The sequence below is a fragment of the Tachysurus vachellii genome, chromosome 6 (genome assembly GCF_030014155.1).
Source record: "Tachysurus vachellii isolate PV-2020 chromosome 6, HZAU_Pvac_v1, whole genome shotgun sequence".
NCBI classification, from domain to species: Eukaryota; Metazoa; Chordata; class Actinopteri; order Siluriformes; family Bagridae; genus Tachysurus; species Tachysurus vachellii.
Window position 1 is genome coordinate 18,507,271 of NC_083465.1, and position 70,055 is coordinate 18,577,325.

At 37.4% G+C, this 70,055-nt stretch overlaps 8 protein-coding genes across 17 annotated transcripts in view; 4 read left to right on the forward strand and 4 right to left on the reverse strand.

Annotated features, from left to right (window-relative positions):
- Positions 1–23,055, reverse strand: part of sertad2b (SERTA domain containing 2b) — a 26,614-nt gene extending 3,559 nt beyond the window's left edge. Inside the window, exons 1-4 of one of the 6 annotated variants that reach the window (XM_060872687.1) lie at positions 22,809–23,055; positions 13,280–13,328; positions 815–904; positions 1–262 (exon numbers count right to left, since the gene is read on the reverse strand). The exon at positions 1–262 is cut by the window's left edge and continues 3,559 nt beyond it. In XM_060872687.1, coding sequence (XP_060728670.1) covers positions 1–258 — 258 coding nt within the window. In that variant the 5' untranslated portion in view covers positions 259–262; positions 815–904; positions 13,280–13,328; positions 22,809–23,055. Of the gene's footprint in view, positions 263–814; positions 905–2,678; positions 5,367–9,008; positions 9,354–13,279; positions 13,329–22,808 lie in introns of those variants that run through there. The other 5 variants (XM_060872688.1, XM_060872686.1, XM_060872689.1 and 2 more) reach the window with 5 other exon arrangements.
- A 2,950-nt stretch (positions 23,056–26,005) lies between these two features.
- On the forward strand, positions 26,006–36,669 carry slc1a4 (solute carrier family 1 member 4). 2 transcript variants are annotated; one of them, XM_060872694.1, is made up of 8 exons: positions 26,006–26,715; positions 28,480–28,522; positions 29,677–29,742; positions 31,788–31,954; positions 32,460–32,693; positions 34,190–34,384; positions 34,831–34,965; positions 35,277–36,669. In XM_060872694.1, the coding sequence occupies exons 1-8, from the start codon at positions 26,201–26,203 to the stop codon at positions 35,539–35,541; spliced, it is 1,620 nt and encodes a 539-aa protein (XP_060728677.1). In that variant the 5' UTR covers positions 26,006–26,200; the 3' UTR covers positions 35,542–36,669. The 2 variants fall into 2 exon arrangements, with proteins under 2 accessions (XP_060728677.1, XP_060728678.1); XM_060872695.1 differs by lacking the exons at positions 26,006–26,715; positions 28,480–28,522; positions 29,677–29,742 and adding an exon at positions 30,314–30,461.
- Positions 36,670–37,566: 897 nt separating this feature from the next.
- On the forward strand, positions 37,567–44,735 carry cep68 (centrosomal protein 68). Of its 3 annotated transcripts, XM_060872692.1 has the most exons (9): positions 37,567–37,776; positions 38,217–38,285; positions 38,370–38,434; positions 39,860–40,236; positions 40,425–41,783; positions 41,863–41,985; positions 42,077–42,173; positions 43,669–43,797; positions 44,032–44,735. In XM_060872692.1, exons 4-9 carry the CDS (start codon positions 39,946–39,948, stop codon positions 44,061–44,063), a joined length of 2,031 nt encoding a protein of 676 aa, XP_060728675.1. In that variant the 5' UTR covers positions 37,567–37,776; positions 38,217–38,285; positions 38,370–38,434; positions 39,860–39,945; the 3' UTR covers positions 44,064–44,735. The 3 variants fall into 3 exon arrangements, with proteins under 3 accessions (XP_060728675.1, XP_060728676.1, XP_060728674.1); XM_060872693.1 differs by lacking the exon at positions 38,370–38,434; XM_060872691.1 differs by lacking the exons at positions 38,217–38,285; positions 38,370–38,434 and having other exon boundaries at positions 37,568–37,776.
- Positions 44,736–45,145: 410 nt separating this feature from the next.
- rab1ab (RAB1A, member RAS oncogene family b) lies at positions 45,146–52,708 on the reverse strand. The gene is made up of 6 exons (XM_060872696.1): positions 52,528–52,708; positions 48,223–48,295; positions 47,328–47,423; positions 46,966–47,061; positions 46,710–46,841; positions 45,146–46,346 (listed from the first exon to the last, which is right to left on the reverse strand). Exons 1-6 carry the CDS (start codon positions 52,539–52,541, stop codon positions 46,149–46,151), a joined length of 609 nt encoding a protein of 202 aa, XP_060728679.1. The 5' UTR covers positions 52,542–52,708; the 3' UTR covers positions 45,146–46,148.
- Positions 52,709–53,416: 708 nt separating this feature from the next.
- zgc:153169 (uncharacterized protein LOC767799 homolog) lies at positions 53,417–57,660 on the reverse strand. The gene is made up of 11 exons (XM_060871422.1): positions 57,601–57,660; positions 57,175–57,361; positions 56,844–56,982; positions 56,441–56,597; positions 56,260–56,305; positions 55,719–55,757; positions 55,115–55,203; positions 54,889–54,904; positions 54,611–54,678; positions 53,887–53,991; positions 53,417–53,596 (listed from the first exon to the last, which is right to left on the reverse strand). The coding sequence occupies exons 1-11, from the start codon at positions 57,631–57,633 to the stop codon at positions 53,504–53,506; spliced, it is 972 nt and encodes a 323-aa protein (XP_060727405.1). The 5' UTR covers positions 57,634–57,660; the 3' UTR covers positions 53,417–53,503.
- Positions 57,661–57,712: 52 nt separating this feature from the next.
- On the forward strand, positions 57,713–63,635 carry tbp (TATA box binding protein). Of its 2 annotated transcripts, XM_060872699.1 has the most exons (8): positions 57,713–57,783; positions 58,954–59,106; positions 59,320–59,654; positions 59,774–59,861; positions 60,458–60,549; positions 62,252–62,419; positions 62,532–62,626; positions 62,721–63,633. In XM_060872699.1, the coding sequence occupies exons 2-8, from the start codon at positions 59,053–59,055 to the stop codon at positions 62,798–62,800; spliced, it is 912 nt and encodes a 303-aa protein (XP_060728682.1). In that variant the 5' UTR covers positions 57,713–57,783; positions 58,954–59,052; the 3' UTR covers positions 62,801–63,633. The 2 variants fall into 2 exon arrangements, with proteins under 2 accessions (XP_060728682.1, XP_060728680.1); XM_060872697.1 differs by lacking the exon at positions 57,713–57,783 and having other exon boundaries at positions 62,721–63,635.
- A 79-nt stretch (positions 63,636–63,714) lies between these two features.
- On the reverse strand, positions 63,715–66,243 carry pdcd2 (programmed cell death 2). The gene is made up of 6 exons (XM_060872700.1): positions 65,863–66,243; positions 64,797–65,033; positions 64,561–64,698; positions 64,381–64,481; positions 64,061–64,174; positions 63,715–63,949 (listed from the first exon to the last, which is right to left on the reverse strand). The coding sequence occupies exons 1-6, from the start codon at positions 66,173–66,175 to the stop codon at positions 63,785–63,787; spliced, it is 1,068 nt and encodes a 355-aa protein (XP_060728683.1). The 5' UTR covers positions 66,176–66,243; the 3' UTR covers positions 63,715–63,784.
- A 644-nt stretch (positions 66,244–66,887) lies between these two features.
- Positions 66,888–70,055, forward strand: part of rhoua (ras homolog family member Ua) — a 5,208-nt gene continuing 2,040 nt past the window's right edge. The window contains exons 1-3 of the mRNA XM_060872701.1: positions 66,888–67,029; positions 67,245–67,490; positions 68,720–68,778. Coding sequence (XP_060728684.1) covers positions 67,247–67,490; positions 68,720–68,778 — 303 coding nt within the window. The 5' untranslated portion in view covers positions 66,888–67,029; positions 67,245–67,246. The remainder of the gene's footprint in view (positions 67,030–67,244; positions 67,491–68,719; positions 68,779–70,055) is intronic.

Consider the following 70,055-nt stretch of genomic DNA (forward strand, 5'->3'; position numbering starts at 1 on the left):
AAAGAGCGGTCGCAGGCTGCCCTCCTGCTTCAGCTCATCCTGAATGCGCCGCAACATGTTGTTGATCAGTACACGCTTTTCAAGGCTCGGCTCGGTCAGCGCTCGCTGACTGTACAGCTTCATCAGTGAGATATTAAAGATGGTCTGCCTCTGCAGAGTGTATGAGACCTTGGAGAGGCCGTCTGCCATCGCCAGCGCTTTGCCTTCCACTCCCTCTTCATCCTCGTCTAGCTTCCGCTTTGCTCCTTTACCCAACATATATCTGAACCAGAGAGAAAACGAGAGAGAGAGAGAGAGGTGATTAGATCAAAAGTCAAAAGCTCTTTCTTTATCGCTTATTTTTTATTTATTTTTTTGCTGATGACCAAAATATGAACATTTAAGCGCATAAACCACGTTCATACACATATTTCATTAAGGATTAAGCAAAGGAAAATCTAACACAATGTACAAAATGTGTTAGATGTTTTCTCTTCCAGAGTAAGGATGCTAAATGAAAACAATGACATGATTTATCAAACCGAACAAGATAAATCCAGAAAAAGGCAACTAATAAAGGCAAAATACAACAGTAAAGTACAAAAACACTCCTTTGGAAGGAAACACATGGTGTTTAGTTAATGAGATGGTCTGTTAAAACTTGTTAGGCACATACACTAAAGTAATCATAAATAAAGGCAATAAACATCATGAAAAGCTACATGGTATGTTAGACAAATGTACGACCAATGAAACAGAAACCCAACCCAAACAGTAGTTGGCTTGAGCATCAACAGGTAGACTTGGGTTAAAAATAAAAGACCATTTCTGTTACCAGATTGTAGCTTTGTTGCCATGACATTGGCCCGCAAGCTGTCATCATATTAGCATTCTGAGCCTCCACTGGGGTGAGAGTCTACAATATCTGTACGGTGGCCGCAGAGAAGAAAGAGCACACAGCGACTCATGTTACAACTGTGCCAAACAGATAAGGTAACACAACATGGGGAAAGGACTTTATGCAAAACCAAACTCTTCAAACTGCTATGATTCACTCAAATTATTAATCACCACACAGAACTATTCACACTTGAAGAAAGTGCCCTGAAACAGCGGCAATTACAAGAATCCTGTTCTGACTACTGCTTCCTGAGACTTGCTGCTAAGAGAGGGAGGCAAGTATGTGTCAGACTTTCAGTAAGTGCTTGCTGTGTCAGTGTGTAATATGAAAAACGCAGTGTTGTGTGTTACTCCAGTATGCACAAAAGAGGAGGAAGTTGAAAAGGCAGAACAGCATGCTGGGCAAAAGAAAGGGGCAGCGACGAAGCTGCTCTCATTCTCCATGTTAGGAAACAGAGCTCTCAGCTACTGTGCCTTCACAATATGCATCAAATTTACAACCCATCTTGGGGGCTGCCATATTGTAACAGTACAGTGCTGTGGAGAGAGCAGCAAGCTCACAACAGTGTGAGAATGGGGAAGGCGTGGGAGGAGTTTAGACAAAGGTAAACATTATAATATCTGGTTAAAACTTTAATTACTAACTTGCAACATGAAACTTGAAACATACATTATGACAGTTTTGTATATTTTATGAGTAATTAAACATCTGTGCTTTTCAGTTATTTCTCAAGGTCGTAATACATTCCACATTCCCTTTCAGCTTCACCGTATTTACTACGAATGCTTACAAATATTTTGTTTATACAGTCAAAATGTTCAATGAATGCCTGTGGAATCTAGCTTGATGCTTTGCCACTTAGCTGCTAGTGGCTAGTAAGATCACTAACTTGCATGCTAATGACTCAATGAATAGAGAATGAATGGCTGAGAATAACCAACATTGGGAAATTGCTAATAAGGCACTGCCAATAAGTTTCAAGACAGAAACTTTTAAATTGAATGACTTCGACAGAGATGCTTTGACATGCAGTGGTGTTTTGTGAGGAAAGATAGACATCTGGGCATTTTCCCATACGGCATAATATTTTCCTTTACTTTTGATCAATAATTGAATAATAAGTTCCATTTCAGTAAATCTGGAAAACATGAGCCTTATTTCTCAAGTAGCCCAGACACACAGAAATAAAAGCTCTCATGCAAATAAAAGCTCTCTGCATGTAATCCTGAACATGTTTGCAAAAAAGCAGAGATTTGTTATAAATTTGTCATGAGTAAAATGTATAGTACAAACATTTTATATAGAAATAAAGGCCCAGGTGATTGTGTCGTAAGAGTTTACGTAACATACTCGACCGTACAATGTCCATATTGGACTAATGGCATGCATGTTTTAGCTTGAGGGTTCAAGCTCAATTCTCATTGTGCATTTTTACATGCTGCTCTGAAACTATTCCTTACAGACAAGAAAGACTTCTAACCTGGAACATTCAATTCCATTGTATAATGCTACAGAGAAACACAATGAGGTAGTCTTCATATTTAAAATTATATACGTGTTCTTCAATTCAGTATAAACACATGTATTAAAGGGCACAAGCAGGAAAACAACCATGAGCACTGTTATCTAGGCAAAAGCACAAAGATAAGGAGAGAGCGAGAAGGAGAGCAAGAAGCAGAATTTAATCCAGTGGAGGAAAGAGAGAAACATAGAAGAAAAAACAGCGACAGAGAGTGTGAGGGAAAAATGAGTGAGAGAGAGGAGAAAGAAGCCTGTTCCTGAGGCCTCTCCTCATTACCATAAAGTGAAGCCCAGTAGCAGTAGGCAGCATTGCAGTGTGCTTGAACCTAATCCAGGCTGACAGCTTCGTGCTCCCTGGCCCTGTCTGTGTGCTCTCTCTCGCTCTCTCTCACACACACAAGCAAGCAAACAGCGCGCAGGCGCACCTCTGTCAGGCATTTCCACTCAGTCAGGAAGTGCAAGTGGCTGGGCCTGTTGCCTCGTTGCCTGTTACCATGACAAACATGGTCAGCTGGGAATCCGCCCAGAGAGATGACAAAGAGGGAGAAAGAAGGGTGGGAGAAAGAGAAGGGAGAGAGAACAAGGTGGGGATGAGGGAACTTAAAGAAAAAATAGAAATGTTTTCTTCTGGTGCACTGCTTCTGAAGCAATGCATTTGAAACAGAAAAATGTGTGTTGTGTTGGAAAGCAAAACAAGTTCTGTCTCCTGTCCCAGTGTGAATTCAGTGCTCACAAACGCAACGCATGCTACTCAGAAATGAATAGATAAACAGACCTATTAAAAGTAAGAAATGAAATACAGTGTGCCCGTAGGTCATTCAGAAACTCTGTCTTCCGGTTCTTTCACTTCTGTTAATTAGAAAAAAGTTTTGTTACATTGATGCAGGAGAACAGCTGAAAGGTGAAATATAAAATGAATAAGTCAAATGACCTTTTTGCGTTCAAAGTGGGTGATATTTAAATGAAAAAAATTTAAACATACGTTAAAAAAAGTGCAAGAGTAAAAACAGACTGAGACTAAAAACTATGTAGCCTGTTAGCCATCTCATCAGCCTGGGCAGCTGTTGGCATGTCAGTGGAAACAGGGAAGGAACATGATTCAAGTTAGTGGTTTTCTTCAGATTTACTGCCCTGTTCCTTTATGTTTGGTGTTTTGTGGAAACAGAGAAACAAACTTTGTTGTGGAATTCATGGTGGCTGGATACATTAATGCCAAGAGAAAAGCAAAGAATAAATAAAATCATGACAAACATTGTGAACAAGGAAGAAAACAAATCAAATTCCCTTTCCAAGAACTAGTGAGAAAAAAATGTCAGGGCAGCTGAACAGGTCCCTGTGACTCACTGTGAGGAGTGGAGACAGATATGTACAGCACTGAAGCACCATTACTACTCCACCCTGCACATTCCTCTTCTCCTTTTTCTCTTCCTTCATCCTCCTCTCTCAATCTCTAAGGTAAAAGGTCACTGAGACAGTACAAGAGAAGAGCCAGGACTCGGACACTATGGTAGCAGTATATGTTTAGTAGGTTGTTTTGTAGTGGTTAAGGTTGGGATTTAGGGAGGGAACGTTTTTTTTTTCTGGCTTGGTGTTAAAAAACTACATATTGCCTCTGACCTGTAACTGAGCAGTGAGAGAGTGATAACAGGAGGAGAGAGGGTATAAAAAGAGAGAGAGTGAGTGAGGAGCGCTGTGTTCCTGCCTCACTCAGCACACTCTGTTCCCCTCAGACACAGAAACACTGAGGAACACACAGCAAACAGCCCCTCCATCACTGTTGCACCGGCGCTCGGAAATGACCCTGTTTCCATGTGTCCTCTACATAACATCTTGAACAGAAAAGACGTTATGTTAAAAGAGCGTTTGTTCTTTCTTCTTTAATCGTGTTGTAAACTAGTTGAAGATGGCTTGATTTTACAGCGCAGCTTTAAAAGCATGGCTCAGCTGCAGCTCACTTCCTGGATACCACTCCTGGCAGTAGCTAAGCGTGTGAAACAGAGCACCGGATAAGTCCAGAATTAGTGTAAAAGCAAGGCTGGGGCCTTTGGACAGGAGAACACAGGCCTGTCAGAGCAAAGGCTGGAAACACTTTAGTGCTTCTAGGCTGCCTGCAAAATGTATACTTAGCAGCACACCAGAGAAATTTCAAGTGAAGGACCAGACTACATGGATAAAATGTGTGAAGAGCATGCTCATCTCAATGCTTCATTGTGCTGAGTTTCTCCTTCCACTCCATCTGCAAAGGTTAAAAACTCTTCTGAAAGTATCTAGGATAAGATTTTGCATTTGTATTTATTGTGAATCTCAAAATGTTTGTGCAGTTCCTTCACAATAGCACAAATGACTACATATAAATGTGTTCATAAAGGAAGAACTTTCTGTAAACAAAATGAACAAGTGAATGAGTGAATGATTGCATGCATGAGCGGATGAAAGATCTACAGGACAAATGAATGAGCAAGCATGTGAGTGTGCAAAAAAAGTGGTGCACGAGCAAGTGAATGAGCGAACGAGCAAGCGAGTGTGCGCTGAATCATCAGTGATATTATGATCCTGTAACAGGATCTGCACGTTTCCATGCCTGTGCTTCTGACTTCCCCTCCCCCCTCACCTCAGTGCTTTGCTATTTAAGGTCCTGAGGGGACGGATTCACACACGCACACACACACTAACATGCATGTGTACATACATACATAGCTTGTGTTCTGCTGCAAAGCTCTGTTACAGAACCATGAGGATGGAAGGTCAGGCAACAAAACACACAGGCTACAAACAGCCTGGACAGTTGAACACCACTTGCTTGGTCTGCATGTAATAACACACACGTTACTGTCAAATGATAGCAAGAGAGAGGGAGAGAGAGCTGGGAGAATGACAGCGATAAAAAAAAACGAGGGAGAAGGCGCACACTCTCTGGTGTCATCTTACAGTATCATTACAGGCGCATAATACATGTTCATCCTCCTCTCCGCCTGGCCTCGGTACTTACTCTGCACGCTTTGTCACGGCACTTGACGGCACAAAGACGGGGTGTCATTTGTGTGGGCTCTCCTGATGAAGGCTCAGTATTGAGCACGAGCAGGAGAGAGAGAGAGAGAGAGAGAGAGAGAGAGGGAGCGAGAGAGAGGGGGAGAGTGAGAGAGAGAGAGAGAGAGAGAGAGAGAGAGAGAGAGAGAGAGAGAGAGAACACAGCAATATCGAAAGAGACAGACTAAACGATATGAAGGTATTGCATACATTTCATAGGAGCTTGGTATTATGCATTAAATACACTAATGTACCTTGTAACCATAACCGGCTGTATAAATAAAGAAAATAGTGCTACTACAATTACAGATTTTATGAAAATAATACAATAAATGAAAACAATTGGGTGCTAGACAGACAGTTTGCTTTGTGTGTCTGAGAGAATTTCAACCTTATAAGTTTATAGTTTACTATATCAGTCTCCTCTCAGACAACATATGGATAAAACACCTGAGTGCTGTCACATCCTTTGTTTCTATATATATATATATACATAGAATTATATAATAACAGAATAACAGAATTATATATATATATATATATATATATATATATATATATATATACACGTATATATATATATATATATATATATATATATATATATATATATATATATATATATATACGTATATATATATGCTTCAGATTCTGTGGTTAGAAATGAGGTAAAAGGAGAAAAAAGCACTGACAAGACAAAATGAACTCTGTACAGAGAATAACTATATGAACTTTAAGGCCAAGAAAATATGAGAAAGGTGATTTGGAGTGACTCATTTTCTAACTGACATTCTGCAGTCATTAAAAGTTTTTTTCACAGCAATGTGTTTTATTCAGTATATCCTATATGTTCCAGTGGTGCTGCATTATTGTTCTGCATATAAGAAGGAATGGACAGGACACAGTGGCCATAAGGAGCAGGCATGCACATGTTCAATGAGACAGCAGCGTGCAGACTGCAGCGCAGCTTTACGTCACCAGCAACTAGAGACGTAGACTCACTCAACAGCCCCCACCGTGCAGACTAGAGGAAAAAAAAATCATGTACCATACATCATTCTGTAAGACTACACTTTGCAGGTCTGTGCTGCTTGATTTGCACATGCTTTTAAGAATACTTTCTGAGATTTAAAAATCTTGTAATTAACATTTCATATGTTTTCTGAGTTATATTTTCTCTTTCAAAAACAATGCTGAATACTGCGCTAAGACTGTTCATCAAAACTGAAAGTAATCCAAAAGTGAACTGAGTTTAAATTCCCTGAACTCTAGTCGTCAGCTGGGAGAGTTAAATGCTAGCAGAGTGAAGAACGCTTTTCAAACCGGTTTGACGAGAGGGGCCAAAGGCTTGATGTGTGTGGGGGTGTAAGATACACGCTTACACGCTAGTTCCGAAAAATACAACCAAACTAGCAGCAATAAAGTTTACTGCTAAGAAAGTCCAGAAAGCACACTGGCTTCATTTCCAATGGATCTTACTGTACTTCACCAGATTTTACTGATAAGTAGCTAATGTAAAAAAGTAAATACAGATTAGAAATTTCTAAATATTTCTAAATATTTTAGAGTTTTAGGGATAAGTGGAGATCTTGCATGGACATGTGGGTCCTTTCTTTTTCTTTGCAAAGAAATGCCAAAGTGTTTAATGAGAGCCTGCAGTATGATTTGATTTTGAGGGCCTCCAAACAGCACAAAAGAAGCACTTGTACCCACACAATGGACTAACGGTACATGGATATGTTGATTTCAGGAATGCTGCATATTGCACTGCACTAACTGAATCCAGCGAGTCAAGATGTAAAAGCTGCCCACGTCTTCTGCATTAACTTAAACGTCCTTGTTGCATGCCAATTAGCCTTCACAAATCATGCCTGGCCTATCCTACATTAGCATGCTTTGGTATTAATACAGTCTTACACACATGTACACACTGACACAATAAACATTGTTAAACATACTCAAGCTGCAAAAAATTTATTCTTGTGCTATAAGAAAGGTAGGAGGAGATTCACATACAACTTTATACAGTTCAGTTTTATATTCTTATATACTACAGCATTATTATACAGTACTGCATCATAAGAGAAGAAAAAAAAATCTAAAAAATAGTTGGGCATGAAAGGTAGTCAAAATAATCTATTTCGAAGTGAACATTCACAAGCAGATCTAACTGGACCTTGATCTCTACTGGATTTACTGTGTGTGTGTGTGTGTGTGTGTGTGTGTGTGTGTGTGTATGTGTGTGTGTGTGTATGTGTGTGTGCACGTGTGTGTAAGAGGGGGAGAGAGAGAGAGAGAGAGAGAGAGAGAGAGAGAGTGTGCATGTGCGCATGTGAGTGTCCTTTGGACACTGCCTGTGTCTTACAAGGGGACTCAATAGAGTGCCATAGAGTGCAGTTGTAAATTTGGTTGATTTTTCTTCAAAGATCTTAAGATATCCTACTCTTTGTGATTCCAAAAGACCAAAACCTAATAATTGACTGCCACAGAACACTTCTTTGCATATATAGCAGAAAATAAATCAATCTTGCTGTAAATAGACAATACAGAAAAAAGAGAATAGAAGATCCACTCTTCTTCAAACAGTGTATTTCAGCCCTGGGGTTTTTCTTGCATGCATTCTAAATTTAAGCTCTAGCTAACAGTTGAAGCAGGTCACCGGCTATTTTCTTTTCCAGTCACCTGCCAAATGGCACTCTCAGTCACATACCACAGCTATATTCACTTGGCTTTAGCCTAGCATGCTACCCTTATACCGATAGACATCTTTAAGGATAGAATTTGTCAGAAAAGCAACGACACATTTAAGCACTTATGGGTAAGTGAATGATAAAAAATGCGAGTCCAAAGCAGCACTTCTGAAAAAAGAGCAACCTAAGTATGAACACTCCACTACACTACAATGTGCTACAATATGAAAAAGTACTATTAACTTTCCATAAGTTATATTATTATCCTACTACCAACTATATAATTACATACGTCCTTTAGGATCGTTCGAATGGTTGATACCGTGAGAAGTTACACAACAATACAAGCCCACATATTATCAGTACTTTTAAATACCTCCATACCACCTCACAATCTATATTTCTGTAAACCGTTAAAATATTATATGTCAAACAAAGGTACCAATAAACTCATAGTTTTCTGTTTCTGTTAACAAAACCGAATGTGACGATATATCGTGTACCGTGAAAATGCTTAGCCATATCGTGATAGACTTTTTTCTGCCATATCGCACACTCCTAGTCAGAGAGATCAGATATATCGATATGTGAACTTCAAAAACTAACAGAACTCACAATAAAATAAATACATTCGTGTAGAGATTGTTTAAACACGTACCTGGTGAGTATTATGAACAGAAAAGTCGAGCTGTTGAACTTTACAGAGAGAGACGACACAGACCAGACAACAATACCCGAATACATTATTATTGGCTTTCTCTCAGTGGCACCCAGGCTGTGTAAGTGAACACTGGAATATATCAGTATGTAAAGCGCTAAGTCAGTGTTCCAGACCGGTTACAGTATTACAGTTGCGGTTCGTGTCAGATCACTGAGCTAACGTTACTCACCACGGCCAGGTCGAGTAGCGCTTTAAAATGAAGCATGGGGGAAAAAGATCGCTTCAATGTCGACAGCGCGACTTCCAAGTGGAGCGACGGACAGAGACGAGGCTCGGGTCTGAGAGGAGATGTCACACACTGTCACACGCCGGAGAAACGGACCGACTGGCCAAAAAACAGCGAGGGGGAAAAAACGTCGGCAGCCAGTTGAACGAACGGCAGAAGCGCAGCACAGAACAGCACAGCACTCACCACAGTAGCTGTTGGAGAGGTGTGACGTAGAGTGAGACTGCTGCGCTCACTGCTGGTCGGACACACACACACACACACACGCACACACACACACGCACTCATACACACACACGCATGGCGCCTCTGAACACTCCGCCCCTATCCGATACAGCACCGCTCTGCGTGGGCAATGGGCTTCCACCCAGTTCTCCCGAAACACACTCTCATACTTTCTTTTCTTTCTTTCTTTCTTTCTTTCTTTCTTTCTTTCTTTCTAACACAATTATAAATTGTTCTCTCCTTTCATTTCTTTTTCACTCCAACATATATTCACCTCTGATTATTGATCAATCCACATCCGGGTCCAAATAGCTTCCTTTTTCAACATAATCATGAACAGCTATTTTCCCCCAAATACAAATGCACTTAATTCAAGAATAATTTATTGTAGAAAAAATACAGACTTGCATCTCTCTCTCTCTCTCTCTCTCTCTCTCTCTCTCTCTCTCTCTCTCTCTCTCTCTCTCTCTCTCTCTCTCCAGTAACCAAGAATAAAAGTGCATCAGTATTACCAGCCTTCTTCACTGATATAGACAACCCAAACTGCCACCACATGGCACGTATAAGCACTGCATGGGGCATGCTACAGATCCTGATTGTCTAGATTACCATATGAACAACTGCATTGCCTTGTGTGGTATGTATCAAAAATACAATTAGACTACTAAGAAGAAACATTGGAAAAGCATATAGCCATAAAGATAGTAATATCAAGGTTGTTTTCTATGACTCAGAACTACACAGTATATTTGACTGACAGATTACATTTCTTCACGTCAAACACATTTTATCCAAAATGACCAAGACTGCTGAGCAGCATGTGTTATTTTCCTGCCTGGGGAAAACCTTTAATGTGCCCAGCTAACAAAATCTGAAATAAAGTGTTCAGGCACAAGGAGTGCTGCAACTCCCATCTACAAAAATCATGCAAAGCTCCATCGCCAGCAACAAGTCATAGCTTGCAAATTGGAGACAATGATTTGCTTCTTTACCCCTTTAAACTAGCCTCAAACTCTTTGACTGTCCTCTCTTCAGATTTCAGGGGCTTGGAAAATTTGAGCAATCAAATCTATACAGCTCATTTAAATGGATTCATCTGTTTGATATGTATATATAATTTTCTTCACCCAACCATACATTTTTAATCAGTTGCATGTTAGTTTAGTTAATTCAGAAGAGTTATATGCTGTGTACACAGTGTGACTCCAGATTCAATCTTACATCTGATTGCTGCAATGGTAAAAGCCACCTTTATCCAGTTTGGTCAGATTTATGGCAGCATGCTTAGGAGCTAACTGGTTACAGTTATTCAGCAAGCTCAGGTGAGAAAACACTGCCTGATGATAGCAACAATACAGTTTTGTCACTGTAGTAAAATATGTAAGTATATCTTGAAATTTTGCCTTGTGCAAACACTAGAAGTGCCAACAAGAAGTCCCTGCCAAAAACTTGTTTAGGAAGGGATATGAGCTGGTGTGAAGCTGAGTTTTTCTACCCATCTCTCTGTGTCATAAGTGAGGAGGAGAGTGGTGAACAGAGGGGTGGTTCTAAATAAAGATTTCAGGTCAAAACAGGAAATGGCTCAGTGAGCAGTCAGGGCAGGAATGAGAAATACTGGCTTTTGGGCGGCATCCACAACATCCCCTTTGTTCCCTTACACAACTAGAAACTATAGCCCTCTCTATCTAAACTATATCTCATTCTCTATCTCATTACACATTATCATACAAACTACAATGCTATTTGATCACTTATGCTACATTAATACACTTGCCCTACAAAACTGCCTTCACACGGAACACTGCAGGAATAGTGTGGGCAGCATGACTCACCATTAAATCATGAGCAACAGTTGGAATCCCAAAATAACCTAATTCAGAGTTGATAATGTCAAATACTATATTTAGAAAAAATGCTTATTTAGAAAAAAAAAATCCTTCTTGTGATTGGATTTATTACATCACTGGATGTGAATGAACAATTAATTTATTTAAAGCTGAAGTCACTGTCAAAATAGGGGGTGGAAGAAGAGAGATAAACTCTGACAATCTAAAGCAGATACTGAGCATCTGTATTACTGAGAGCGCTGCAAAATGACACTACCTAGAGCTTGCTATTTCACACATACATGTATGTACAGACAAAGAGACTGCTTAATTGCAGTGCTCTTAATTACAGGGCTCTTCAGGGTCTTGGTGAAAAAGCCACAGAGAGCAATGGTGCCAGCTAAACTGTCCCTCCCACCATGTCTCCCCACTGCTTCACACTTCCCCTCTCTGCTACCTCTTTCTCTGCTCCACTTCACTCCCCCTTATCATCCTGTGGAGGGTACGGCACGCCTCGGCCCCCCTCATTATCTAATTTGGCTCATTAGCCATGCAGCCAAACATCAGCAGGGGTGCCTGAGTGTGCGCTCTCATTTTAACATCATAATTAATAACGGCCTATCAATAAACAGCTGGTTGTTCCAGGCAGCAGCTCAGAGAGGTGGTGCAGAGTAGGTGAGGAGTTAAAGCAGGTCTGAAATGTGATTCCAATTCAGTCGTTATTTATTTATTACCAGCCACAGTGTGCATCTGAGATATTCTACATTCCAGACTGCCAGGAAAGCATGATGTGGGGCAAAACACAAACAGAACCATCGCCTGGATCAAGAAATCTACATGCCAACTCTGTTTGTGCCCAATTCTACAGAATGGGGAGGATGATGGGGGTTTGAGGCAGGTGCTGTTTGGTTTGGGGCACAGACCAACGGCGAACTGGCAACAGAGGAAGAGGGGGTTAGCGACTGTCCTCCTCAAACAATCAGTGGTGTGTCCAAGTAAAACTGAGGAATAAAGCCCACTAAAAGTTGACACCCCCACTGTCTATATACTCCAGGGTTCTCTGGATAGTTTTAGGCTTTTATTGCAATATTTTATGCAAGAGTTGTATGGATCGTTAAAAGAGGGAGGGACAAACAGTATCTTTTTTTGTTGTTTGTTTATTTATTTATTTTTTACACAAGTAACATAAGATCTTATTTGTTCCTTTGTGTTAAATGAATGTCCACAAAATGACATTAATTCACTGGCTTATAGTTTAAATGTCAAGGGATTTATTTAAATTACCGTATATGATACAAGAATGAGTTTGTACTCCAGGGTATCCCATTCAGGAATCTAGGGATCTTTAAGTTCCAAATGCATCCCTGTATGTAAAAGCTATACAAAAAACATTTATAAAATATAATCTGCAAAAAGAAGAAGACTATTTCCAATCGTGAAATTATAAAAAGTATATAGAAATATGTTAAATCATCTTACATGTGGCTTCTTGTAATCTTTAAAAATACTATATATATTCAAGATATTTTCATTTACTAAGATTTCGTTTTTTAAAGATGAAGGTGGCAAGGTTTATTTTAGGACGGCAGCTGCCACCCTGTGCCCTTAATGTGGCCACACCTCAGTATACAATAAATGGAAAAAATGGCAGGTAGCACAATATTAAGAAAAATTATAGTGTTGTAGATGTGAGAATGTGCTGATAATTTGGATAACCAGTTGAACTTACTAGTACAGCAAAGATGCAGTGTGTTTAAGCTCAAAAACCATATTATCATAATTTGGGGAAGCCCAACATTGTGTCTCAAACGACAGTTTATTCTGTTGTCATGGAGAATATACAGAACAATATTGATATGTCACCAGATTTTAATACTTTTCTCCAAGCACACACACATACACACTAAAACACATGAACATGTGCACAGACACAAATACATACACTCCCGCCACTGCTGGAAGGAAACCAAAATAGTAATGACTGCGGTTTTAGAAGTGGGCTCCATATGTGACAGCCCTCCATTCATCACTCTGTTTTTCCTTTTCATTTCACCTCTTCTGGATGGAGCAGGACAGCCATTTTAAAAAGCTTCAGCTGCATTTATTGAAAACAAACGTTTCAAGAAGGCAAACAACAATGCAACAAAAGTGGTAAGACCTAACCTTAAAGATGTAGATAAAGGGTTTTGGCTTGGCCTAGCTCAGCGAAGTCCTGTAAAAAAAAAAAAGGAGGAGCCTGTTAAGAGTCGATTCAGCAACTATGAATGTTATTCATGCCGAAAGAGAAACGTTTAAAGGGACACTGTACAGTAGAACAGAAACTGTATGTGTAAGCTGATGTTGCTAAAATTTAGACTGTAATAACATATACAGTAGGAGTCTAGAAAAAAACATGATACTTTTTAATATGTGAAAAGGTTTACAATTCTTTTACCTTTGTATAACAAATTATTAAACATGGAAAAGAAAAGAAAGCAAATATTTCAACTCAAGTATATTGTCTTCATATCTGTTACTTGCTACAGTGAATAATATTGGCATCATGCATCATGCAGTATTTAAAAAGTACTGACAATTCCAGCAATATCTCACAATATTAATATACTGTGTGTGTGTGTGTGTGTGTGTGTGTGTGTGTGTGTGTGTGTGTGTGTGTGTGTGTGTGTGTGTGTGTGTGTGCATGTGTGTGTGTATGCAGACAACCACAATAAACAGTGGTATCATAGTTATGTAGATTAAATTTATATGTTTATATTATATATTTCACAGTAGAAAAACTACTGTAAAACTACTAAACAATATCTCTACATGTGAACAAACACAACCCACTATGAGCAAAACCTTTTTTGCAACCCTTGTTAGAAAAAACCTGCCTGGTGAGTATGATACATTCCAAAAGGCCTATTCATAGAAAAATCACACAGTACTAAGCCTACACTTGGAAAGCACAGCAACTAGTTATGCACTTTTTGCTGATGGCAAACGTTCCTCTATCAAGACATGCTTTTCTCTTGAGCTGACTAATTCAATAAACATTCCATAGCCTGGACATTGCCCTGTCTTCAGTGCTGGAGTTTTTTCCCTGAGCTCCACGCTCCACTAGGACATAACTCATTTATCCTGAGCCACATTAACTACAGATTTGACAAGAAACAGTTGACAAGAGACAGTCACACAGATAAAAGAGTTAGGAATATTAGTCATTTCTTCATGTGCACAGTTGTGCCTAACTCAGGCAGGAGTTAAACTTAGGCTCGTTAAAGGTAGTAAGATTGTTTGCTAGCCTGCTCTTAGCCACCAAAATGCAGACTATCAGATATGACAGATAGTAAAAGGAAAAACAGCATGATATGAGTGAAGCAAGATCAAATAACAGTGAAAATACTTTGAGTAAAAAGCAATCATTTTGGTATGTAGAGCTTCTGCAAACCATCAACCCCTTGTTAAAATGTCAATGATGATTCTAAACTTTGGCCTTCATGAGAATGTCTTTAAAATGTCTCTTTTTTTAAATATAGTACTTTTTTATATTGGTATGTTGTGCCTCTCAGCATTATTTTAACTGTTGGTCACTTAATGGATGCTTTTTTCTCTGAGTGGTCTGTAAAGCAAAATAAAGCACTGAGGCCATTCTGAAAATCAATAACTGAGTAGGCAATATCCATATTATGATACAGGCATAAGAAAATTAAAAGTACTTTTAATTAAAAAGGTCAAATCTTATAGGGACATCAAGTTTAAAATTAAAAGGAATTTTAATTGATTTGTGATCAGCATGCAGTTCAAAAATCACTGTACTAACATGTGTAAATTGGTTGTATGTAGGGTCGAAGAAACAATACTCAAATTTAAAATAAATTATATCATGTCTTGTTTGAGGGTACACTTGCCTTTACATATATTATAATTATATATGTTTCTCAAGATTCCAGAAAAAGCATGTCATATTGCCATTTTTTGTCTGTTCCTGTATCCTGAATCATATGTTGTATCCTGTTAATAGCTTTATTTAAAAAGCATTGCAGTTTTTACCCTCAGCCAGTCAAATTTACAGTCAATATTACAGTGTACTGGTGGTTATATAAAATAGTTTGTGATTTGTAAAAAAAATAATAATACTAATGAATGTCAGCAAGTATTGAATTGAAATTGACATAACTAGCTAATTAGCTGGTGCTAAGTTAATGGCAGAAAGACATGGGGCGGGGGGTGTTATATGTATATGTATAGATTTGCTGTAAGATTTTAAGGCATGCTTATTTCACACTAAAATTAGAAATAATTACCATTTCTTTCACAACAGCACAGCTTCAAGACGCCCCAAAAAATGGAATCCTTTATACTTTTATCCAATTATCTGTAGAAGCAATTGATGCTTTAAACATACAAAATAAAACATACAATTGATGTAGAATCTGACTTTTGTATCCTGTTTCTGTATGTAGCTTTATTTAAAAAGCCTAAATCAAATGAATAAACTGGATTACGTGATAAACTGTTTGAGAAGGCATAAAGACATTTGGGGCTTAGATCATAGGGGTTTTGGAGCTGGTTTCAAGCTGTTGAGATGTTTCAAAAGCATTTTAATAGCATCTTGAGGATTTAAACACATTATTTGTTTTGGATAAAATGTTCCAGTATACTGTGTAAAAACGCTTATGCACAGATTGATGCTGTAGATAGGTTACACTAGAAAAGTTTAATACTGACTGTGCTGCACATTCCTGAACCCAAGCCAGTGTATAAGCGTGCACGTTTTCTTCCTTTATGAAAAATAAAACAGACATGCCATGACACATATAATTACCATCTAAATCTGACATTATAGCATGATATCAATCGAAGGATATACTGTCCATCCTTAATTGCACCTGTTGTCTTCTTTTCAGGCACTGAGCCAACTACTTGACTCAGCTCCTTTTATTCCTCTGTTATATGAACTCTGTATCATATTCAGTACTACAGTTTACAAAGACAGTATTCATATATATATTTTTTTCATTCTAAGACAATGTTCTTTCTACTGGCTTAAGCCTGCTGCACAACAGACAGAGAAAATGTACTCTCCTATGATCTTTGTCCACTGCCTGGCCACTGTTTCCCTCTCTTTCTGCTTCACTTTGCTCCTTCCCAGTATGCCATAAGAAAGCCACCCACCCCCTCCACCTCTCCACCTCTCTATCTATCTATCTATCTATCTATCTATCTATCTATCTATCTATCTATCTATCTATCTATCTCTCTCTCTCTCTCTCTCTCTCTCTCTCTATCCCTCACATTTTCGAAGTGCTCGATCTACATGTTGCCTTCAGGGCTTCTCTGGCAAAGGGAAAGAAAAGGCTTCAGCCCTCACAGCTGTTCCCAATGCTTTAGTCCCTATTGCTCAGCAACCGAGAACAAAACAAAAGCACATCCCCTCCTCTGTCCCCTCCCTCCTGCACTCTATGAACCATTCCCCCTGCCCCAGCACCCACATACACACAAGTACACACCCCAACCCTGTCCCCTAACCCTTTAAACCCCCTGCCACCCCCACCACCCTCGTACTCAAACGTCCAAGTCCTTTGTCCTTTGTCACTTTGGTAAAATATATATATTGTGCAGTAACAGTGATTTGAATTCTTGACTGCTGCTTGCCACTATAAATAATTTGCAACAACAATACAGATAATCAAGTACCACACTCTCTGTCTGAATTGACTATTTTATAAGTGGTTTCATTCCCTGTGACCCTGACGATAGCATTCAGAATGGTCAGCTTGCTTAAGAATGAATAAATGGAGACATGTGTATTTGAGAGAAAGAGAACTGTTGCCTGGTCATGCTGAAACTACTGGCACAGCAATATTATTTGGCAAATTATACACAAAGTGTTTGTACAAATCAGTTTATTATCATAGATTTTTATATGCACAACTGAGTTGAAATAAACAAATAATGTTTGGTGTGTTCAGTCAGGCAAAAGAGACAGCTAATGATAGACAGAGACAGGCAGACACACAGCCTGTAAGACAGCCTGACGGAGGGAGGGAGAAAGAGATAGAGTTGTTCAGTGTGTATCAGAGAGATAGAAGAGGTAGAAGAGGATGAATTAGACAGAGAGAGAGGCAAAATAAAAAAAAAAGAATGGAGACTCAGACAGAGAGAGAGAGAGAGAGAGAGAGAGAGAGAGAGAGAGAGAGAGAGAGAGAGAATCAGTCAATATGTGTATTAGAGATAGATGGGGTTAAGCCAGACAGGAAGAGTGGAGAGAAACAAAATAAGAGAGAGAGGGAGAGAGAGAGAGAGAGAGAGAGAGAGAGAGAGAGAGAGAGAGAGAGAGAGAGAGAGAGAGAAAATCAGAGTGAATGTATGAGGGCAAGTGAAGAGCAGCTGGCCATCAGTAAGCTCTGTTCACATAGCATCTGTGGCTGTGACACTCAGCAGCTCTCTTTTCTGTCTCATGCACTTTGATTTCCTAGCTGTTTAGCAGAATTAGATAAAAAGACAATATCTCCATCACATAACTGCTCTGCGTTCATGTTCATTACAGCCGGCAGACAATAGGGAAGCACAAAGCCTTTCACCTGATCCGAAACGTCTCGCCTCTGTGAGCCACTATCTTGGCAGTTTCCTTACTAGCACTGGTAACAAGCTGGAGGCGTGGAGCTCATCTGTCACATGGTGCCTCCTGCTCACTCTTATTTTCATCCAGCCATTCTGTCGCTCACTCATTATTGTGTTGGGCAGGTTGGATTAGAAATCAAGCATCTGTTTGGCAAATCAGAGGTGTGTGAAAGCCACACCTCTCACTGAGACAGCTGGAGTGCTTTATGCTACGTTATGTCACATTGGGCCTCACGTGCACTAAAAATAGCACACACTTCCATAGAGGGAGCCACTGCTGAGCCAAACTGATGTTCCTATTCATGCGCTAGTGTTAACATGACATATTGGATTTCTATAAAATCAACAAATTACACCAATTGCAAATTACACCAAGCATTTTGGTGGTGTTTGAAAGATCAGGTCAAGAATAATAAACGTACATGGCAACATAACCATACTGTGCAATTGCTGAGACAAAGAGACTTCTTTTGGCTTTTTTTGGAAAAACACAGTGATTAGCCATGCTCACACAGACAGGAGTCTTAAAGTCGGCACAGTGCGGTGTGATAATGGGGAGTTTTATAATAAGGGTGGAGCGGACTCGACTCCACTCCATCCACATAATGAGGGGCTTGGAGAAGTCCAGCCATGAGAGAATGTGCCCTTTATTCCTGCTCCTTGTCGCCTGACTGCAGCCTCTGTTCGCCAGGCCTGGCACACATTTATGATACAAGGCACCAAACCAGCACTAGCTATGTGTCTCTCACTACAATGTTGGGCTCAGCTGCTAAAAACAGGGAATGCTGGGAAACAGATATGCAGCTGCCAATCAGATGCTAATTACAGTGATACACCAGAGTGATCTTCTGTTTTGTGAGGTAACTGATTATTAACAGGAACTATAATTGTTTATTCAGCTAGAGTCACTTAAGTTGTGAATTATTGTTTTACTGTTATACTTTTACTCTAATAATGCTCATATATATTTAAAAAAGATATATTTTACTGTATTTTAGTTTCCCTGTATATATTACATACATTTTTTTACATTTAAAAAAAATTTTACTTCCCTTTTGGATCTTCACAGCAACTGATTAAATATTTAATCCTTACAGCTGATTTTACTAGTAGTAATAATAAGCATGACATATTAAACAGATGTCAAAGAACTAATGCCAACCCAGGCCAACTTTTCATTTCCTACAATGACTTGTTAAGTTAAACAGCCAATCAGAAAGAGTGAGAGAGAAAGAGAGAGAGAGAGAGAGAGAGAGAGAGAGAGAGAGAGAGAAAAGAGAGAGAGAGAGAGAGAGAGAGAGAGAGACCTGTAACCTAGGCTGAAGTCTGGTGTGTGAAGTCAGGCTGCTGATTCCTGCTTACCTGAGACACACACCCACCACTTCTGCTTATCCATTATTTAGTATGAACAATTCACCGCACAATAACACAGGAGAAGAATCATCTCAAGTCTCTACTCTCCACGCAAAGGAAAAAACAGCCAATAAAAAATCACAACCATAGAAACAATAGTTACACAGTACTGTTTTTCAGTCTGTTTATTGTTTACTATCTCCAGTGTTAACCTAAATTAATCATATAAAAATCAAACTGGAAAACTGCTTCCTGCACTAGTCATGTAATATCAAGTGCACATTAACAGCAGAAAGTGACTGGGTGCTTAGTCATCAAAATTCCCCCAATGTCTAGTTTTACATATTGGAACACAATAAAGCAAGACTGAGGCAGGAAACTTAGAGCCACCCAGGCATAAAGAGTGCAATCTTACTAAACAATACACTATATATTAAGTGTTCAACACAGAATACACAAGATTGGGCTGTGATTTAGATGGATTATATTATTAAATATTGATAAATGATATAGTTATTATACCAGCATACATAGATGACATTTTATCTTCAGTTTAATTTAAAAATTAAATATTATATTATACTGATATGATACCTAAAAAACTGAATACTTTAATTAGGTTATGTTGGTGTTAAGTCAATATCATATCAATACTATGATTAATTATGTGATAATACACTTGGAGTACGAAAATATTGGTATTATTTTAGAGCCCTGACCAACTGTATTGTTATTCACAGTAACAAATAGTAAGGCTGAATTTGTCTGCTTTTTTTTTTTCATTTAAATCACTTAAACTCTGTTTGGAGGGTCCAGAGGTACATTCCTCACTCCGATAACTACATACCTTTACTATCAGTTTCATAGTTACTGAAAAATCTGTATACTGTAATGTGCTTCCACATTAATAACTATGAAGTTGTTAAGCCATCCCCTCAGTGAGCATTGTAACTATTTAACACCAAACAGCAAACAAGAAGCACAGCATACTTGATCATTTTCACTGAATCGCAACCACATGAAAACACATATAAACACACACCAAAAGACCCTTTCATACACACGCCCCAGGTCTTGGGCTCCTGCCCGTCTGAAAACCTGATGTGGAGTCTCTGTCCAAAAATAAATGTCTAAACTTAACCGTATCAACAGATATATGTTTTTAATTGGTTAAATAACAACATAAGTATATCAATTATTATACTGAGATTATGTGAGCATCTACCATAAAAATACCTTTTTAAGTTGTTACTATAGAAATTAAAGTGCATCAGAATGAGCACATTAATATAAATCTGAGCACATTAATATAAATCTATATTATTTAAATATTAATATAAATATTGTAATATAAATATAATGTATTCTGGCCTTATAGCCAGAATATTATCAGAACAGCAGAAACTACAGAAAATGATCCAACATTTTGAATTTAGAATTTGGCCAGTTTCAACATACTGTAGACTTACACTGCACTGCTGTCATTACAATATCTAAAATAACCAGTCCAGCATATATAATGATTTTCCAATACAAGCATGGCACATACATAATTTTTTATAAAGACGTTTTTACAAGACGTAACCAACAGACAATTCAGCCAGTGATGATAAGATCTTAAATATCTACATGTTTGTTAACACATGGAGTAATGAATGACATAAAGAAGAATGTTCAATTACAACATGCACCTACTGTAGTCGAACACTGAGCTGAAGTGCATGTTATGTTAAATGTTATGTAAAGAGTGTGAGAAATTAGGTGTAATTTTTGTCCAAGCTTAGCTTTGTTCTGCCTTTGAGCATTGCTTGTCTTATTGTGGCTCACCCCATCATCCTCCTCTGTTAAAGGTAGGCTGATAAAATATTAATGCTGCAGAATGAATGCCTCTTGCCGGTGTGTGTGCGTGTTTGTTTGTGGAGCTACTGCTTCAGAGACATTTGATATATGCACCTCTGGAGTTTCCACCACTGCTGCTTCTAGAGTGGCACTTTTCTTAAACACTGATCAGTAAACTGCACTCCTGAAACATTATTGTACACTCGAGTAACAAACTGTACATTTTCCTCTCACGGATGTTGTACACTCAAGGGTACATACTCTGTATCTTACAAATGTATATTTTACCATCAACTATGTGCAAAAATGTACACTTTCACTATTATTATTTAAGGTAAATAAATAAACCATAATTAGGATAAATATTTAAAGTTATCCAACATGCAGACTATATTTTCTCACTTTTTAATACATTTACATTACATGAATACAACCTTTTCTCTCTAACACACACATACACTCACCCTGCACTTTATTAGGTAAACCATTACACCTCCCCATTTATCTAATCAGCCATCATGTGGAAGCAGCACAATGCAAAAAAATATCATGCAGATACCAGTCAAGACCTTCAGTCACTTCAAAAGTTTGAATTAAGAAAAAGTGTGAATTCCTGGGATTTTCCTGGGATGAATGGAATGAAAAATAAAAAACACTAACTGACTGACAGTCGTGTGGGTCAAGGGGCCTTGTTGCACAGCCTGTGAGTACCACTAAGCTAATGAGGTGACTACAATCAGTCTGAGCTCTAAACTCAGTCATCCTGAGCAGCACTGTAATCTGGATTATCAGCAAACTTAGATGTGCTCCTCTAATCCAGAACAGACAAAACCAGATGTCAACTATTTGCAACAAAAAAGCATGTACAGGTGCAGAGTATATAAGGTCCATAAGGTCTCAAAGACATAATCTGACATCATTTGTGACCTTTTTCTAGGTGGAAAAGAAAGCTAGTGGCCTATGCCTATACACAGACTTCTTCAGGTATCGGCATCTGACGTAGTGTGTGACCATGGGGGTTCCAGTTGATGTCTGTAATCTGCTAAGGCTTCATGGAGAAACTGATGGCTTTGGTAAGCCTCAAAGTGTGGTATCACCAGAGGCAAATAGTCAGGTCGAACAACCAATCAGGAGATTCCTGCACTCACTTTCTGTACCAAGATCCAAGAAGTATAAATTAAATAAATAAATATTTAAATAAAATGGATAGAATTATTTCTATTTTTTTCTTTCTTGCATGGATATATAATAGTCCGTAAAAACATAAATGATGCTAATATATTGTCCTAAACAAATGATTGTTTTAGCTCATCTAACACTCTTGGCTCAACTGATCAGCTATATAGCAGCCCTTCCTGTGATGAGGTGTTACAGCAGGGAAAACACTAAAATGTACAGGACAGGAACTCCAGGTCGACTATCTGTGCTATAGATAAGGTTGGAAAACTTAGTATTATTTTTAATTTAACAGTGAGGCTTTACTGTCAGTCATAAGAGGTTACTGCAGTAGCTCTTATCATCTGTCACGTTACGTAACTGTACCGTGACCACGAGCGTCCTGCTGTACTGAACGCAGCGGTCCGAGATCGCGGACACGTCACGTGGCCCGCTGTCATTTAAAACATCAGTCAGTGGTGCTTCAGCTTCAATTACACACATACACACACACTCACACACACACACACACACACACACTCACACACACACAGACACACAAACACATACATATACACACTCACACACACACACTCACACACACCCTCACACACACCCATACACACTCACACACACACAGATGCGTCCATGCCCTCTGTACCACTTGAATGGTGTTAGGGGTGACTTTAAGCAAGCCACTTGCTAACATTAGTTGCTGTAGTGTTGCTGTGTCACTTACCTCGGGTTTAAATGGTCTGTCCGGTCTGCTTTAGCAACTCGTGTAACATTAGCGACTGCTCTGAAGTAAACTATTGCAGCGTGTAGTGATGGCGAGCGGCTGCATCATTTTACATTGCACTTTCTGGATGTAATCCGTCATATCATTTTAGCGTCAGAAGCCTTGCCTGTCCACTCGTATAAAGCAGGTTAAAGATTTTGCAACCGCATATCTCTGCTGGATTGCAGAACATGACTGAGAAATCCAGCAATGACTCTAGGGCTGAATCACGTCTCTTGTCCCCGCCTACTGTGTGTAAATCCGCCAACAGCACTGACTGCATGGCTCCGGCCGCGTGTGTTAAAGACGCTGCTGCAAAATCAGAGCGCAATTTCCAACGAAATACACCCTTCAAATATACATTGTTATAGTATGGCATTGGTAGCTGTATTCGTTTCTGTATGTTCCCCTCATTATATATATATATATATATATATATATATATATATATATATATATATATATATATATATATATATATATATATATATATATATATACACTTAATACCCCCCTATGTTGTTGTAGGTCGTGTATCATGTTTTTTTTACAGGCATGTACATAGGTTCTTACCACCTATGCAGTCCACTGTCAATATTTGGTACATTTTAAAGGAAATTGTTTCCATCTAGCACAGTGCTACACTGCTCAGTTAGTCCCTCTGGGGGAACCATTCAAGTCTCTATGCAAACCGTGCACAGCTGTGGGTTTCCCTTTCAGACAGGGTTCTAAGATTCTTAAACTTAACTTATGCCTTGAGTTAACTATATGAAGAACTCATAAGATGCCCATTATCATAAGAGTTAAAGTGAATATGAAATTAGTGGTTTATGAAAACATTTATTAATCCTGGGCCTTGGGTCCTGTCCGAGTAGTGATTATCTTCTTACCAAGCTCTCTCTCTCTCTCTCTCTCTCTCTCTCTCTCTCGCTGAAGACTACAAATAAAATACAATAAACATACAAAACCTATCCAGCATACAAACCACACAGAGGTCGTTCATATATTTATTCATATATGTAACATACAGAATATAATATAATTTTTATTTTCTATGTATACAATCTCACTAACACGAAGAAGAACAAATTTGTCAGTGGATAGGTAAATTATCCATATGCACTGCATAGGCTTTTGGCTGAATATTGGCCATATTATTTTAGGTTGTCATTGCATCTGTCATGTTGCTCATGATTTCATACTTTTGAGTTGACCCAGAAATAACTGCTGAAAGACTTTAAGGTATGCATGAGCAGCAGTTTCTTTCAGTTTGCCCTCTCCAAGTATTCTTCATTGTATGGTACAATTTTTGGCATAAAATACACAATACACAAGATTAAAAACATTAAATAATTTAAACAAATAATAATTTAAAAAGACATGCACACTACGCAAGAGTTTAGAAGTTTGCTGCTGCTAGACTATTCAAGACAGTTCACATTTCTGTGTGATGTGAGTAAACAGTAGAAAGGACAGAAAATCAGGCCTTATTGTGCCCTCTAGTTGAAAAGAAAAGTTAGTGCACATGTAGTGCCATTTTCCCTTTGGGTCAGACACTTCATCAACCCAGCACACACATCATACACTGTCTGTCTGTCTGTCTGTATCTCTCTCTCTCTCTCTCTCTCTCTCTCTCTCTCTCTCTCTCTCTCTCTCTCTCTCTCTCTCTCTCTCTCTCTCTCACACACACACACACACACACACACACACACACACACACACACACACAATGAATGCCTGATTTATCCTGGACATGTCCACAGTGGGTCAGGAGCCTTTACTGGGTTTTCTGGGAAGTTGGTTGTGGTGCAGACAGGATCCCCTGCACACCCTGCACACACATTCACACCTTATTACTACTGCTATATTTTTGGTAGGTGGTAGGAAACCAGAAAACCCAGAGGAAACCCACAATGGCACATAAAGTATGTGCACTGAATCTCTGAGAGTACTCTAAGCTCATAGTCAAATTGGGGATCCTGCCTGGGGACATTGCCTAAATAATAAATACATAAAACTTAATCCTGTAAAAAAAAATGTTGCACGTAATGCTGCATGTGATAAGATATTTATTGTTTATTTTTTTTGTAGATCTATACAGACTTAATTTTATTACTGAAATGAAGCTATTATGAAAATAGTAAATATAAAAATATAAAACAATTAAAATAACCTGTCTAGCAATGCACAACACAGTCCACAATTATTTCAACGAAAAACAAAATGGTTTTGTAAAAACAAAAATCTACAAGATATTCCACCTTGCCTTCTATGCAACCAGCCAGTTCGGCCAGATTTTTTTGTTAACATAGACAGTGTTAGTATAGCTTGAGTGTGCAGTTTCACATCTTCAAACGTCCTGGTTTGATCAGGAACTTGTTTTATTTATATATATATATATATATATATATATATATATATATATATATATATATATATATATATATATATATATATAAAGGGAACTTTATACACGATATGGCCAGAAACATGTGCACACATGACCATCACACACATATATGTGCCCATACCATATAATGGGGATTAACACAGAGTTGGTCCCCACTTAAAGCGCAGGTATAAGTTCAACTCCTTTTTTGTCTGGAAAGACTTTTCACTAGATTGTGGAATGTGGTTGTGGGTATTTGTGCTCAAAAGTTGGACACTGATGCCAAGGCCTGGTGTGCAAAACTCAATTGGTACTTCCAATTTTGCAGCAACAGTGAGGGGGAAAAACACAAATAGGTGTCCTAGTCAGGTGTCCACATACAGAGTAGCTATAATAATATAGTGTAGAATAACTAGCTACCTACCTTTGGTCATATAATGTAGCCAGCCAGCAAGATAGACAAAGATAGATAGATACATGGTATCATGGTAATGATTGTAATGATGCTTGATAATGCAAGTTAAATGTAAACAGTCCAATGAAATGATCACTCACATTATAATGAAAATAAATCAATTACCCCATGTTGGCTTTCGGTCTTAGCTTAGTACGACATTTACCAAAACAATTTTGTAAAATTAGTTACGTGTCACTTTATGTGTCAAACAGTTAACAATGAATAAAACAATATTCCTGAATAGCAACAGTCCCTGAAGTTGCATCATTTCATCTTCAAGCGTAAGAGGGCAAAGCGCGTGCGCACTGATAGTCAGCCCATTGGAGCACATGCAAGTCGCGCCGGTAACACGGTCTTTCTTGCGCTTTTACTCGCATTGTGCGCGCACACTTCCTTTGGGGCTAGGATATATAGCGTAATCTGTTCTCTTCAGAATACAGATAGTCATAAACAGGTCTCCAGCCTCATATCTGTTACTTAGAAAACAGTTTGAATCTTTTTTTAATCATGACGGAGAAGAAAAGTGAAATTAACGGGCACGCTGTGTCCGAGACCGTTATTCCAGACGTCTCCGGGAAATCAGAGAAGAGGAATTTCAAAGATAAATTAATGTCTTTTTTACGCAGAAATCTTGTAGTGATTCTGACGGTGTCCGGGGTCCTTGTGGGCGTCGGGCTTGGCGTAATGGTCCGCAAAATGAACCTGACACGAGCGCAGATGACTTACTTCGCGTTTCCCGGTGAGATGCTGCTGAGGATGCTGAAGATGATCATCCTGCCTCTCGTGGTGTGCAGCCTAATCTCGGGCGCTGCCAGCCTGGACACTCGCTCCCTGGGGAAACTCGGAGGCATCGCCGTGTCCTACTTTTTGGTCACCACGCTCATAGCCTCGTCCATCGGCGTCGCCCTGGCTTTCCTCATCAAGCCCGGGGTTGGCGCTGGAGCGCTCAACACCAACGACCTGGCGCTGGAGAGCGTCACCAATAACAAGGAGACAACCGACTCGTTCTTAGATCTAGCAAGGTACTGGTTTTAGCTTACATGCTCTGGTTATAATATCTACACTTAAGGCAAAAGTGTGCATAAGTTTGAAAAAAATTGTAAATGATAAAACCAGAAAAAGGTATTTAAAACATTTATTAAAAGATAAGTTTACATATCATTACTTCTTTTATTATGCCAGGGTAAGGCAAAACAGTAATAATAAAACCATGGAAATTAAATTTACGAATTTGATATGTACGTTTATTGTACTTGAAACTAACCACTTTCAGGTGTTCTGCTGTTTTTGGATGGTTTCTTACACTTTCTCAGTTACATTATTTTTAGACTTTGGTGACAATAGTGTAGTAGGGATGTGGTCGCCTAGTGGTTAAGGTGTTGGAGTACTGATCAGAAAGTTGTGAGCTCAAATCCCAGGTCCACCAAGCTGCCACTGCTGGGCCCCTGAGCAAGGCCCTTAACCCTCAATTGCTCAGTTGTATAAATTGAAATAAAAATGTAAGTCACTCTGTATAAGGGTGTCTGCTAAATGACAGAAATGTAGTCAGAAATGAACTTTGGGGGCTTGAGTGGGACACCTGAAAGTGAAAGACATGAGTTGACTATATTAATAACTTTGCCATAGGGGAAACAACATGTTATCTTATCAAACTTTATTTTTTTTTTTCCTCTAACACTAGCACTAACACTACTCTAACATAGCCAGTAAGTCCTTGGATTTCAATAATGCTTTCATTATTGTTTGGATCTCCCTAAGCAGATCTACTGTCACTCTCAATTAGATCATCTGTGCCTGTGGATTTGACCACTTGTAATGAATTGCCAACTAAAGACTGCACTCTAGCAGTATGGGAAATTCTCTAAGAGCCTTTAGTGCACAGGTCTTGAATGCCCTTACAGTGATGCTTAACCAGGGATGGTGTGCACCTCATTGGTTGTAAAGACCACATTTTTGGGAATGATTGACAGCAGCAATGTCTCCATCTATGGTAAAGGTATATGTAGCAGCCAAAAAAGGGTCAGGGTATTACATTACCTGACAATATTCTCACCTCACATGTGTTGTTGGTATTGTTTTGTGAATAATGAAGGTGAGCCTGCAGAGTGTTACTTGCTGATTTCCGATTTAAACGATTTAAACAAGCTAGGTTGACTGTAAAATGTTTAATGAACAGTTCAAGCACTGGATGGACAGAAAGCAAACACACAGCTGGCCAAACAAACATATGGGTTACTGTGGGATTTAGTCCATTTGTCTGGGAAAAACTGATGGTGTTACGCTTCATGACCAGGTGGAGAGTATAAGAGCCTCATAAATGACACCTGTTGTGACAATTCAATCTGACTAAACTTTGCCTTTGTGACTTTGGGAATTAATTTTTTATGTTGTTTCTTTTGTTTTGGCCAAAGCAATTTTCAGTTAAAATTGGTGATGGTTTTATAACATTACCTTTGTGCAAAAGGCTTCAATTATGTAATTCAAATTGAATGCATCTCTATATTAATGGGTTAAAACAGATAACAACCTATTTTACCTTTGTTCACTGGGTCAACAGATTAATCTGCTTGTGTAACATGATTCAGGGTGTTTTAGTTAAGCTGAAATAAATTTGCATAATTTAAGACTCGTACATTACATATGACATGTAAAAAGTTATTGTTTTTACAGAAAAAAGTGTGAGAGAGCAAGTCATGTGTATTATATACAGCAATGCTGCCTAATGATAATTCAGAGAAGAAGCAGTAGAAGTATGTTTTAATGTGCATCACTTTTTTTCATCACAGAAACCTCTTTCCATCTAACCTGGTGGCGGCTGCTTTCCGCTCAGTGAGTATCTTTCTTCCTTCCTTTTGATAGTTCAACTCAGTCTGGTAACAAGGTATACAAAATCCATACCCCAGTAGCATCAGTTTAGCCTTGGTATTTATTGCCACTCTCAAACCTCAGTCCCTCCATATTAACAGACCTACAGTGCTTAATGAAGAGTCTCTGACTGGTGTGAGCTTTGTTCTCTTTGCCTAATAAATATCTATCATGCTTTCTCTCACCATTAAATGCTGCCCATTCGTTGCCATAGCAAGGGTATTCCATTCCCTGATGCCTGGCAACCTGGCATGCTTTACTAGGATGTAGTACATGGGTGGCTGCTCAGACTTGTGAGTTTTACAGAAGGCAGTAAAAGGGTCACAGGGTTGTGTTAGGGGTGGAAAATAATGTCACCAGGCACAGTGGGGAATGTGTTCAGCTGAGTGTGCAATGCCCTCACAGATTCTGGTCTGAGTCAGTCATACAGATACCTGTAACAAGATAAGTTAAACCAGTGTAAATGAAAAAATAAACGTGCCATACCTAAATTCCAGTAGCCAGGACACAGATGTAAAGTTGATGCATTAAAAATAAAATTCAGCCTCCGTTCCTATTCTACCTAAAGTTCTAAAAAAATTTTTTTAAATTTTTCTAAAGTTTTAGTACCTAAAATTCTACTGAAGTTAATGTGAACTGAATTCATGTCAAACTCATATCTTAATTAATAGCCTAATTGGTGGTTAAAAGACTTATGGGTCAGATAGTCAGGTTATAGTCAGAGAGACTCATTATTATCCACCTTGAAAGATTAAATATCAATGACTATTTGTGGATGTTCAAGCCTGTGGTTTATATATTACCCAGTAAATAGGGCATGCTGGGAGACCCCAGCTGACATAGTTAAGTTCTGAACAAGAGGAGCCTCTGAGTAGCAGCATCATTGTCCATGTGTTTGCCAGTTGGCAGGTTCTTTTTAACTGTGCTTTAAATGAGGCTTTTGTAGATTTCTGGAGAGACTTAGTTGATTCATGGAGATATCTTCACTTCACAGCTCACAGAAATGTCAATAAGTTGAAATTTAAAGTTATGGATAATATAGGCAGACATGTCTATTATATATTGCTAACAAAGCACTATATTTATAAACATATAATAATCTCATCTTTTTGTTTTAGTATGCTACAGACTACAAGAAGATCGCAGTGGGAAACACAACAAATGGGACTGTACTCTATCAAAAGGTATCCATTTTCTTTTGCAAGTTATGTAAACAGACATACCAACGTTATATTGTTCCACAGCATTCTGATTGCTGTTACTAAAGTATTCATTTGTTCTCATTTTTGTTGTTGCCAAATAATGTACTGTGGGCTGTTATATGAAACAATGTGATATACAGCGACATATGCCTCACAACACAGAAATAAACTGTTGATGTTAAGCATGCTCTGTATTCTTTTTACCAAAATTATTATTATTTATTATTTGTATTATACAGTTGCCACAATTTATGAACAAAGTCATGTTCATACTGTTTGGAATTAAGGCAATAAAATGTGATGTTTATTAAGATGCAGAATTTACAAACATATTTTTTTCTTCTTCCTATGATAAACACAGGATAGGCTTTTTTCAGCCTCCGTCTGAGTTGTAGTGCCTAAATGTTAGGCTTCACTTCACTGAATATCAAAGACTATAATCAGTTTTTTGAGGTTTTTGGCACAGGCCTGGCTTTGATTCCGTGAGAACCTTTTCCATGGTTGTGCTGACTGTTTGGCTGCTCTGAATACACATGGTGTTTGTTTGCATGCTGCATAGTTGCTACAGATGCACTTGCCACTCTTCAGCAACAAAAACACTTGAACAGCTGGAGATGGCAAGTCTTTCCAGAAGAGCTTTAGTTATTATGTATTTCAGAACAGCAGCATTAAACTTTATTGGGACACAAAGGTCTTTCCAGGTAAAATGATTGTTTCTTTCCTCCATCAAATCTTTCAGTAGTAATCATTATGTTTATTCACTATGTTTACATAAAATGAAGAAAAATAGTTTTTGATTTATAATACTTCGGTCAGAAATCGTTTTTTCATTATTCACGTCAGGCATACATGAGATAAGCATGAGTCTCAAGGAGCCTGGTATTTGGGTAATTGCCAATGTGGTCCCTTCACATTCTCATTCCAATGTGAATGCTTTAACCCGTTCCCATGTAAAACTATTTGAAAGCAGGGATCTTACCCATACTAAAAACAATTGGAGGAACTGGCAGAGCAACATGGTCTAACATTTTTAACAATCCACACAGGTCGTTTGTATGAAATTAAACTAAAGCATGAGCATGAGCTCAGGTTGTGCGTAGAGCAAAGACGTCAATCAGTGAAAATTCCATTTAAATAGATTAGCACTGTTCTGCTGTCCTGTATGCACATTAAGAATTGAATTTATCCACCATTAAATAATTGTGTAAGGAATAATTATGTGTTTTAAAATTTTATGTATTTATTTATATATTTATCAATTTATATCAATTTATATATTCTTCATTGAAACTTCCAGTTTTTCATAAATAGCTACATTTCAGTGAACTGCTATCTAAAAGATCTGTAAGTGAGACAGCACAGCCAGTGTTTCTGAACATCCAGGGTTTCTGTGTTTATGTTATTTTAAGAATACTGTGCAACATGCCTGTGAAAATAACCAAATACACTCCTCTATATAGCCTCCCACTTATTATACCGGGATGAACATTTGTCCATGACACGGAATGATGTTTAAACATTGGGGTGAGACAACAAGAAAAAACACTGCTCTTTGAATTTGCTCTTTGGTTTGGTTGTTTGTTTTTAAGGTCTTCTGTTTTGAAAGCAAAAAAGTTCAAATAGGATCACTTGTGCAGTTTTGCTGTAAGCAGTCAATCCAATTCATAGTGGGCACAAAATATATCAAAATACATGTCGATATATTGACATTCCCAGTGCTGTAGATGGTTACAAAAACATGAAGTTAGGGATACTATTACTAAAATAATGCAGGCACTACCACTGAGAGGAGAAATGATAACAGAAAAAATACTAAATTCCAAAATAAACAAAAGAAGACATGTAAAATTCTTGAAGGCCAAGTGAAGGTCTATATTTACAGTACATTCAGAATTATTTCTAATCATGTTCAAAATATGATTGAAATTATCTTAACATGCTTTGATTAGTTTATCTCACTGTGTTTTTTGTGAAAGTAAGCAACTTGAACAAGGCTGATATCTAAAGAACTATGTGGTTGGTTGCAGGTGCCAGTGGGAACAGAAGCAGATGGGATGAACATTCTTGGCTTGGTTCTATTTGCTATGGTGTTTGGAGTGGCCTTGAGAAAGCTAGGAGCTGAAGGGGAGGAGCTCATACGTTTCTTTAATGCGTTCAATGAAGCCACTATGGTACTGGTATCTTGGATCATGTGGTGAGTGAAACCTTCTGATTAAAGATCAAATTGATAATAGTGGATGCCAGCTGTGTGCCTTGATATTTGTGAAGAACTGACCCCAGTCCGATAGTTGTCTCTAAACATTTTCTGAAATTAATAATTCTCAATGAGAAATTTGCCTTAGAGTAGCTTACAGTACAAACAGTTTCATTGTCAGGTTGTCTTATTGCATGGTATAGAGAAAATTATTTTGAATGATTTAAGTGTACTTTAGAGACGATTTACAGCAAATAAATTTGCCTTTTGCAAATGCATATTTATTTGCTGTAAATCGTCTCTAAAGTACATTTAAATCTTTTTTTTTTTTTACATTGTTTTGGGTAGAAGGTCGTTGCATACATGTATGGATCATGGACATTAAACACTTAATAGCTATAAATTTGTCTCTGTGGCAGATAAACTCTTTTAAAATGTAAATAATTTATGATAATACAACATATGATATACAACATATTGTACAGTATAACAATGTGTCTTACAGGTATGTACCAGTTGGCATCATGTTCCTGGTAGGCAGTAAGATTGTGGAGATGGAGGATGTGGTTCTGCTTGTCACCAGCTTAGGAAAATACATCTTTGCCTCAATCTTGGGCCACATTATTCATGGTGGCATTGTCTTACCTCTTATCTACTTTGGGCTCACCCGCAAAAATCCCTTCACCTTCCTCTCTGGCCTGATCACACCTTTTACCACAGCCTTCGCTACCTGTTCCAGGTAATTCCTTTTGTGTTTGTAGCATTGTGTACAGTGTTCAAGTTTTCTTTGCCCAAACACAAGTCTAATGGCAGCTCAGATTTCAATCCACACTGTGATCTGTATATTCAACTAGTGTTAATTTCGTCACCTATTTTTAATTTAGTCTTAGTCTTAGTCTTGTGCCAAATGTCCTTGTTAGTTTTAGTCATATTTAGTCATTCACATATCTTTTTTGTTAGTCTTAGTTTTAGTCGACTAAAAGTCTCGTAATTTTAGTCTAGTTTTAGTCAAAAGAAAACTCAAGGTATCTTAGTCAAGTTTTAGTCGACTAAAAGTCTTTTAATTTTAGTCTAGTTTTAGTCAAAAAATTGTAGCATGAGTTGAGAACACTCGTTTAAACATCACATTTTTTACTTTATTGATACTGCTTTTAATCGTAATGCATAGACCAGTCATCGGGACATAAGCTGTCATGTACAATAAAAGAGCCTGCGCAGCGACAGGAAAATAATTTAACACAAAAAGCCTGCCTAGACCTAGGGTGGACTTGCGCTCAGGAGTTTTTATTTATTTATTTATTTATTTATTTATCTGAGCGGCGTGTGGACGAATTCTTTCTACGCACGCACTATTTTATTTCTTGATAACAGACCGCTGCAAACTATAACACACCGTTGCCATGAAAAACAGAGCGTTGCCATGGACACACAGGATTCTAAACGTAGAGATGGAGCGCACTATTTTCTTTAGCGGAAACAATACAATTGTTTTTAAATCAATAAACTCCTTTTTAAATCATCATTTTGAGTCAAATTATCGATTTATTTGGTAGGTAGCAATATAATAAGCGGGACCCGCTTCGCAGACCTGTAACTTGAACAACAGTGCGAAGCTGCAAACTCGTTCTGAATATTTTAAAGGCGTAACAGCTGATGAAAAAGCAGAGAAAATTGTAGACGAAAATGAAGAGAGATTTTCTCTTAGTTTTTATTTTATACAAAACATTTTTGTCTCGTCTTTTTTCGTAACAATAATGCATGTTAATTTAGTCTTAGTCAGCGTTTTTGGACAGTGGTGCAGTCTTGTCATCGTCTCGTCTTAGTCATGAAAAAAAAGGTTGTTGACGAACATATTTCGTCTCGTCTCGTCTCGTCTCGTCTGACGAAATTAACACTATATTCAACTTATTTGCATGCTTTGGAGTTTACACCACAACATTACCCAGATGTTGGCTTCATTTGATTGAAAATGTAAGCTTTGGCAATCTGTCTTCATCTGTTCCCAGAGAAAATAGAGCTCTTTTATTTATTAGGATCATTTAAGGTTGAGCTCTAGGTCCTGTTGCATTTAAATTTTTTATTAATTTTAATTAATTAATCTTTATGATTAATTTAAACTGTAAACTGATTATAAGGAAGTATTGCAGGTTTATGTGTCCATGAACTCTCAGTGTACTAGTTATCTCTGTTGTCTGTCATTGTTTTCATTTTGACTTGTATTTTCTGCTTACTCAGCTCAGCAACACTGCCCTCCATGATTAAATGTGTTGAGGAGAACAATGGTGTGGATAAAAGGATTAGCCGTTTTATCCTGCCAATCGGAGCTACTGTAAACATGGATGGAGCCGCTATCTTCCAGTGCATTGCTGCCGTGTTCATTGCCCAGCTCAACAATGTCGACCTCAATGCAGGCCAGATCTTCACTATTCTGTAAGTGCATTACTGAAGGCATAACATCTGACAGAGTAACCACGCCTATAAATAGACACAGAGAATGTGTTCTTGGCAGCTTTCCTGTCCCATGAGTTAAAATAACCCATACAGGCTCTATCTTAGGCCAACCCAGTGCTATTAAGAGTGATCTACTTTTACTAGCACAGGTTGCTTCTCAGATTCTTTAACTACTGCAAGCTCTGAGAGAGATACCACAAAGGGTAGGCACTAATTACTTGTATGTTTATTCATTTGTTTAATATTTTGTGATATAAAGTGAATTCAAATTGAGATAGAATGGAGTCTAAGCAGCTGAGGGTTAAGGGCAATACTCAAGAGCCCAACAGTGACTCTTAGGGAGTCTTGGGATTTTAACTCAAATTGTCAAACAGTTGTTTAAAACCTTAACCTAAGTGAAAGAGATTTTTCTGTCCTTCTTGCAGTGTGACAGCAACAGCGTCCAGTGTTGGAGCAGCAGGCATTCCAGCTGGAGGAATCATCACCATCGCAATTATTTTGGAAGCCATTGGCCTGCCTACCAATGATCTGTCACTAATGCTGGCTGTGGACTGGATTGTGTAAGAAATCTTGTATTACATAAAGTTCATTACTCCCTGCTGCACATAAATTATTTCAGTTAATTTTTTATTGCAGTTTGTCTAATTCTAATTTAGCGTATGTCATACCACATATCTGGAACTACAATGCAATATGCACAAATTCTTAAAGTACAGCTGCAGACTCTTATTTTTCAGTGTGATGTCTTGCTCTCTTTAAATGTCATGTGTGATTTAACACATGCTTGAGGATTTAGTAACACGTTATTTATATATCGGTATTTTGTGCATGACTGTCTGTCTGCCTGTCTGCATTCACATTCTTTTTTCAGGGATCGTACCACGACTGTGGTAAATGTGGAAGGTGATGCTCTGGGTGCTGGGATCTTGCACCATATAAATGAGCAGGAGATGAAAAAGCAAAAACATTTGGGCAAGCAGCAGGAAGAGGAGGAGTTAAAGGAGGTTAAAGTGGAAGCTGTGGCTAATGTCCAGGCTGAAGAGGAGACCTCACCTCTCGTCACACAACAAAAACTGGTTGATGACTGCTCACATAACTCTGCTGATGAAAAGGATGGTGTGGAGTCCATGTTCTAACCTACTTTCTTTTAACCACTGAAAGAAGTTTATAAATTCAAAGCATTTCCAAAATCAATCATTGCTTTTTCCTTTCTAAAATCTGGGAATATGGGCCATAACTCCTGTTACTGTATATCTGTTTTGTGCACAATTAGTACAATAGAATGGATGAGACAGTAAAATGATGGTTATATTCATACCATTTTTATTGTGCCAAAACATTTATATTAATCTCTCTTTGGGAAAAAATGTCCAGTTTTTACATGTCTAAACGGAGAATATTCCCTATTTCAAGTAGCTGTTAAAGATAGTGAAGAGAATCATTTACAGAATGACCTCTTTCACTGGCTCTATTTATTTGCTGTGTCTTTACCTCACCGGTAAAACATTAACGATTTTGAAGATGGATAAGAAAACATTTTCTGTAAATATTTGTTTCACTAATGGCTTAATGTCTTATCACAGGCCAGTTGAGTCTGGTCTTGGGACACTGAGATTTGATGGAGCCTGCATTGCAAAGTGACTATCTGAATATGTATTTTGGCACATAATTTTATTGGTCATAATCATAAGAAAAGTGTCATTGAATATACTCCATTTGTGCTCCATGCTGACATCTAATGTCCAGTGGGTGTCACAGAAATGCTATTATGGTAAGATAATGTAGTGACACCCAGTGTTATAAATGTAAAAGTACTGTCATTTTCCTTTTTCTTATGTTCAGTTGAGTACATTCAGTAGACCACTGATAGACAAAAGAAAATATGTGTTTAGATTTCAGTATTGATTTGCAACTAAATGTGAAATAATTCAGTTTAAAGCGTTTTTTTAAATATTGATTTTAAATGTATTATATGAATTATTAGTGATAGGTAAACTCGTGATTTCGCATAATTCCTTATAATTTTGTTACTTTTATACAAAATTTGTTAAACAGATTTTTCTTAATCTATATGTTAAGATCATTGGATGCCAAATTGGCAACATGTGTCATTGGCTGGTTTAACAAGTTAATACTATGTTAATGAGATATTACCGGTACATACAGGACTACACTATTCAATCTCAAACTGTGACTTAACTATGTAATTACTACTGATTTCTTTCTTAGCTGTATCTTTATGTCATTAAATGAAGAGCAAAGAGGCCTGTTGTTTTTTTGTTTGTTTTTTGTGGTGTTGCACACAATGAACAATTTTGTCAGTGTTTTCAGGCTTTCACATTTAAAATGTGAAACTGTAAGAAAAAGACAGAATTATGTGTCCCATTATGTTCATTCATCTTCTACCGCTTATCCGAACTACCTCGGGTCACGGGGAGCCTGTGCTCAGGGGAAGAACATGCAAACTCCACACACACAAGGCGGAGGCAGGAATCGAACCCCCAAACCCTGGATGTGTGAGGCGAACGTGCTAACCACTAAGTCACCGTGTGTCAGTGTGTCAGTGTGTATAATACAAATTTACTGAAGGATTTGTTACATTCTCAAGGGAAAATGGCCACTTAACTGGATTATACCTTGTCTCTGGAATGGTAATATAAACTGCTTTGTAATCTAGAATCTTTTCTCAGGAAATGTGCACGCTGTTTACCTTTAACGCTCTATTCTAAAAGTAAATTATGTACCTTCAATCTTGCTTAAAGGTCCACTAGATGCACAATTTTAGGTTAAATCTCACAAGTTTAATAACCCAATTCAGCAACCTAGTGTACAGTATAGTCTGCTGTATCAATGTTGATATAACAAATGTTACAGTTCACTTTACACTGATTCAATGCTGTGTCGCTGCTGTCAAAATCAGGCTGATTTTAAAATATTATTTAATGATTTTTTGAGATTTTCTTATGTACCTTTATATAAATATTCAGACTTTCTCAGTATTATGTTTTGTATTGTAAGTTTTATGCACGACACTGCATTTGACCTACATAATGTGGTATTATAATAATAATCATCATGATAAACATAATAATTTCAGACTACATGAATATATACAAAAGTAAATAACACAAAAGAAGTAAAGAGGAACCTCAGCGTTCCTGTTGTCGGCCACTGAAGAAGGCTGATGTTTCTATTGGTTGGCTGCTTCGGGCTTTTCCGCTGTTTCCGCTTGGCTTTAATAGGAACCGTTTAACTACCGAACTGAACCGTATTTTAACTGTTGATCGCTTCATTACGCGCTATATATGCGTCTGGATTTCATATAGGCTACAATGGGCTTTTAAACTTCTACGCTACACTGGAGAGAAAAGGTATTTACACTATTATTAGCTTACATAAAATGGCTGCCTTCTAACATGAAGATTGTCTTTGTGATCATCAGAAGCGGTATAACATTTAGTGCAGGTTGACGCTCATTATAAATGTAATATATGTAATTGTCGCACTTTGTCACCAATAACTTGATAGTTTATTGCTGCTGGTAAAAAAAAAAAAAAACAAACAAAAAAAAACAAAAAAAAAAAACACAGCTTTACTGAAGATGTTCCTTTGTTAACCATTTAGTCATTTAGTAACCGATAATACGAGTTATTTATCATCAGATATTTAGGACTTTATTACTAATTATTTATAACTATTAATCAGAAAAGCTTTTTTCCCTGCAGACTTTCTGTGTTGTGTTTTTAAAAGCGTGTTTTAGGTCTAAATGAATAATGTGGCAGGTTAAATATTTAAAATGCAACTCAAACAGGTGGATCCTTCTGGTGAGAAGCTTCAGGAATAACTATAAACACAGGCGATATATACTGGACAAATTCAGGTATCTAAAATACTGATTTCTACACTGAAATATACTGAAGTCTTTGATTGGTCAGTTTCTAAACCGTTGGGTTTTCATGCACAGATTTATGCACCACACAATCTAAGTGTTGAATTAAGTTCAAGAGAACAGCATGAACACTGTAAGAGGTAAGTCACTGGATTGCACTGCATTTTGGTTCAGTGCTCTCAGTCTGTAGTTGCCATGGTGGTGTCCAAACATGCAGGTCTATATGTGATAGAGTACGAGTGTGATAGAGTGATTGTGGATGGGAACACAATAGGGACATAATACAACACCATCATGAGATTTATTACATATGCAGCATTTAAAGTTTCACATTAATATTTCGACTATAGTGTCTATAGTATAGTGACATTCATACTATAATGTCAAGCCTTCAAATATCAATAGCATTACCAAGTCAAGAGTCAAGTCAAGAAGCTTTTATTGTCATTTCAACCATATATAGCTGTTGCAGTACACAGTGAAATGAGACAACGTTTCTCCAGGATCATGGTGATACATAAAAGCAAAGACAGAGCTAAGGACTTGTAAGTCTTAAGTCTTAGCCACATAAAGTGCAACTGTGCAGCCTGGTGCAAACAGTGCAAGACAAGACAAACAAGACAGACAAGACAGTGCAGGACAAAAGACGGTGCAGACAAAAGACGGTGCAGGCAAAAAATTACAAGATAGTACAAAAAAGACAATACGCAAAAGACAATAGAAACAGTGCCGACCAGTGTAAATACTGTACATTCAAACAATATTGCGTGTGCAGAAATACTAGAATGAACACAGTGTTATAGCAGCAATTGAATCTGGAGTGGCCGCTGCATGCTACTGCGTGTTACCACAACCAAACATACAGCCTAATCAGTTTTCACTCTTTGTTTTATTTTTGTTTTCATTCATTCATTCATTCATTCTTTCATTCATTCAGTTTCTGCAACCATTTTATCCTCGTCATAGTCAAAACCGGAACCTGGAATACTGAGCACAAAGCTGGGATGAGAAACCAGTATACACACACATTCACATGCTTGTTCACCCAAAGCAAGTTAGCATAGTCAATCCACCTTCCAGGTGGAAAAACCTGAGAACACAGATTGATAGGTTTAAATTAGTTCATAATAAAAATGCACTAAAATTGAATTTGATGATGATAGATATATGCAGTATACATAGCGGACATATGCATTTGATTGTGGATAAAAAGCTGTTCATTATTTTCAGTGTTTTATAATTTTTTATTTATATTCATCTTCAGACTTCCTTTATTTATTGTTTTCTGTGTTGGTTTCCTGGAACATTCTTGGCAGATTGTGGAAGCGTACAAAGAGAAATTTTAATCTTGAATAGCAGGCAAGCCTGAGCATGTACTCTCTATTGGTTTACTGTACCATATCAAGTACCAGTCACATCACTGCATTTAACTAAGCATATTTTGCTTTTCACATGCAATGTCCTGTGGATTTATAGGTTTACTATGTGTTTCTACATAATGGTACAGCATGTAAGTATCTTCAGCTGATGTTGACTCCTTATATTTGATCACCTTATTTTGACAGTTTATCTATCTGAGAACAAATGGGGGTTTTGGTGTGTTCCTGTGGCTTTGGGAATTGACTGAGCTTTATCAGACACTTTGTCTCTAATGGAGCAGAGGAACTATGGAACACGTAAGAGCAGGATCCCAGCTTTTATTCGCAGTGACTACACAAGTCATCTCAAACAGGAAACCTGTGACACATCAAAGTCACTGCGTGGCCAGGACGCTAAGGACTTCAACAGAGAGGGTGGTGCTAGCAGAAAAACTGTTACCATGGCACCTACTTCTAGGTACATGACAGGCAGGAGCTTGTACATGGCCCGAAAGCCACTGATCTCAACAGAGCACCAGATTTCAATCCTAAAGAATCCTCTCACACATGAGTACTCAGAAAGGGTAAGTTAAAAGTCGTTAATAATTTTGATTTGGCAGTGTTCTAATGTCTGTTGACATGATTAATATGTTGCTAAGGATTATAGATCAGCTGGTGTATATCTAGGATTTTGCACCTTAGTATTTGCATTATTGTAGCAAAAACATAAAATTTTTTTAGCAACATATTGAAACCATATTTAATTTCACAGGGCCAGTTGAGTAATTCTGAAAATCGTCAATCACAAGAAGGGACAGGTTCTAACATTTTGGATAACACAAGTGATCCCCAGATCACTGCTTCTTCTCTTTCATCAACCAGGGAAGAAATGTGTGCTTCCTTGAATTTGTCAGAGCTCAGGCTATGTTCTTCTCATGGGGAACCTAATTTCAGCCCTGTTCATTCAGAAAATATAGTTGAAAGTAGAAGCCTTTGTAGTTCCCCTTTAGATGATTTGAGCCTTACAGCCTCATTAAGTCCAAAGTGGACTTCCACCCAGCGTTGTTTACCACATTTATACAATTCCCAAACTTGTATATCTAAAAGTACAAACACAAGAGCATACAAGAAAGAGAGACATTCCCTTCTTGACACTGGCTTCTCAGTGAGTAACAGCAAGAGATACTTATCTGAGCCTAAACAAATGTCCCACTATCAAAACAATTACTGGGCCTGTGCTATCCCCAGTACCTTACCACCTTCTCCAGACCGTAGGTCTCCCAGCTGGGACCCTGACAAGGAGTATCTGACCCTCCTGGATTATACATACCCTCTAAGGCCCAACAGGACAAATGCCTGGAGTTCAAACAAACACAGGTTGCAAACTGATCAACCTTTACAAGACTCTGGCATTGAAGTGGACAGTTTTCTAAGTTCTTCTAGTCTTTCTTTTTTGGACCAGCCTCTTTCTGGAATTAGACAAGGCAGATCTGATCAAACTTATAATCAAACATTTGGATTTCAGTGTCCAAATCCGAAGAAATTGGCAGATTCCAAGTCGACAGGTATCAGGGCATCTAGAAGTATGAATTCCTTAATAGAGCAGGTGGGTTTATCATTGGAAAGTCTGGATTGTGAGAAAGACAACTTTCATTATAAGAATTCTGGCATCATTCCTGCATCCAGGTCAGCCCCAACCTTTATCAGGTCCACAAGCATCTTACCCCATGTGGGGTCTCTCGGTGAGTGGGATGAGGAGTTTCTCCAGTTGCCTGAACAGCTACAGGAGATTCAAGATCTTTCTCAGAAACTAAAAGACATTACAACACAGATAAGTCAACCAGTCACCAAAAACTGGGAGCCTCTGAAGAGGGAGAGTGCTTCGTCATTAGTACAGGTGGATAAACTGGCAGCTGAGGCCACTTGTGTGCAAGGGTCTACTGAAGATGTTCCTCTCACAGTGCAGGTGGAAGGACTGGATTCTAGAGTACAGGCAGCCAGCCATCAGGTGACTGATGTGGAAGCCATTGTAGATCAGCGGAGTGGAATGTATTCATACGAGTTAAAGAGGAAGATGGAGACTGATGACGGGGTGGAAGAGACCCAGGTTTCCCTCTTGCAGCACTTACAAGTGAGATGAAATTTTCTGTTGGACTAAATTAACTGCAAGTGTCATGGAAGCTAATGTGACTTCTTTGGTTTATTGTCAGCTGTTCTGCTCAAATTTACAAAAACTGACTCAATGGTTGCACAAGGTGGTACAGAAGATGGATGTCCTTTCCCCTCCTTCAGTCGACATTGAGAGTGTTAAAACCTCTCTAGCTGACTATAAGGTCAGTACTATGAACAGCATATAAAATACCTGGATGTATGCATTGTTTGATTTATTATTCAATCAATGAATCAATAAGTGATTTTTTCCAGAGTTTTCAGGAGGAAGTACAAGCCCACAGGCCACTTACAACATCTGTCCTCCAGACTGGAGAGATTCTTTTGTGCTGTATGAACTCAGCCTCTCCCTGTGAGTCTCTATTATAATAATAATAATAATGATAATAATAATAATAATAATCTATTAATATTTATTTTTACGTGTACATATTATGAGGCTAGTCAAATGTGTAATTACATTTTTATCTCTGTTCTGTTAATATCATTTGTTAAGCATTTATTATTTGTTTTTTTTAACCAGAATTTGTTAATTTACCAAATTTGACACTGTTACTGTTACTGTCCATATCTGTTACCCCATGTTTATCTCTATTGTTTTATTTGCTTGCTCAAAGATATGCCTAAAATATGGATCATGGATTAAGAGTTTGTGTTGTGTGGTCATGTTAACAGAACAAACATAGATACAGTAGATAAGTATTTCTGATAATATTTTTTCTAAAATACTTGTAAATAACATAAAACATTGCTTGTTTTAAACCTCAGTATCTTTTTGATTAAAACAAGTAATATCTTTGAATATAACCCTACTTGTATTACACGATTTAGTAAACTGAAAAACTGCACGTCTTAGCAAAATAATATTATTCATTCATTCATTTTCTACCGCTTATCCGAACTACCTCGCGGGGAACCTGTGCCTATCTCAGGCGTCATAGGGCATCAAGGCAGGATACACCCTGGACGGAGTGCCAACCCATCGCAGGGCACACACACTCTCATTCACTCACGCAATCACACACTAGGGACAATTTTCCAGAGATGCCAATCAACCTACCATGCATGTCTTTGGACCGGGGGAGGAAACTGGAGTACCCGGAGGAAACCCCCGAGGCACGGGGAGAACATGCAAACTCCACACACACAAGGCGGAGGCGGGAATCGAACCCCCAACCCTGGAGGTGTGAGGCGAACGTGCTAACCACTAAGCCACCGTGCCCCCAATATTATTATCAAACATGTCAAATTTTAATGGACTAGATGCTATGAATAATGCCAATGATTATTAGCATATTATATCATTTAAGTATCTTATTCTTATTGATTCAACTTCTGTGACATAGTTCAAGTGCTGTGACAAACAAGTGCTCTTGTTGGTTAGTAGCGCCCCCTGTTGAACACAATGTCTTACAAACGTTCTCATATGTAAGGTATGCGTCTACGTCAGCAGTGAGTTCCCAAAATTGTTTGTCATGTTTTTTCCCTGGAAAGATGTATTGTATTGTGTTAATGAACCACCGAATGTTTCAAAGTGCGTTTAAAGCTTTTACTTCTTTATTTTGCTGTGTGTGTGGCATAAAGTTGTAGCATTCCAGTTGTGAACAAATAGCACACTGCAACTCAATTCCAAAGTCATGTAGGACAGCAATCCAGCTGGAGAACAAGACACAAGATATGATATAATGGCAGCTCAGTTTTTTTTTCCATTCCCTTGGCATTTCATATCAGTAGAAGCTTTGCACTGCAAATGGGTACATATAAAAACATTCAATGTTATTTACCAATCAATCTGTTTAAATAATAACTTTGTTGCCGTATATGCTTTTATTTTTATGGGTGTCCAGTTCTGAAGGATACACTGATGCTTATAGAGAGGCAGTCCCATGTGTTGGAGACTCATTCAGATCACCTTTTCAACTCAATCTTATCCACCATGGACTGTCTCACTGAACCAGACTCTCAGGACAACACAGGTAAGCAATGCTCAATTAAACTCTTATTAGACAAACCTGTTTTTTGGTTTGTTAAAAGGTTTACATTTGCCATGATGAATCACTGCATAACAATTTATATTGTTTGTTTGGGCAGTTATATATGAATGATTACTGAGTATTCATTTACATGTGAAATAGATGCCAATGTAAATAGATATTGACCTATATTTAGTAGGATATAATACTACAAACCTTCATTCTTTTCCCCAACAGAAGAGACATCATTCAGCAGTCAGGATCAGTAGAGTACAATGTACTAGTGTGCTCAGTTACATGTCTTTCAGGACTTTTACATACAGGTGCTACAGTTGTGTAAGAAATCTGAAGCAAAGCCGTAATTCGAGGTTGATGATCTATTTAATTCTGGTCAGTTACAGTATTGGTTAATAACAGATCACTATTTGTATCATGCTTTGACATTTACATTTATGGTTATGTTGTGCATTACTTTTAAACTTTATGTAATTCTGTTATGCTATACTTGTAAAGACACTTGTATTGCATGTCAACCACAGATGCACTTTTAATTTTGCACATTCACTTTGGACATGTTCAGTTACATGTACTGTATGTTGCTGTTATAGTGCTAAAAAGGTCACTTAGCGTCATAATAGTATTATTTTGCAACACTGTTACAGTGAAATGCTCTTGTGTCCTGGCAGACAACATGATCTCAGGTTATTAGGGCTATTCATTAAGTTTTAATAAGAGCTTACTGATCCTCAATAGCAGCCCTGCAGCTTTAATTTCTATCTGAGCAGGTTACACAGTACACTTCTGTCCAGGCTGCACAGTGTATGCCTTATTAAGCACCATGATTTAAGCCCTATATACTGTTATGTATAGTAAAAAAGAAACTGCAGTAAGGTTTTCAAACACTCCATGTTCAAATAAAGAATCTATTTTTGGATTATAAACTAAGTAATCTTTGGTTGTGTTTTTTTTTTTTTTTTTTTAACAAGTAAATAAATTTTGTACAACCTAGTTTTTTTGTCCTGTCTTCTATAAATAAGAGCATATTTTTAGTTTGTGCTTTTCAATGCAGTCTTGTATACATAAAAACCAACTAGACCAAATGGAGTTGTGTTTTTGTTTTTAAATAATTGCTATTGAAGACAGTGAAACTGTTTGAGCACACATTGTTTTAACGTGTACCGGATACTGACAATAATAACTGAAAACAGTCCTGTACAATATATTGTGAAGGAACATAGATAAGTGAAGATGTATAACAAAATAGGATAACAGTCAGGATCTAGCAAGGTCAGTAATGTATATGTGGGCATCAGGCAACATGAAATATATGCCATACCGTTGACACACTTGCTCAAAGCGCACTTCAGTTGTCTTTATTATGAAAAAATGAGAACATAGTGTTTCATATGCAGTGGGCCACTTGCAAGTTATTCCACAGGCAATTGTTAACTTGAAACTAATTTTAGATTGCATTAGAGGACCAGTATTTCTTTTCTCATATGAATGTTGAATAAATAATCAAAACATACATGGTCTTCTATAATTCTTCTATCAATAATTACAAACATATGTGATATTGTACAGTGTGGTGGTACAATATTTATTTTTACTTGTTTGTTAAATGTTACATGTAGCGCAACAAAAAGTACAAGTCTGCAGCCACAAAGTAAATACAAAAGATTTAAAACTACTTTGTTAATGTCTTCATTTCTACAGAACTGGCAATTTGATCTTACATATATATACATAATGTATATGTACATATATTTCACTAAACATTTTGACATTGGACCGTCACTGTTGTGCAGCTGGTTAAAATGCAGATTGGCAAATCACCATATATGGGGACAAAAACCTAGACATGCTGATATTAACAGTAAAAATAATCAACACAGAAAACATAAGAAAGAAAAGGAGCGAAAAATAAGGAGTCATTGTATTTTGACCACAGTAGCCCTGCAGTAGGAATGCAGTGAAATGCAGTGAGAAATACACACAATATTCCTTAGAAACCTGCACACATACACACAGTTGTGTGAAAATGAAATCGGTCTGGGGTTTTAGGTTGGGGGAGGAGAAGGGGAGAGAGTGGCCAATGCAGCCCCAGACATTAACCAAATAACTGACCTGTTAACATGTTTAAAAGGGAGGGCCCAGGAATGCTGTAGATTCTTCTATGGTTTTGTTGGTAGTGCGGCTACATACAGCACAATTTAGGCAACTTAAGTTGTTTCCTGTCTCTTGATTTCACCCTTGTCTCTGTGGAAATAAGTGGTCTAGTTCTGTTTTTTCTGGTATTGTTGGGCCTTGTTGCTTGGGATTTTGGGACTTTCTGGTAGAAGAGCTTGATGCCCTCAGCAGCAGCCCCCAGGTGCAGGTTTCACTGGCGTGCTCTGAATCTTCACGTTGGACTTCTCTGTGCCTCCGGCTGTTGCTCCAGGTCCCATTCGCTTCTTGATCTCAGCAGCCATGGTCATGAAGGCCTGTTCGACATTGGTAGCATTCTTAGCGCTAGTTTCCAGGAAAGGGATTCCAAGAGAGTCAGCAAATTCCTGGAAAAAGACAGGTCTTTTAGTTCTACAAGTTAACATATAGTTTGTTACATTTGTTTAATAATATCCTTGAATCAAAATACATGAGACTAGCCACAATAATGAGACTAATATTGTGGAATGTCAATGAGATAAGCTAGTTTATGTATTTACTTTTATTTTTCCAGCAGAACTTTTTTCTTGAAGACAAAAGGCACAGCTTTCAGAAAACACTGTTCTCTGTGCTTAAGGCAAAATAACAGCTTTTCCTGCCACAGAGTCATAACAATAGAGACACCTTGCACATATCTTAAATAAATGTCTTATTCCAGAAATCTTTCCAGAAATAAATTATAAAAATAAATAAAAACAGTTTGAATGCACCTTTGCCGTTGTGTAGTCCACCACTTTTTTTGTTGTTAAGTCACACTTGTTGCCCACCAGTAACTTGTTTACATTTTCACTAGCATAGCGATCTATCTCCTGTAGCCATTGTTTAACATTATTGAAGGACTCCTTGAAAAAGAGAGAGAAGAAAGAAAGAGTGGGGGACAAGAGAGATCCATCTGGTATCAACTTACAGTCTCATCATAAACATGGAAATGCTGCAAAAATCAGCTAGGGTATCTTTCAGTCTTACCTGGTCTGTAACATCATAGACTACAATAATGCCATGTGCTCCTCTGTAGTAGCTTGATGTGATTGTGCGAAACCTCTCCTGACCGGCTGTGTCCCACTGTAAGAATTTAAAAAAAAAAAAAGACAGCAGAAGCTTCAAATTTAAACACTTGTTAAAATCTATACACTGAAGAAAGCATCAAATACAACAGAGTTCAGAGCTGCTCTGGATAAAATCTCCATATATCCATTATATTAATAATGGATGTATCCATTATTTATCCATCACTACCCCAACATGCAAAACCAATAAGATTTTAAAAAAAAGGAAGATTTAAAAAACTGAAATCATGTCAATATTAAGTTTATCTTAAGGAGACTTACGATTTGAAGTTTGATGGTCTTGCCATCTAATTCTATAGTTCTTATTTTGAAGTCCACACCGATAGTGCTAATGTAGCTTTCTGTGTATGTGTCATCCTGGAAAAAAATTATTAAACAAAAAAGATGATAGTACTTCCAAGACAAAGCAAACTCCATTTCAAGGTTTTTTTTGGAGTAAAGGTAACAGATTGGTGAGTTGTGTGAACACAAAAAGCACATTTCAGCACAATTGCTTGCACAGTCACATTTCAAGTAAGTTAGTATGCCTACACTGAGAAGTGCAGCATAAAAGTAAACATAAGACATTTATGTCAAGTCATGAATGTATTTGATACAGACAAAAGTGACAAAAAACTGGAGAATAAAGAAAGGAGACAGGGCATGTCATTGTTCATTTGTTCCTCTCACATACTTCTAACATCAAGTAGGAATTTATGCATTTCTTCCCAAAATTACACTTCACTGTGCATGTGTTCTTTCTGTTTCACACACCGTCAGCAAGTGTTAGCCGATTCTAAAATGGGATGACTGCTAATTATAGTTATAAAGATAGCAAAAGATATGCATCTAGCCTTTTTTTAACCTGCTGCAGTAATCATAAACAGCTATGAAAATGACAGCTTATTCAGTTTACTGCCATTACTGCATCTCATATGAGTCTTTATAGTACATGCAGAGGGACGTGGGGCTTTCAGCCAGATGCCAGTTAAGATTGACGCACAAGTCATCAAGGTAACCATCAAGACAACATTTTGATTTCAGCTGAAACTGAATAATAAGGCTTGTACCTTGTGTGAAGGTCACCTTATGCTTTGAACAAACGTCAATCTCAACTGAGCCTCACACACAGACACATCCATACTGTTTTACATCTGATCCAGATGTAGGCACTTACTGCAAATCGGAGTAGAAGACAAGACTTTCCAACACCGGAGTCCCCAATCAAGAGCAGCTTGAATAAATAGTCACTGTAGTGAAGAGAACAACAAAATATTAGACAATGTGGCAGTGAGATGCTCTAATGCATTTAAGCTTCGGCTACTTGGGGTTAATCTGAATAAATGCAGCACGTATTGCATTATTTCTTCTTTGACAGGATGTAATAACGGGTAATGTTAGAGGCTTGAGGCAGGACACTTTGTCAATATAGTTAATATCTGAGGCACAATAGTGTTAGGAAGTATATTGAAATAATTATTTACAACAAACATTAAAACTATTACAGTTATTATATTAAACATTACGCAAAGTCTGAATGGAATAAAACACAATATATAAAAGACAAAAGCACTGACTAAGCACCATCTGAATTGCCTGATAGACATAACTCAAATGTCTGGTTGTGGCCCTTATATTTTCATAGGTAGGAATGATTTACATGCCTCTGTCTGAGTCTCCATGTCAGCTACACTGGCGCTGGTCATTTAAGCAAACAGTGACATACTATTTGCTGTATAACCGTCAGGATTTTAGTGCAAGACATTGGAGCTGTAATGATTACCTCACAGTATCAACATTATAAACTCAAATATTTAACATACTTATTGCATTATTATTTTATGAGAAATGGCTGGAACTGGATCGACTGTCGAAATAAGCAGATAGCCTCAAGAGTGTAAATATCACAGATGTACAAATACGTGAACACACAGTCTTGCCCCGGACACTGAGATGCATGAATAATACAGCCACCCAGTTAATTTTTCCACAATCTCAAGATTGGGTCAGATATGAACCTCTATGGTTTCAAATGAAACTGCAAGAAAAGGCTCATTATTTACCATTTTAAATTCCTCATATTTTACTAATTCTTCTACTTTATTTCTATTTCTCTATATTTCTACTTAAAATTATTATGCAGTATTCATAACAGTAGCCAATTTAGCACAAAATGGAGAATAAAGATCTGCTACAATAACTGGTTAAACAAACATAAGTAAATAACTGGCAGCACATAATCCAAAGAGTGACCAACCTAACAGTAAAACAAACACCCTTTAGTTTCTGGCTTCCTTGACCAGAGGTTGGTCCCTGTATATTTGATATGACTTGACTTAGCTCTAACAGGACTTTTGTATTAGAGCTATGAAGTAGGAAAATAGATCAATAGATTCAAATCTATTGTACATTTTATCTACACACACTAATATTTGCTGAGGCTTGAAAAAGAAATCATTAGAGATATGCAAGGTCTAGTTTATAACCTTCATAGAAAAAATGAAGTATGACATTAGTGTGTAACATTGTTTGATAGTGAATACAATGACTTGTACAGTGCTACAATGACTGGTTCTGTGCTTGTGGAGCTTGATGCTAGGGAAACTTGAGTAAGCAGATTAAGGATTCCTCTGAGAGGGAATTTAGTTTGCAGTGCTTAAGCCTCCAAACACTTCTTCATAGTGTTTCCATTTCCAACGGATTGACAAGCTAAACATAAATTGGCTGAGCCATATGTTCAGTTTCAGATTAAGAATCTGCATATTTGTGTTTGATTTAGAGAGCTTGGCTGGCTTCCATTCTGTTTTGTATTCAGGAGACAACAGAAAGGGGTGCAACTGTATGATGAGAAACAGATACAGAATGCTTAGTTTAAAAAGATATAAATAAAGGTTCACGTGGTATTGCTATTGATAATTAAAATGGGAGAAGATTCATGCAAAGCAAAAGGAAATTCCGAGGTAAGGCAATGGTAATAAAGCACACAATTTAGTGAATATTACACAGTCCTTAAACATCACTTCCGTGAAGATAACTGTTAAATGACAACATTAACCTATGTACGCTTCTTGTAAACAGATCTAAAACCCTGATGTGGGCTTTCTTCAATTCTGACAGAGTATATAGTGTGTATATATAAATATAACAACAATACACACATGTGTGTATGTATTTATGTATGTACATGTGTGTGTATGGGCAATATCTGTGAAAACCTGAAAAGTAAGCTTGTATGTTTGCTGTGCACAGGGGTGGGGATTTATAAATCCTGTTTTCAGAATCCCAACAAAGCAATTCAAACCAAGCATGTTTGTGTCCGCTCATCTTCCTGCTCTGGGTTATTTCATTGGTTCAGCTGAGGGGCCTTGTACATTCTTGCCCAATCTCATTGCAATAACTTTGAGTCATACTCTCCTCATTAGGCTGACAACTGCTGAAAAATCTGCTGCTGTGTTCTACACAGACATCATGAACAAAATGTGTCAGCATATTTTACAACTTTTTCTAAAAATAATAATGATAATAATAATAAAAACACAAGGTGTGTCATTATCATGCACCATGGTCCTGGAGAAACGTCTCATTTCACTGTGTACTGAAACAGCTTCATATGTTTAAAATTACAATAAAAGCTTCTTGACTTGAATATTCACAGGCTAATATAAATGATTAAAAAAGCATTTAGTAGCAAATTTACAGAAATATATGCATCTTAAAATGCTTTTGCAATCAGTAAATCTGCACTATACATTCCATCTGACACCAAGCCTGAAGAAGGAAAAATCTTAATTTGTCTTTCAGGTTTCATCTAGTATTCTAAATGAAATCCTATGAATCTGGTGGACAGTTTTAGTAACCACACACTGGACTGGTAAAAGAGCAACATTAACTTAGAAGGATCTCTGACTGTGTGATTTACATGATAATATGAGGAAAGAAAGATATAGGCTACATAATCCTGTTAACTGTATGGCAGTACAAGTAAACCCCACCCTCATTAACCTTTCATTCGACTTATTTTACTAGAAAGTGGTACAATGCAAACTGTAGGCAATACACCCTGAAGTCAAATGTCTTTCCAGTTGTTCAGCATTTATCATAAAGGTTTGTAAGAGCAGCGTCATCTGACATGTGATCTGCACATGACTAGCTCACAGCTGAACAGAGGAAGGGTGGCTTCCTTTCCTAAATTTGCACTTTTCTAAGCTGTATGACAGACCGATACATTCACAAACTCTGAGAACAATATCTGAGCAAACCTGTGAGAGCGGTCATGGCAGAACTGTCTAAGAATATCGAAACAAAGCAGGAAGCACTATGACTTTTGATCTGTGGTCTACAGGAAATAAACCAACATAACCACACCATCCATTCTTTTCATTGCTGTTTATTTAAGAACTAGAATAGAACAAATGTTCATATGAAATCCTACAACTGGAGCTGAACCGTTAAAAAAAATGTAGATTTTTTATTTTTTAATTTAACTCTGAAGACCTGTAAAAAAAAATGAACACATAAAAGAATCTGGACTGCAGTAGTTTCTGCTCAACTTAAACAATAATTTTGGTGCATCCATAATCAGAAAACGAAAAGAAATGAACAATGATTAATTGTAAACTGATCGAGTTGCAAGATCAGGCAGGTTCAGATGATAAAAGAACAGAGGTAAAGTTTAGGCTACACAATCCTGAGTAAGATCTGCCTACTCTGCTCTCTGGCTATATGGCTTCAATAAACAACTTAAAAAATGTATTGAAACATATAGCCTTTACTTAACACTACATGTTTAGATTTAGCTCTGAATACAGCTAAACAAAAATGAGCTTATTCAGCTTGAATCATCAAGCGTGTTAAATATTTGATTACCAGAACTGACAAAGTTACTCAATGAAAGTTTGGCAAAAGAAAATCCATACCTCATATTGTTGTTGTGATGCCTAGTCATTTTCAGTGCTATTTATTTTTAATACACCACAGATAAATAAACTGAGTTACTTGATTACCTTAACAACAGCTAACAGGAGGTACATTTTAACATCTGAGCTACATCACATGCTCCACTTTAAATGTAACTTTTAGCTATATATATATATATATATATATATATATATATATATATATATATATATATATATATATAAATATATAAATGTAACTAAAGTGGGAGGCAAATCAACAGTTAACTTCACTGATGTGAAACGGCGACTCGACCCAATCGGCTAATAATCGCCTGCTACTTATTAACGGAAATAAAACTACACGAAAACGTCCCTAGTGATAAAAGCAATAATATAACGACTAAGAAGACTAATGTGAAGCTAAAAGAGCTCATTTCGACAAAGCAAAGCAAGTCGTCTCTGCTGACAGAGAAGTAGTATATAATTAACCTGGCTAGCTGTCAAACCTGACCAATGTTGAAATTTTTTTTGCTAATTGCTAGCTGGTAAAACCAAGCAGGATATTCAGTGATTAATCCACTTACTATTCAGGATTCATCGTGGATTTTATACGGAGAAAGTACTTCTTCTTAAATAACAATACGGTCGGATTAAATGTGTAGAAACAATAATTTTCCTCCGAATAAAAAAGTAACTATCCGGCTAGCTACTCCCTCAGACCAGAGGCTCCTCGTTTGAAAACCCAAAATGGCGGACTGATCAACCAGGAAATAGCGGCTCTTCGAACACACTGCGTCACCCACCGCTAGCCAGGGATACCGGAAGTAGTAGTTCTATTTAAAAAGAACCGGAATGTATACAGAGCAGAAACGACCAAGCTAAAAACTACAACTCCCTACACCGCAAAGGACCGGTAAATGAGTTCATAGTTGTTATGCAGTCTCACTCGCTGCTACTGCAATCCTGCCCACTATCATAAGATGTAAAAATGACGTCATTAGTGAAACGTGGCACAGACTGGTGTGAATGTGAATCACTGATCAATCACGTCCGTGTGTGTGTGAGAGAGAGAGAGAGAAATCTGAATCAGTTAGGTTTATCCTCAATCTGATTATTCAGTACAGTAAGACATTTCAACAATATTTTTCAATATTCATATAATAATATAATTATTTCTGGTGATTAACCAGCTGTAATTATAGCAAACAATTATAAACAGATAAAAAACTAAATAGGGTGCCATATACAATGAAATTATATTAACTTGTACTTTATACAATGAAATCTATTTCTAAATACTTCACTACAGTAGCAATTTATTTTTTTTTCAATTTATTTTTCAATTTTTATGTGTATATATGTTTTTTTTGTAATCTCATCTTGTTGTCTCTGTGTACTGGAAGTGTATGAGACTAACACAAATTCCTTGTATGCGCAAACATACTTGGCAATAAAGACCTTTCTGATACCGTATACAGATTATTGTGATGTAATTCATAAGGTACATGCTGTACAAATCATAATGCAATACAAGATTTTTCTCTCTTAACATTGTATAATTTAATAAGAAAGGACATGTTTTTCCACTGAATCCATTCCCTGGTTCCAGAAAGTATATGGGAATTCCACTGAGGAGGCTGCACCAACCTCTCCCTGAAAGAACAAGGATGATAATTAGCAATTTCGTTCACCTTACAGATGATGCTGTAGTGTGATATAAAAATGATGACAAACAAAAAAGTAATAACAATGTCTAATACATTTCCAATTCCTCCCTTGTGTAGTAAATATATGTGTTATGTTGATTATGAGCTCAAATTCCAGCTCTTTAACTGTATATGGAAATAAGGGATGTCCTTTTGGAGCATTCCCTTAAACATACAAATGTGTTCAATTATGGACCTATATGATGCAGACTGTGGTTGGAAATATAATTCATTTACCTTCAGGTTTAAGGCAATAAGCCCAATCTCAAAGCATTTTTCTTCTGCAGTTCTTTTCTTTATATCAGTCAGGACAGAACAACAGGCTTCTTTAGGAGACAAACCCTTATAGGAAAAAAAATAATTGTAGGATGTCCCATATCAGCTATGGCTCCTATTCACAGATCGGAATATGACTGATGGTTGGATTCACACTTGCCCTCATAGTTATTGCTGTTAAATGTTGATATGCAAATCAATTTTTATGTAAAAACTAACAAACACTACCATAATCACTGAGCATTAACAAGCCATGGAGCTTTTGAACTAGTCTACATCCATGATACATTATTGTGTAAAGCCTTAGCCACACCTAAATAAATTCTGCATAATTAAAATAACATAAAATGATATTAGTTGTATTTAAAATAGTTGTGTTTTAACTTATTTTTAGTATAATGAGGTGTCGTACTGAAAGAAATTAGCTGGTATGTTGTGCAATGTTTTTTGGAGAATTTGCAAAAACATACACATCCATAATAATTTGGTAAAATGTGGTCTTTTAATTATTTTCTACCAATACATGAATACGGCAGACATAAAATAGGCATTTAAGATAGAGTAGAATTGCTATAAAACATATAACCCTAACCCTAACCCTGTCATAACTTAGAAAGCTAAATATAAAAGTATTAATTTATAAACATTAATAACTAATACATTGTTTAAAGTACTGATGACATACCTGTCTCATCAACTGTACAATTTGAAAGCTAGGACAGTAGCACATGATTTTGTCTCCATCACCTGTTGCTGTGTTAGACAAAATAGCTTCAACATTAAAATGCAGCTCACACTACTGAAACAACCTAATCCATTCTGTAGACATCTAATACAATCCTGGATAATATTATCTAATATTACAGTATAGTAATATGCATTACTTTCAATAATTATAGCCATACTATATATTAGGGAAACAACACTGAATCTGATGTCATATAAAAATTAAAGAGCACCAACCTGCTGCAGCACCCACCTAAAACACAGAAAGTAGGATTAAAGTTACACTTCCTCAAAACATGATATTACATTAAATTATCCTTCTTTTCTAAGAACTGTAAACGATACTCGATACTGTAGATATAGACATCTTAAATCCAAGTTGATATTTAACTTGTTAATATCAATAACGCACTATAAATATGCGATGTAATATTTCTGCTACAATGCAAGATAAAAAGCTTACTGTGTGGTCGGCATATAGGCCACAGCCAGGAAGTGGAGAGTCCCCTACTCTCCCTGGAGCCTTAAAAGGTTTTCCTGATGTAGATACACCTTAAAAGTTTAAAACCATGTAAAACCATGTTAGTTCATTCTGCATACCTAGAAACGCCCATGATCCTTTTTGTCCACAATGAAGAACATACTGTCCAGGATATCCAGATTTTTTTCTGACCATTACAACATGGGATACTCTTCACAATTTGATAAACAAACAATTCAATAATTAGGTACGTAAGGTAACACAGCTGAAATTAAACATGTCACACATATTTGTATCATCTTGGTATCATTTACTTTTTCAGAAATTCATGGGGCTCACTTAAAAAAGCCATCATTATGTATAGTGCACTTCGTATTTGTTTGTTCTATCAATATCAGAAACAGAATAAAACTATTTGTTCTCTTTCTCTGTTTCCTTCGCTCACTTTATTTCTTTTATTTATTCATTCAGTCTTTTATTATCCCTCCATTATTCCAGATCATTGCAGGCCATGTGAATTCACTTCAGGAAATGCAATTCTAACTTAATAAAAATGAATGCAAAAATTAAGGCAAATTATTCTCACCAACAGTTATGTTTCCTGTGAGATCCAAAGCGATGAGACCTGTAAGTAAAAACAAGACAGCCTTACTCTTCTCTGTTCTGCTTAGTGGTTTGACCGATCACAATAGACAGCATCACAGGTGAATTTTAGACTAGATTTAATCACTGATCCCTTTATACATGTGCAGATCCTATATAATACAACACATATGTCTCTGGAAGCAGAATTAAGATAAACAAAAGTACAGTAAAAAATAATGTAGTTACAAAATGTACTGTAAATAAATTGTAACTGAATAGAGCAGGATAACGTGGATAGTGGAAATGAGTCTTCACAAGAACCAGCACAAGCAGAACAGATCAAAGCATCATCTTCAAATTGTTACACATAATTAGCTTGGTAAAAAGAAAACCTTCTCTATATTCTCCTCTTACAGGTAGAATTCAGATGTGTGTGAGAATTCAATAATGAAATACATGAAGTAAACTGAACAATTTGTTCCTCTTTGACTTCATCACTGAGTGAAACATAAAAAATAATAAGGGCTCTGGTTCATACTTACTAATAGTATCATGACCTCTTACTTGTTTCCCCTTTTCAAGAAATTCCTTAAGTTGTCCATAAAATAAAAACAAAGAAAGAAAGAAACAATCAAAAAATAAAAAATAAAATTGTTGTAGTATTTGCCTTGGACATTAGCCTAGAGAACAGCAAACGTCATAACTGACATTGTGTGTGAATACCTGATATGCAGTGGCTGTATGGGTGGAGAGCATGTCTTTATTGGGCTCAATGGTAAAACCCTGTTCCCGTGCAAAAGCTTCAGCTCCTTCACCAACTAAAAAGCTGTGAGGACTTCTCTCCATTACTTTGCGTGCAACCCGACATGGCTCTCCTACACTGATGATAACAACAACAAAAAATCACAGATGATTACGTTTATTTATATACTGCAATCAATGGGAAACAAATAGAATTTTGCTGCTATCAATAAAAACTGATAGAATTACATTTAAATTTCAGTAGCATGAAAAGTATTTTTGAATAATTGGCCAAAAAAAAAAATAAAATCTAATAAACATAATATATTCAGAAGTACATGAAGCCGAATCAGTTTGATATATGATACATCACATTTCTCTTTACCCACACAATGCAGCTACTGCCCCAAATCTCCCAGGCATGCCTTCCATTATTGCTGCATCACATTCAACTATTCCCTTGCTATTGGGGAAGCCTCCTCTTCCAACTATATAACGACCGGTCTGCACATCATTCTCGACATCTGAAAAATAATAATGTACCGTCCCAATATACATGGTCAGTTTTCATTCAAACATCAAAATTGTTCAAACGTAATACTGATATTCACGTTACCTATTTACAAGCAAACTACACATGCCTTTCTTATGACTTAGGGACTAAGGACTATGCTCTGACACTATGCTTTATAGCATGGATTTGGCAGTTGATTTACCTGCAATTGCGTTCTCTACAACATCAGTGGAACTTTGTCCAGCTAGAATCATGCACCGCATTCTTTCTACAGCAGGGAGAGAGAAGGACCAAGTGCCTACAGCAGCCATGCTGTATGACTTATTCAGAGCACTGACACCAAGGTATAGCTTGTAATATTCAGTGTTGAATGAATTACCTCTCAACACCTGAGTAAAGAGATTGAAAACAGCCTGCTGGTGTGATTTTGTTTTTGTTTCTGTTCGTGAATATGCAGCAAAACCATCAAAAGGTCATCTACATGAAAAAAATTAATAAGTATTGACTTTTATAACTTCACTACATTTAAAAAAAATCAAAATAAAATAAACCTACAAATATCTTTGACTATTGCTGAAAATGTACTAAACGTTAATCAATAACGGTATCGTTTACTATTCATCCTTGCCTTCGATGTTGCACGAGTTAAAAACTTGGCCATTGTTTACATTTTACTGGATATGTGGGGATCCCGCATATCGAGTCACGCAAAGCACCATGGGTGTCGGAGATATTAAAACGCCGGAAGTAGTTCAGCGAGCAGGCGGAACTGGTTGTTAAGGTTCATGTTTTTGCGCCTAGTCTGAGAAAGGTAAAGTGCTAACCTGAATTCAGTGTATGTGCGTACTTTAAGTATCTGGAATATACTGTTGTGTGTACGTTTCTGTCAGCATTATGTATTTACTAGAAATGTTTCTGTTAAGGTGAAGACGAGTGTTATTAGCGGTGACAGGCTAGCATTAGCATAGCGAACTTGCTAACGGTCGCTAGCTTTGACTGAAACCGGTGAGATTTTCTTTGACGCTGTGACACTAATTTCTTTTCACCAGTTTTGCGTTGATTACCAGATATGGACGCCGTTTTTCCTCCAGGAGAATACATCACGCCAGGGTTATTAATTTTCAGCAAAAGCGAGTATCATTTTTGTCATTTTTTTTGCCCCAGTTGACAATTTTTTCTTGATTCAGATTATGGATTTCATCGTTTTTCTTTTTGTTTTGCTTGCTATAATTGTTTGCGTTCTATACATTTTTGTTCTTGCTTTTGTATCTAAACGTCTTTTATTTTAAAGCAACGGGACGTTTTTCTCAGTTGTGGTCAAAGATAACGTTTTTCTCCATGAACACAAACGTCAGTGTATCTATTTATTTATCGATATATTTCTATACAGCGTTGTGTTTTTATTTCACTCTCTGGGAATGAATGCAGATGTATGTTTGATGTTTGTAGAACTTTAGTTAGAAACTGACATAACAACGGTCCTCTATCCCAGACAGGAACATATCTGATGCCACATATGCAGTAAAAAAAATTTTCAGCTTAGTACTTAATATTGAGCCCAAACTGACATCCACTTGGTACCTGAATCTTGGAAACACTTTTTAAGATAAGTGTTGTGTGAGTCCATGTCACACACGTTGACCCCATTAAATGACTGGGTCACAAATAAAATGCGGCCTGATACTGATCCAGTGTTAGGCTCAATGATCCAGGTGATGGGGAAATTGTTTATTTAAATGCTTATTTAACCCTGCACCACATGTTGGCTATTTATTTATCTATCGATCTATTTATTTATTTAAATACTGTGCTACTATGTGTGTATGGTGCAGTGGTTTAAAAACGTAGTGCTGTTTTTTCTTCCTTCCAGTCCATTAGTATTTCTGCATGTTTTGATCATGTGCTTTAGTTAGTTATTTAGCTAGAGCTGATGTACATGACTCATTAATGTGCTTTTTTTGTTTGTTTTTTTTATTTTAAGATCTTAGTTACTGAATGCTGTTGGACATTTAAACACAGTCTCGGTCACAGTCTTACCTGTGCTGATATTTGTCTGCTGTTTGCTTCATAACTGGACAACATGGAGCAGAACAACAGCTTGCCTTCCTTCCCACAAAGCATTGCATCGCCTCAGGTGATCATAAAAAACCTAAAAGTTATCTGAAAAACTTGTAATCTCAGAATTTTTCAAAAATGTCATTGCCTATAGTACATTTCAAATCAAAACTTGGTACAAGTTTTAAAAAATGGGCATGCAATTTTTTTTCTCAAATAATTGTGGTTAAAGAATTTTTTTATGTTTTTATTCCTTTTTTTTTTAATGATTTTCTGTTCTTTTTGTTTGTAGGGGGCCATGACACCTGGTCCGCCCATCTTTAGCCCTATGATGCCATATGGTACAGGGCTTACACCACAACCAGTACAGAACACCAACAGCCTATCAATCTTAGAGGAGCAACAGAGGCAACAACAACAACAACAGCAGCAGGCAGCTTCCCAACAACAGGTTGGGATAGTGGGAACATCAGCCCAAACTCCTCAGCTGTATCACTCACACGTGGTTTCTACCACCACAGCACTGCCAGGAAACACCCCACTTTACACAACCCCTCTAACCCCCATGACCCCCATCACTCCTGCCACACCTGCATCAGAAAGCTCTGGCATCGTCCCTCAACTTCAGTGAGTTCTTTTTGTACTTTAGGCATTTGTTCAGACATACATATCCAATCATTTTAATGTTTCCTTATTGGTAATAATTCATTATTTTATATATTTTACATATTTTACTTGTTCTTAAGAAATATTGTATCAACTGTGAACTTGGGATGCAAACTTGACCTGAAGACAATAGCACTGCGAGCTAGGAATGCTGAGTACAATCCTAAGGTAATGCTTTTCTACATACTAAGTACTTTCTCTGTACTCCAATCACTTATGTTTTCCATTTCAAATAAAAATATTAAATTTGTTGCACTGTCCCACAAACTTACCATTTAAAGGCATGTTCTAGCATACAGTAATACATACTTATACCATGGAAAATAAGTTTAATGGCAGTTAAATAATTTGAATTGCTGGATTGTAAATTAAACCCCATCACTATATAATTCATGCTTTGGGATGCCACAATTATAAAACATAACTATAATTACATTTAAATGTCCTGTTCATTCAGTACACTTTATTGTTACTTTTGCAGTTTGCAATTATTGTTGTGTATTTGTAAACAGTTATTGACTGCCTTTTTACAACGGCCCTCCAGAAGTTGTTATAAGTGAGTTAGTGGGTACTGGAAATGAGTGTCTTGAGTCAGGTGTATTTGAAGCAGGGAAAAGACATTGTACTTTATAATTCACATCCTCAATTTTCATTCTTTCTTTTCATTCAAATCATTTCACAATATATTAAATTACAACATGCATATGATCTAAAATATGCTATTGGTTTTGGCCTCACATAAAAGAAGTGATTCATTCTTTCAGCGTTTTGCTGCAGTCATCATGAGAATACGAGAACCAAGAACAACTGCTCTGATTTTCAGTTCAGGCAAAATGGTCTGCACAGGAGCAAAGAGGTAAGAATGAAATCTCAATTTCGCTTTGCATTTGAACCTCTGAAACTGGAATTGGGTTCTTTGCATCCTATATTATATAATTGTGTTTTACAAAGACTTCTCATGGGTTAGGGTTATATGACATTAAAATCAGTGAGACAATTCATACTGCATAACGTCATTCTATATGGTAGGGGATGCGGGGTGGAAACCGGACAGTCACCTTCTGCAGGCTTTCATCTTCAAACTGTTGGCAAACTTTGGAAGCACGCAGTTGTTTAGAATGCCTTTGCATGCTGTATCATTACAGTTCCAGTAATGGGAAATTAAAGGATCTATCCCAAACCATACACAACTCAAGTTTCATGAAAACATGGTTTGCAATGGTTGATGTGGAAGAACTCGAGTGGCCTACACAGAGCCCTGACCTCAACATCACTGAACAACTTTGGGATGTATTAGAACACTGAAGTTTTCTTGCCCAACATCAGCTCCTCACCTGACCAAGGTATCTGTAGATGAATAAACAACATTCTCCCAGCTATGGAAAAACTTTCTCAACAAAATGAGTTATTGTAAAAGTAGTAGGATATTAAATCTGGAATGGGATGTTCAACAAGCACACATGGGTCTGAGGCTCAGGTGTCCACAGAGTGTAACCCTGAGTCTCTTTGGTAAAATGAATGCACTTTTCTTTTAGTGCAGAGACTCCACTATACAGAGGGGGGGCACGGTGGCTTAGTGGTTAGCACGTTCACCTCACACCTCCAGGGTTGGGGGTTCGATTCCCGCCTCCGCCTTGTGTGTGTGGAGTTTGCATGTTCTCCCCGTGCCTCGGGGGTTTCCTCCGGGTATTCCGGTTTCCTCCCCCGGTCCAAAGACATGCATGGTAGGTTGATTGGCATCTCTGGAAAATTGTCCGTAGTGTGTGAGTGAATGAGAATGTGTGTGCCCTGTGATGGGTTGGCACTTCGTCCAGGGTGTATCCTGCCTTGATGCCCGATGACGCCTGAGATGTGCACAGGCTCCCCGTGACCCGAGGTACTTCGGATAAGCGGTAGAAAATGAACGATGATGAACTCTACATAAGTGATGAGTGATTCCTTGGGTTCCATGGCTGAAAGGGGGTCCCTAAATAAATGAGGCACTGCAGCAGGAGAAAGTGATGCTGAGGTAGCTAATGGCGCTGAGGGCAAACATTTCCATGCCATAGGACAAATGGAATGAAGAACAAAAACTTCATTTTTTCTGACATATGTTTAGAGTTTTTGTTTGTTTTATAGGATGTAAATTTTTTTTTTTTTTGCATTTGATCAATAAGAAACTTAAAACCCCTAAAAACTCAAATTGCTTGTAGTAATATTATACATTTGAATATACACTTTATATTACACATTTATTTAATAAACTACACACATGATTTGCATTTGAAACTTTGACTAAAGTTCTTAAAAACCTCAAAACATGCTGTATGAATTGTTTATACTGTAAAAATACCAGACACAAATTCATGGCTTTTTCTACCACCATTTCAACCACACCTGAGATTGGTGTCAATTCAAATTCATTCATTTCATTGGGCCCCAATTCAAATCTTGCTTAGAACCTGGCACATTGCTACAGGCAGCTTTTTATTGCATATAAGTAAGTATACCTTGTTACCATCAAACCTGGGTGTGGATGAAAAGCTACAGCAGTCTGTGTATTTTGTGTCCTTCTGCAGTGAGGAGCAGTCTCGTCTGGCCGCCAGAAAATACGCAAGAGTAGTGCAGAAACTCGGTTTCCCTGCCAAATTTCTAGACTTTAAGATTCAGAACATGGTTGGAAGTTGTGATGTCAAGTTCCCAATCCGACTGGAGGGCCTTGTTCTCACCCATCAGCAGTTCAGCAGGTTTGTCTTTGTCAGTGACATGAAAAATATTTTTAATTTTATTGTTCTTGATTTTTCTTGTTAGCCCCTTTTCTGTTTGTGACCGACACCCAGCAAATCTTTTCTTTTTCAGTTATGAGCCAGAGTTATTCCCTGGTTTAATCTATAGAATGATTAAGCCCAGAATTGTGCTTTTAATATTTGTTTCAGGCAAAGTTGTACTCACAGGTAAGCTCATTTTTATATGTATATAAGTATAAAATAAAAATAGATAAGTTATTGCTATGTTCAGCTTTTAATGTAATATTTTTCTTTCTCAAAGGTGCAAAGGTGAGGGGTGAAATCTATGAAGCGTTTGAAAATATATATCCAATCTTAAAAGGATTCAGGAAAACCACATAATCCTTTTGACCTGCACCTTTTTTATTGTACATGCTTGAGAGAACGGAGTTTACTAGGACATTTGTTCTCTTAGTTTTGTTTGTGTAAATACTGTTTTATTCATGCATAGTGAATTATTATTTTTTTTAATTCGGCTGATTTGTGACTGCCATAGACAGTTTCACCAGTCTTTTAATGGTTTTACTATCTGTGTTTTTATTTTGTATTTTTTTTTGTTTAATTGTTCTTTTAATCATTATTCACATTCCTCCTTTGAGCAAGCAGGTTCTTTCAGTTTCCGACAAAGATACAAGACAGTGTTGGGAATATTTATCAGGATTTATGGAACTCTTAGTGTTAATAATGTCTGGATCAGTTAAAGTTCATTTGTCCCCCATGGAAGTGCTGTGGTAAGATGCACAGATTAGTTGTAAATGAATCGAAGTGTCTGATTTGCCAGGCTTATTTTGATAAAGCTATGCAGTATGTTAAGGACTGCTTGTGTAATTTCATTTTAATTTACTGAAATGTTGCAAGTCTTCCACCTAACCCTTATAATGAATATAATTCACAACATGTTAATGTTGGCTTTCCAAACACACTGTGTCTATTGATAACCAATAGTTTTGCTTTATTGTTTGCTAAGTGCGTGTCACTTCTGCACAAGTCACTGTAGCCCCTAATCTGTGAATGAAGGGTATGGAATGGCTGGACTATGGTTTATATAATCATTATATGGGTTGTATTCAGCTCTTTTTAAGCACTGTTAATGTAAGTGTGTTTTTTTTTTTTTGCATCAGACTTTGAACCAAGCAAATAAATATTTCTTGTGCATTTAATGTTCATTTTGTATATTGTTCTTTCAGTTCGTTCATCCCACATTTAAATAAACATTTCTGCTCAATTCTTTTAACCAACCTGTTTATTAATTTAGTGAGACACTTCAGCACCCATTAACAAAGTACATAAGTCAAACAACAATGTATATGCTATATGAAGTAGTAATTAAACTGCCTGATCTTTTGAGAAGTCTTGCTTCCAGATGAACTCTGATGAATAGTTTTTGCCTTGGTCACAGCTGGCAGCACATGTGTAGATGGCCAGTGTCCCCCAGTCTATGCTGGCATCTAGGCTGTCCACCTTTAGGTGGTTAAGCAACTGTGGCATGATCTGAAATAAATGCATATTCTAACTTGGTTCATTAGGTCAAATGAAGTTGTATGCCTGCTTTTGGAGATATATGATGCAATATAGTAAGGAACATCTAATGTTTACAGTTACCTGAAATTCAAAGTTCCTGTTGGTGCCACATGAGCATTTTGGAATGTCTACTTTTTTGGGCACATGTTCAGATGACACCCAAAGTGGAGATCCTTCTCTGCAATATCTCAAGACCTTTTATAATAATAAAAATCCATACAGATGTCAATTCTTTGCTTTTTGAGATGAATAATTGAGAACAGTAGATTTTTTTTTTTTTTGGTAAACCACCAGTCAACTATTGTACCCCAGTCTATGCTGAAATGTATCCTAGCTGCTTTTAAGTGGTAAAGTAACTGAGCTATAAAGCTTATTAATAGGTTATACTCTTTACCACTGACCTGATGTGGCTCTGCACCTATGCGCTCCTTAAAGTTTTGAAACATCTCACTGTCCTTTGATTCATGGTGGGCCATGGACTCTAAGTCACTCTCCTCCAAATCTGTGTAAGAGATCAGCACTGCATCCAATTTTCTCAATTATCCAGAATTATTGTTTTTTATTTTATTTATTACCATTACCTGAAGATGCAATATTCACTTGCTCTAATGAATTTGAGTCAGGTGGCTTGTCATCCTTTACTGGGAGTTCTTCAGGTTCTGTTACCAACTCCCACTCGGGAAACAAAAATAAATTTACAGCATCAGAAGCCGAGGAATCTGTTGGCCAAAATGTTAGAAAGAAAAAACAAGTTAATTGTAATGGTTGTCTTTGTATGGAATTCATACAAGATATTGAATCATCTTTCAATACTCACTTTCACTACTGCATTCTTTCTTATGCCGTTTCCAGTCTATAGTCTGATGCTCTTTGCAGCAGTATGTGACTGTGTGGCAGCGGGAACATGCTTTATGTCCGGCGCAGCCACATAACCTGCACAGTTTCACTCCTGAACCTAGTATATGCTCATCATCTGCACAAGCAGCTGGCTTTTCATCAGGAGGAGGGTCATATGGATAGAAGTCATTTTTCCTTGGTAACTGGCTTCTAAACACTAAAGAAAATGATAATTATTTTATAACCTCATGCGATCAGAATATAACAATGACTCAAATGACTTGAAAATATTCTTTAAGGACAATTCTCAAAGTGGGGTCAAGGAAGCAGTCAGAGGGCCTTTGATTTTTATTAGAGGTGGAAATGACATTCATTATCAAATTTTGGTATTGATATTTCATATAGAGCTTATAAATAGTCGCACGAACTATCAATACTGTAGATATTAATGTACTGTTTTTATAATTGAATAGTTGGTTCTGCAAATTTGAGAACACTATTTTATTACATTGAGTGAGGCCACAATGCAGAGGTTATTAAAAAGTAAATGTTTAACTAAATTTAACAATACATTTGTCAGACTGTATATCTATAATCACACCCTCCAGTGTCACCCACATGAGGATGAGGTTCCCCTTTGAGTCTGGTTCCTCTCAAGGTTTCTTCCTTTTGCATTCAAGGCAAAGTTTTTCCTCCTCACAGTCACCCGAATCACCTCAGGCTTGCTCATTGGGGATAAATACAAACCTATTTAAATATCTAATATTAATCTTTATAATAACCTTTTGTTCTATGTTTATGTTCTGTAAAGCTGCTTTGAGACAATGTCCATTGTAAAAAGCGCCATACATATAAACTTAAATTGAATTTCAGCTTTGGTTAGACTTGCTTGGATTTAGGAAAATGGTCATAGGAAAGTTATTGCGAAATTATTGTTTATTTAAAGAACCGTCTGCTTCTGGTTGGTCCTTCAGTGGTTTTAGTCAGAACACTATTTGCTGTGGCACCGTTTTAAGAGCTCTAACTTTAAACTTTAAGAGCTTTACCTTTAAAACACCGGGGGTCATTCGCAGTGTGGCACGCAGGTGTCTTGCAGCAGAATACGTACAGCGTCCTGTGAAAACTCCTCTCTTGTCCGACAATAGGGGCATAAACCTGTAAAAGAAATGCTGTCGGAAGCTGACACTTCTCACAGACGAGGTCGGCGGCGGTTGGTAAATTCACCTGGAGCAACCAGGCAGGCCGTCCGCCGACTTTACTGGGGAACTGGTCGCTTTTCAGCTGCCATGCTTCAGCCTCTTCCAAAAAACCCAGAACAACCCCGGTTTCTCTCTGTGAATCAGTGCGGTTTTCAGACATCTGTGCCAGGTTTTGTCTACAGCATCTAACTTCTTCAGCACGACGTGCTTTCTTGTGCGTGTCGGTAACAAAGTTCGGGTGAAACAGAAGACGTGGTTAAAAGTGGCCGTGCTGTTGCCAAACCAGATTTAGAACGAAAATGTACAAAGCTGTACAGGTTCATTCAGGTTCATTATAGTAAATCGTGTTATAACAAGATTATATATGCGGATAGTGATTAGAAAATAGTTACCCAATTATGTGCCTGAAGATTTTAGTGCAAAGAAAACGAAAACTGTGAAAGTGAAAAGAAAGTCATGGGGTGAGTACAGCTGAGTTAAATGCAATCTAATTCTTGCTTAATAATAATAATAATAATAATAATAATAATAATAATAATAATAATAATCACTTTCTTGTTAGTGTTTTATAATAAGAAACCCAATTAACTTATTTCAAACTTTGAAGACAAAACACAATCAGAATTTTTTTCAGAGTTTCAAGCATCTGTACGACGAGAATATTATAACCAAGTCTCATTTAAGGCTATCTTCTAACATTAAATGAGCCTCAACAAAGACACACAAAAAATTCCACTAGATGGCATAATTGAGCTGAGGCTCTCTCATGATATAGTCTAATGACTAACGACTGACAAGTGTCTCTGTGTGTGTGTGTGTGTGTGTGTGTGTGTGTGTGTGTGTGTGTGTGTGTGTGTGTCTCTGTGTCTTTGTGTGTGTGTGTCTCTGTGTGTGCGTGTGTGTGTGTGTGTCTCGATGATGTAATTTTATTGGAGTAAAGCGATGGGGCTGGATCACATGGTCGAGGAGAGGAGGAGTGGACCCTCACCATCCTCACTCCACAGCTGAATCAAAGTTTGTATCTGTGTCATACACACTTTACTCGCTTCTTCGCGCGCCTAAAATGAACTGTACTTTATTTAACTGGAATATATTTTTTGCATATGGATATTACTTTCGCATTCACGGAGTCTGCAGGAATATCTCATCATAGAATTTTCTTAAGCATGAACGCATATGGATTGGACATATCAGGGTTAGCCTAACAGTGTTGGTCTCTCTGTGTGCAGCGATGCCTCCACAGGGTATTGGGGAGTACAAACCCGTGTCAGGCTCCTTAGTGCCACCGGTACCGCCGCGCAGATTCAGGAGTAAAAACGTGGCCAAAAGAAGCCGTTGTGGCTCTGCGCCGGAGCGCAGGGTGAAGTGCGTGCTGGTTGGAGACGGAGCGGTTGGTAAAACAAGTCTTATCATCAGTTACACCACCAACGGCTATCCCACGGAGTATGTTCCAACAGCTTTTGATAACTTTTCAGGTAAAGGTAAAATGAGCATAAAATGATATTTCTGTAGTGTTCCGAAACACAGCTTGTGGAACTGACCATTATCAAGATACATTTAACCTTTCTGAATCCTTATCAACTTGCTCTTTAGAACAATCTTGAATAAGGTCTATAAATAATAAGTTCACACAAAATTGACCAGATTCTCTAAGAATACTTTCTAACAAATTTAACAACCTCGGGTAACAAAAGAACTTGATATATACAAAAGAACTTATATTATTGATATAACAAAATAACATATTTCATATACAACACTAAAAGAAAAGCACCTCTGAAACTTATTCATTTCCACTTTGACTACTGATGTTGCAAATGTTTTGTAAAATCAAATTATGAAAGATCTATAAAAAATTATCAGACAAATAAACAACCAAGCAATCGATCAGTCAATGAACCAATCAGTCAGTTTATTGTGGAAATTAAAGTGTGTATATTTCACACTATAAATTGAACGTTGTGTGAATTGAATATTGATGTAAGGTAAGTTCTTTGTCCTTACTTATGTGGACCCCTGACAGTCACAGCCATATGGGGGTCTTCCCCAAACTGTTGTCTCAAAGTTAGAAACACACAATTGTCTAGAATGTTGTAGCATTAAGATTTCCCTTCACCAGAGCTAAGGACCCTAGTCCAAACCTGTTTCAGCATGACAATGCCCCTGTGTAAAAAATGACCATGGTTCACGCTTGTGGACAGTGTGGAGGAAATGGAATGGACTGGACAGAGCCGTGACCACACCTCTATCAAACACCTTTTGGATGAATTAGAATGCCAACTGCATACCAGGTCGTCTTGATTAACGCGAGTTCCTGAACTCACTAATTCTATTGTAGCTGACTGGGAAAATCTCAAAAGACATGTTTTAAAGATTTTGCGGAAAGTCGTCCCAGAAGGGTGAGAGAGAATGCAAATTACTCCTCACTGGGTTTGATGGTCAGGCCATATATTGTCCATATCTTATGTAATTTTGAGCATACGTTTACATTCCATGTACCTTATAAAACTTTTCTCTAACACTGAAAGGAATTATAAGACTAGTTCAGTTAGGGAACAATATCTCTGTGACCTGAAAACTTCATAATGCTTTCAAATCCATTGTTTTATCCAAGCTTGTCCACTGTACCAGTGTAGGTGAAAGATGAAGGAAATCTTTAAAGACACATGAAGGTCTCTGTTTTGACTTTGTTTTTCCTCTGCAGCGGTGGTTGCAGTTGATGGTAAGCCTGTGAAACTCCAGCTGTGTGACACTGCGGGCCAGGTCAGTACAGCATTCCTCTGATCATAACACATCAGCTCACACATGCACCTTAAGGACAGTCAGCTTCTGTCTCTGTAACCTCTGGATCCTGTCATGTTGTAAACATATGACATGTTGTTTATGTAAGACTGCTGACTTCAGCTCTGGAGTTCATTTCTGCACACTCCTAAAGTACTTATTTATGGTGTGAATACGTAGCAATAGTGAAAAAGTGTTAGACCATCAATCATGTTTTTAATTAGTCATGACTGAGCATAAGTACAATAAAGCCAAGCCAGTAATGAGTAATGAATTGCTCAGATATTCTTGCTGATTCATTATACAGAGTTTTGGTAAAGTTCAAAAGTTCCACATTAGGGAATGATAGAAATATCATTATAGTTGCAAATTCAAATACTGTTGCAAATTCAAGTATAGTCAAATACTGTATATAGCACCATATGAGGGAAGAACCAGCTTTAGGGGACTGCAAATAGGAAGCTCTGTAATTGTGATAAATGATTCGTGATTTGGGAAAAAAGAGGCCTACTTTCGGTTGAGGCACAGCTGGGGCTAGTCAGTGGAAACGTGAGACCAGTGTGTTTTGAAGGAGCCAAGTCTGCTGGGGAAAGAGTGAGCAGGGAAGTATGCCAAGAGACCATGGTGCAGCACTGCTGTCTTGACAGAGAAAGAAATTTAGATTTTATTTAGTTAGAAGCAAGATATTATTGGTAGCAAAATATTTTTCTATTATATTACAGTATATTACATTATATTATATTGTAAAATGTAGCATGGTAACATATACTGTGAAATGAAATACATTGTTTATTTATAAGCATCTAACAAGATGTATTATCTAAATACATCTGATCTTTACCAGACTCTTACAGACACAGTACTCTTTCTTTTATTTTTTGAGTAAACAGGTAAATACTACAAGACTACAAGACTGTCTACAAGACAGCTAAATAAATGTCAATTTTGTTAGTCACTACAACCACAGTAATTAACTTTATAACTAAAAATCTTTAACTGGTATGAATCATGAAGGTTTTTCCCTTGTGGTGAGAAGTTCCCAGTTAACTGAGCTGAAAGGAAATAGCTTTTGGCATATGAACTAGTTCCAGTTCGAAATTTTATGAGGAAATGTGAAAGTGGTGGAAAGCTGTTAATAAACAACAGTATTTTGTTAGACTTTATCTTCAGTGCTGGATAACATCACAGGTCTGGAAAAAATCAAGATAGGTAATTGCTACTTTTCATCTTGCCACTTCAAAAAGTGAAGGATCCATTAT

What these genes read in the sequence shown, in the direction of transcription:
- slc1a4 (XM_060872694.1), top strand. Translation starts at nt 26,201, where the DNA reads ATGACGGAGAAGAAAAGTGAAATTAACGGGCACGCTGTGTCCGAGACC. An exon ending in GCCTTCGCTACCTGTTCCAG is followed by an intron (nt 32,694 to 34,189) that starts GTAATTCCTTTT and finishes CTGCTTACTCAG; the next exon opens with CTCAGCAACACTGCCCTCCA. An exon ending in CTGGCTGTGGACTGGATTGT is followed by an intron (nt 34,966 to 35,276) that starts GTAAGAAATCTT and finishes TTCTTTTTTCAG; the next exon opens with GGATCGTACCACGACTGTGG.
- cep68 (XM_060872692.1), top strand. Translation starts at nt 39,946, where the DNA reads ATGGAGCAGAGGAACTATGGAACACGTAAGAGCAGGATCCCAGCTTTT. An exon ending in CACATGAGTACTCAGAAAGG is followed by an intron (nt 40,237 to 40,424) that starts GTAAGTTAAAAG and finishes TTAATTTCACAG; the next exon opens with GGCCAGTTGAGTAATTCTGA. An exon ending in CCTCTCTAGCTGACTATAAG is followed by an intron (nt 41,986 to 42,076) that starts GTCAGTACTATG and finishes GATTTTTTCCAG; the next exon opens with AGTTTTCAGGAGGAAGTACA.
- rab1ab (XM_060872696.1), bottom strand. An exon ending in GTCTTCTACTCCGATTTGCA is followed by an intron (nt 47,424 to 48,222) that starts GTAAGTGCCTAC and finishes ATTTTTTTCCAG; the next exon opens with GATGACACATACACAGAAAG. An exon ending in AGACCATCAAACTTCAAATC is followed by an intron (nt 47,062 to 47,327) that starts GTAAGTCTCCTT and finishes AAATTCTTACAG; the next exon opens with TGGGACACAGCCGGTCAGGA.
- zgc:153169 (XM_060871422.1), bottom strand. Translation starts at nt 57,633, where the DNA reads ATGGCCAAGTTTTTAACTCGTGCAACATCGAAG. An exon ending in TAACTCGTGCAACATCGAAG is followed by an intron (nt 57,362 to 57,600) that starts GCAAGGATGAAT and finishes CTCTTTACTCAG; the next exon opens with GTGTTGAGAGGTAATTCATT. An exon ending in ATACAGCCACTGCATATCAG is followed by an intron (nt 56,306 to 56,440) that starts GTATTCACACAC and finishes GGACAACTTAAG; the next exon opens with GAATTTCTTGAAAAGGGGAA.
- tbp (XM_060872699.1), top strand. Translation starts at nt 59,053, where the DNA reads ATGGAGCAGAACAACAGCTTGCCTTCCTTCCCACAAAGCATTGCATCG. An exon ending in GGCATCGTCCCTCAACTTCA is followed by an intron (nt 59,655 to 59,773) that starts GTGAGTTCTTTT and finishes CTTGTTCTTAAG; the next exon opens with AAATATTGTATCAACTGTGA. An exon ending in AGGCAAAGTTGTACTCACAG is followed by an intron (nt 62,627 to 62,720) that starts GTAAGCTCATTT and finishes TCTTTCTCAAAG; the next exon opens with GTGCAAAGGTGAGGGGTGAA.
- pdcd2 (XM_060872700.1), bottom strand. Translation starts at nt 66,175, where the DNA reads ATGTCTGAAAACCGCACTGATTCACAGAGAGAAACCGGGGTTGTTCTG. An exon ending in TGACCCCCGGTGTTTTAAAG is followed by an intron (nt 65,034 to 65,862) that starts GTAAAGCTCTTA and finishes CATTTTCTTTAG; the next exon opens with TGTTTAGAAGCCAGTTACCA. An exon ending in AGTGAATATTGCATCTTCAG is followed by an intron (nt 64,482 to 64,560) that starts GTAATGGTAATA and finishes TCTCTTACACAG; the next exon opens with ATTTGGAGGAGAGTGACTTA.